At 38.5% G+C, this 72,089-nt stretch overlaps 1 protein-coding gene across 1 annotated transcript; it reads left to right on the top strand.

Annotated features, from left to right (window-relative positions):
• Nucleotides 1–18,510: 18,510 nt before the first annotated feature.
• Nucleotides 18,511–54,906, top strand: LOC134609319 (serine/threonine-protein kinase SBK1-like). Its single transcript, XM_063452999.1, has 7 exons — nucleotides 18,511–18,703; nucleotides 41,972–41,985; nucleotides 43,373–43,436; nucleotides 43,827–44,029; nucleotides 44,616–45,166; nucleotides 45,465–45,469; nucleotides 54,779–54,906. Exons 1-7 carry the CDS (start codon nucleotides 18,511–18,513, stop codon nucleotides 54,904–54,906), a joined length of 1,158 nt encoding a protein of 385 aa, XP_063309069.1.
• The last annotated feature ends 17,183 nt before the right edge of the window (nucleotides 54,907–72,089 follow it).

Here is a 72,089-nt window from a genome sequence, read left to right as displayed (position 1 = left end):
ATGTCAACGGCTAAGGTATACTCAGTATTCTCTGTACCACTGAAGCATAGTTGTCAATATAGGTTTGCTTTTACATTTCAAAATCAGCAATGTGCGTTTACTGTGTTACCCCAGGGTTTTCACAGTTCTCCAACATATTTTCATCAGGCATTGGCAAAAGTTGTGTCCAAGTTTTCTAGGCCAGAATGATTGTTACAATATGTTGATGATATGCTTTTGCAGACTGAAACAGAGGAAGAACACCTGATTCTGTTAAATTAATTATTTTTCCTTTAACAGGATTCTAGTTTAAAACTGAACACACGCAAAGTAACACTGATGCAACCAGAAGTACAATACTTGAGTGTACACATTGGTCCAGGACATAAGAAGCCAGTGCAGGAAAGAATCAAAACTTTCTTCTCTTCCTGTACCGACTTCACACAAGGCCTGTTGTGCTATTTGGTGCCCCATAATTTTTAATATTAAAAGAAAATATGGATGCTGGTAGACTGGCCTGGACATTACGTAATGCTGTTTCAACACAGGTCAAAGGAACTTTGTAGATAAGTATTCCTGTTTACTTCTTAAGGTTACAAAATACAGTTTAATTTGTGAGCTATATATGTACAAGGGTAACAAGAACAATGGCTTATTACATAATGGGACTTTACAATCCGAGATACTTAAACTCACAGAGCTTCAAAAGGGGTATACAAACTATGCAATAGTTTGTGCATAAACATCACAGGCAATCCAGAGTGTTTGTCAGCCATACGAACCCAAAGTCTGAGGTCGCTTCCATATTTTCAGGATATTAGAACTTAAATGAATCTATTGGAATCATGCATGATTCACCAATGTAAACTAAATGTGTGATTGCTACAGTTATGTCTAAAACTGCATCCTTGACTGATTTAGGGGTAAAAGGTAATATATACTAATATAATTATATTCTACTTTTCTTTGTAAAAACGAACGTATCAGTTATTCATACAGGTTATATTGATATAGGGTATAGACATATCGCATTATGATTAATATAACCAACCCCAGTTTCAATCAAAGAATATACATAAACAAAGACAGATATTTAACGTTATTTGAAATATCCCCAGTATAGGTGAATTAAAGGTCAATTCATTTATTTAACCAGGTCAATGATCTAATTCAGGTCTTCATACCTAGGGAAATAGTGCCATCTATTGATGAAAGTCCCTAAGGGCCACATTAATAATTAAATATTAAGATACGCCCATAACCAATCAAAAGCCAGATTTAAGTCCCAGGTATCGCCCATTTACAAACAAGGGGCAGGAACTGATAAGGGGGAAATAATGGTTAAATAGGGAGAAAAATTAGAGGATTCATTATCTTCAGATCATCTTAAAAAAAATCAAAGGAGAAAATAGAGGGCTAAGAAAGGAGGAGATTGACCGACTGAGGGCAATAGACTGAGTTACAGACCAGAGCACCCAGGGAGGAGAATCCCAAATTGAATGCCTTCATCCTAGACTCTTGGTAATGTATACAGGTTTCTCTTTGCTTTATATTAAATAAACCGGACTATTGAATGCTCTATGTGTCTATATTGTGAACTGATCCCTATTGATAGAACAGTTATATCTCATTCTACTTGCAGCCTGAGTCAGATATAACTTCCTAAGTCGGAACATTCTTGATTCCATCTTTAGACGTAGATCAGTTCTATATATATAACCAACCCTGCCAAGTATATACCATCAGTTTAACTACAGTACGTTTATATAAGGTTTCTGATAGCCTTGGTGTAGGGTTGGTTGATATTTCACTAATTAATAAAATGACAATTGTATCATTAATGCAAGGGGTGTCATATGAATAATTCTGTATACCTGTTCTGCTATAAGTTTGTAATAGCTTTTATTGTCCTTTGCTGATAAGATTATAGATGCGATAAAGTGTAATGTTGACTCTTAAGCTTGTCAAGTAAACCAATTGACTTGTTGATATAAACTCATAATATAGCAAATTGATTATAGTGGTTTTGTTGCTTTGCATTGTATAGTGTGTATTATTAAACATATCCATATATATATATTTTAATCAAAGTCTGTTTATTGGCCATCTGCCGTTCATAAGTTTTTATATCACAGCTTAAAACAAAGAACTACAGGGTCCCTGAAGGCTCTGTGTGTGTGTGAATATCATCAGATATTATTCAATCTACATTCCATACATTTAAAACCTTGGATTACCCAACAGGCCTTATGCCAGTTCCTAGGATTAATTAATTTTTCCAGAGAATTCATTGAAGGGTTCGCTGAAAAAGCCAAACCTTTATATGGTCTCTTGAAAAATAGTGAATCTTCATTTGGACCATGGGCAGATGAACATCAGAATGCATTTAAGGCAATTAAAAAAGAGACTTACAGGTTGCACCTGCTTTAGCGACAATACATCCAACTGCCTCCTTTGCAATTCAAGTACATACCGCTGTCTCTGCAGTACTATTACAATTGCAACAAGAGATATGGAGAATAGTGGGATATTTTTCTAAAATTCTTTCCCCAGTGGAAAGAGGGCTAGAAATTTGTGCCAGACATTTGGTAGGAGTACATTTTGCGGTAATGGCAACTGAACACACAGTGGGATTCAAAGACATAATTCTGCAAACACCACACACACCCCTTTGAAATTACTTCTTTAAAAAGGAATTCCAGGTATGTCACAGATTTTTTCAATGGTTAATAGCTCTATCAAAGCAAATTAAGGTAGAAGACAAGACAAAGTATGTACTTCCACAGCTAATGCAATATGAGGGTAAACCCCATGAATGTTTAGCAGAAGTTGAAGAGAATTTTCTCTATTTTCAGAAAGGAAGCAAGTGAATCTGATGAACCCGTGTTTGACGACGGGTCCAGATTCTGTTCCGATGGGAAGTACTATTTAGGTTATGCTATATGGTATCCAAAACAAGGATATTCAGCAGAACATAAATTGCCAGGTCATTTGTCAGCACAGAGAGCAGAACTAGAAGCATTAAAAACAGTACTAACACTTGAGGAAAAGTGATATATAGTGATAGTTCATTTAGCTAAATGGAAAAGAAGAGGGTTCATAGGTGCCTTAAATAAAGTGTTCGCACACAGACACTATATTTGGAATTGCGTCTCAAGAACCATGTTTACATGCTATAGTTAAAGTTCCTGCCCATCAAAAAGGTAAAAAGATTTCCTTAGTGAAGAAAAATAGCTGATAAATTTGCAAAAAGAGCAGCTTTAACTGGTGAAAATGCATTGCAGACAGAGCCTATGTCAGTAGCAGCGGCTAGAAAGACTAACACACAGCCTCCATCTTTTGCAGAACAGGCAAAGGATTCGTCCTTTGCAGCTTCTCGGGTTGATCCAAAACCTCCATTTGTTCATGAGAACGGGGTTTTGTGTCATGACCAAAACGGAGAACTGTGTCCGGTCATGCCAGAGCATCTAAAAGTGTTATTTACACAATATAATCATGAAAGCTTTGGTCATATTGGACAACAGAAACTGTTAGAGATACTCAGAAATAAGTTTTATTGGGATAACATGGAAAAGACTGTACAACAGGTAGTACAATCATGTTTGATATGTGCACAAATAAATCCCAGACCTAAAGGACAAAAAACACCTATACAACGTATAACACCTGCAAATGGTACTTGGACTACTTTACAAATTGATTTTATTGGGCCATTACCAACAGGTAAGAATGGATTAAAATATGCATTAGTAGTTGTGGATGTATTCTCTAAATGGTTACAAGTAATTCCACTGACTAAAGATGATTCACAAAAAACAGCTGAAGCATTATGGACACTCTCAAGATGGGGATTTCCTAGACTTCTAGAGTCAGACAGAGGTACATATTTCACATGGAAAATCATGCAAGCACTTTGTGCTATTTTAGGCATAGAGCAGAGATTTCATGTTCCATATCATCCACAATCTGCTGGGATTGTGGAACGTATTAATCTAACACTGAAATCTAGACTTTCAAAAATGTTACTTGAGAAAGGCAACACATGGGTACAGGCACTTCCTGCTGTACTTATGGGTATTAGAGGCAGTATGTCGTCAGCTACACAATACACTCCATTTGAATTGATGACAGGCAGGAAAATGCGGTTGCATTTTCCTAATTAACCATATTTGTCTAAATTTGGAGCAAATTCTTCCACATGCAGCTACTCGTATGTGCAAAATGGCACCTCCTGATTTTTCAAAGTTTTTAAATGGGGGTATGGTCATGATAAAAACTTTTAGGAAAACTGGACAGGTCCTTATAACAGATACAATGGGACAAACAATGGTACAAGTGCAAAGACCTCTTGATGGTTCACAGAATAAACTGAGGCAAAATTGTTTTTGAGTTCATGCAGATTAGTGCAAATTGTATAAGCCTACAAGATAGTTTAATATATTGATACTGCTTTGTTTTTCTTTTATTTTAGATAATTTGTAAGCAGACCTACAGACGAAAGTTGGCCGGTGAAAGAAGATATGTTCGCAAAGACAACTATGTGGCAGAAAGAGGTTGTTCGTCAGCATCCTGCTAACATTGATGACTACAGTTCTTGTAATAGTTATATTTAAGATGAAAAAAAACGACTTTCAATCAGGAATTAAAGAATGACTTATTGGGAAATATTAGAAAAAAAATAGACAATGAACAAGTATTAAAAAGGTCATGTTTGTTTCGGGACAAAAGATGGCTATCTACAAGTATGCAATGTGCGAATTAATTTCACAGGAGATAGTGTTATTAATTTAAACATTAGAATAGGTCATAATGATTTATTTAGTTGGACCAAAGGTTCATTTGTACAAGACAATGTAAAAACGGGATCATGGGAACTGAACATATTACAAAATGCATATATCATGATTGTAGTTAATAGAGAGGAAATGGTAAATTGGTCAGGTGACCTGTATGTGAATGTTGCAAACTTGTAACAACACGAGGACGAGGTGGTGAGGTACTTTATACAATTCAATATTGGCTTATACATTTATAGCCAGAATTCCTCTTAAAAACACACAATACTCCAGGTATACCTTGGATATGGGAAATACGAGCATCTAGGGAATCGTTGACAGTAAGAGTTAACATGATGTTTCTGGTAACTGATTATGCTATGCGAGATATTTTAATGAAGCCTATATTTTTAATGAAGGAAAGGAAAGACTTAGATTAACATGTAGTACACATAAGTTTACCCCCTGTGTCTGTAATGACATGGAAAAGGGAAGGAATGTTTTTGGGTAGTATGTCACATACAACACCAAAGGTTATTCACAGAGGTGTACTAGGAAAGGTGGATTGGTCAGAAGAAATGTTTGTTTTCTATTTAGACAACCCTACCTACAGTGATAGTGGAAACTATCAATGTTGTATAATGTTAAGAAATCATCACGAGAGATGTGGTGATGTTAAGGTAAATGTAGTCTCTCCCAGAATGGTAGAATACAAAAATAAGGTTTAAGTTATCAAGTCCCTTTCAATTGAATCATTTTCAATCAAAGCCTTTGTTATTAGATGGGAAATTTGCAACAATAGTTTGGCATTTGAATGTTTCTCAGTGGAAAATATCAAGTCAATTTCCACAATGTAAGGAACATTTATTAAATATGGAACGAGGCTTAGAACATTGGTTTGGAGGAAGTAAAGTATTAAACAGGAAAAAAAGATATAGTAGAAGGAATTATGGCTGGATTTGGTACTATAGGAAGGGACACTAATTCTATGGATATTCAAACATTAAATAATGATTTGGGAACTGTAGGGTTAATAGGGGGAAAAGGATTGCATATTCAGAGGTTTAAATAAATATTGGAAAATATGGTTATGAACACAGCCTCTGTTATTGCACCCTCTGTTGAACATTTACAGGAATCTACTTTGGCATTAATGAGAAATGCAGATTCATCCCAGGTAGCCAAAGCTTGTTTAGAGACACAAGTTGAATATTCTACAGATTTTAAGGTGATGACAAAAGCATTACAAGGTGGTGTTACTCCTAGAGTTTGCGTTCGCTAAAAATCATATAGATTTATGGCGGGTTAACATATGGTTGGGATGTAACAATGATATATGTATAAGTTCTTTAATACCAATTTCTGGTATTGAAAAAAACCCACTATTTTCAATGTCTGTATTAGGAATTCCTATTAGTAACACAATTATTTTTATAACTTACAATATCCTGATTTTGTATCTTATAACATTACTGAACTTGAGCAGGTAAATCTTTCTAGTTGTCTACATTTTGCATCCAGAATAATATGTTTAAATAACCAAGTTGAAACCATTTATCATTCATGTTTTCATAACCAAAGTTCATGTTCCGGTAAAATGAAAACCGTTAAAAATCCTCATGGAATTGTAACTCCCATAGAAAAAGACAAATTATGTGTACAGGTTATGTCAAATAATTAGTTAGTAAGAGCTACATTTTCAGAAACATTACTGAAAGGGTTATATTGTATCAATGGGGGTCGACTAATAATACATATACAAGGAACTCAAGTTAATATATCAAAGAGTCCTATACAAGAGATAGATATCATGCCTTTTCAATTAAATGTTTCACAAACAAATGAGTTTCCATGGAGAAAGTGGGCAGATGAGATTAGGAAAGACAAGATATTATATTTGTTACAAAAACAGTTGAAAGAAACAGAAATTCAATTTGAACATGAACAGGGTAAATTAAAGGTGATAGAACATGAATGGTCAATTGTTTCTAGTTCCTTTTGGTGGGAAGACAATTAAAAGTACAAACTTGCTAAATCATCTGTAGGATCAGCAATTGTAAATATTTTATTTCATCCATTTGTTATATGGATATCTATAATATGTATCGTTTTACAAATAGTTTTGCAATGTAGAATTAGAAAACGGTATATACTCGTAAATGAAAAGGTTAAACAGAAGGAGAATACACTAAAGGAAACTAAACAGGGTAATACACAATACTGCCAAGGAATCTCAGATGCTGGGTAGCTATGAACACATTTCTTCTTATACCCAATGACTGATACGAATGATGTATGAATGGACTGGTAAATAACATTTTGTTATGGTTTCTAAATAAACCATAAACAGAGGGAAATGTAGAATATTGCATATTCTATATGTTCCTAATCAAATACATATTAAGGTGTGGCTGTCTAATGGGTTAAACAGAACAGCTGGTGTTTGCTACTCTGTACCATGAGGTCTCTGGAATTTGCTGTATAAGAGATTTGGGGTGGTCTTTATATGGCCAGAGTCTAAACTAAACGTTATGATGTAATTTGGGCTATAAAGGGCAGAGGTCCACGCTCTCTTCCTTCTACGATCCGTTTTGCAATCCTCTCTGATGTCCTGAGTTGCTGATACAAAGACGACTCTGTAACGTTGTTAAGAAATACCATCTGATAAGTATATTATTGTTTGCTGTTGAAGTAGAATAAATGCATATTTTTTTATAAAGAACGTCAGATTGCGTATTAGTACTTTTCATTAATATAGACATATTAATGTGGCGAGCAAATTTGGCCCAAGAAGAAATCCCCCTCCCTCTCCCCCTCAGACTTATTCAACTAAATAAACACACAGCCAGTTATTACAATTTATGAAAATATTTAACGTAAATTAATCCCCATAAATATCCTCACACCTGTTAAGATTTGAGTAGAGAACATTTCTTCCAGCTCATTGCAATGGAAAACCAAGAGATCCAGATGATTCCAGAGCAGTACCAGGTTCTTGAAAAGCTTGGAGAAGGGACCTTTGGTCAAATTTTACTGGCTCACAACAAGCTAGCAGGTACATAGACTTTGTTGGCACATATGTGTTCATCTAATAACATACAATATCTAGAATAGTTATTGGCTATAACAACCTGTAATTTAAGCAGAAATTGCACTTTTTGCACAAACTGTAAATAAAGACAGCAAACTAAAAAAGAGTTGTGGTTTTTTTTTTCATCATTGTATATCTTTGCTGCACTGGCACAGCCAAAACAATAGGCAAATTAAATTAATTTCCAAATGCACGCATACTGGAACCAGAAAAATACTGGAGCATTTAAAGAAAAGTCTCTTAATAGTATTATATTAAACATACTCATGCTATGCCTGACACTCATTACTGTTACTATAGTTAATTGTTTCCATGAAAATGGTTTTGACAATAGTTTTTATCACTTTAACCAGGTCGATCAGTGGCGCTAAAACTCGTGAAGAAAGAACCCATGAAGATGCTTTTGTCAAGGAATTCAAGGTTGCGGTCTATCTTTCTCATCACAGGGGATCATTACTATCTACCCCTACTTCTTCGACCTGAACCACTACATCTAGTTCCAGGAGGTGGCAACAGCAGGGACCCGTGAATCCATTATTGTCGAGAAGGTAAGAAACATAAGCTGTATAATTGCTCCTTATTAGTCTCAGTGGTATTTTTAAGCAGATTAGTAACAACGCATGGTCTTGTAGAGTTTCTATGCTAACTTAGGCATGGGCAACTTGATACCCTATGTACTATAACAAAATCTGGCAGAGGATATTTGCTGGAATTTTATATCACCATGAACAGGAAGGCCACTGGTTACCAACATCTGTTCTAACTGCATCTTAGTTTGGTTAAATAATTATCAATGTTCAAGTTGATTTAATTAAAAAAAATGTAATAAACACAGCCATCTCCATAAAAAAATACTAAAAATGCTAATTACTTAAACGCTTGCCTAATATTAAAATAAGCTGAAATATATTGTTTTCAGCAGCATACATCCTTGAGAACTGGATGTATGACATACATTGATCATTAAACAAGTATGTAAATCACTGCTTACCACACTAATATTTGAGGAATACTTTTGCTAGTAGAGAATTATCAGCTGATTTATTAGAATTTTTGAAAATGATATTGGTATTTTTTGTCTCTACTGGATATTTTACTGAATCACATTTACTCTCAACTCTTGACTACAATTGAAATAGCTGAAATTAATCTGTTTTCAGCAGCATAGATATTTTAGAAATTGATGTATGGCATACATTGATGATTAAACATTGTATGTGTAAATCACTGCTTACAACATAATTCATATTTGATGAATACTTTTGCTAGAGGAGAGTGATCAGCTGATTTATTAAAATGATTTTGGGAATGATATTGGTAAAAGATTTTTAATTTTGGCTCTACTGAATATTTTACTTATTATAGTGAAATATTTTTCTAATATTCTAGGTTGGGTTACCAGAATACATTGTGAAGCGTTGTGCTGCTCAGATCTCCGAAGCTTATGGATAAAGAATGCATGGTACAACATCAAGATCGGAGATTTTGGTCTAACAGAACGTTTTGGTAGATTCATCCCATCGATGTCTCATATAATACCATACATGGCACCTGAGCTTTCTATTCTGGAACCTAACCAATATCTACACTTGAGTCCAAGTATTGATGTCTCGGCATTTGGAGTCACTCTGTATGTAGCTCTCACTGGCTGCTTTCCATGGCTGGAAGCTGTAAACAAAGACCATCAATTCCAGATATTTGCAAGCTGGAAAACATATGGAGAGTTAGATGCTTCCCCTGTTACCTGGCAGAGTTTCACCAGGGAAGCATTGGTTATGTTTTCCAGTTTACTTTCACTGGATCCTTCCTTTAGAATGTATGGTGGCATTGTTTACAATTACCTGCATATACCATGGAGATACAAAGAGCTGAACATTAATAGGTGAGACGTTTAAATTCTTGGTCAGCCAAGGACAGGAAGCAATGGCACAGCTTACAGATGTCAAGACAATTTTAGATGGATATCAAGTGTAGTAAAAGGGCCTCAGGTCTTTGAGGATGCCGTGTACATAAAGGTAGGTTTGTATTAAATTATTTGTTTATTTATAAAATATTTTACCAGAAATAATTGAGATTCCTCTAACTTCCATGTATGTGCTGGGCCCACTTACACTAAATCATTACAATAGGGTACAATAGAATATTTAAAAAAAAGATATATTAATACACAATACATATATAAATTTAATACAGAACAGGTAAGAAATTTAATCAACCATGATTACAGGTGCATTCTGATTTGAGATGTGTAGAGCGGGATTTCTTAAACGATTTTAGGCTGGGGGGAAGATTTGAAAGTGTCCGGAAGGTTATTCCATAATAGCAGTGCTCTGTAGGAAAAAAAGAGGATTGCAACGTTTGCCACTGTAATTATAGCGACTGACGTTTTTCATTCCTTTCACCTCCCCACTGCCTTTCCAGGTTAGGAGAGTTTAAGACAGTTGCTTGTGCCACCTTAGGGTAGTGTCAGCCCTGCATACAAGTAAAATGTGTAGGCCTTTTGGGTAGAAATCCTGTCAGGATGTAAGATGAGAAATCTTGCAGTTGTAGGAGTATATTAGAAACCCAACTGTTAGAGCAAATTGAAAAGTTGTACTACGGAGTTAAAACAATAATTCCTGGATATTATTACTATCTAGACATTGACATCGGATAGTAGAATTTACACCTTTATTTCTCATTTAGTAGAAGCACCTACTATAATGGTTATTGATATGTATCTGGTAATGACTAATAATGCTGACTTTTGGGATCCATTGTCAATAGTTTATAATATAGAATATAATATGGTATCTGTTTTAAATTTGTAAAAGAGAGTTCAAGAGGAATTCAATAAAAACATTTTTAAATGGAAACCAACACAGAGCTTTCCACATTAACTATTAATTATATAATGTAGTAGTCTTATCAAGTAAGATGTTTGACAGATTTGAAGTGAGTGTCCTAGAAAAGGGACTCACTTTATCTCCAACAAGGAGCTTTAATTTAAGTGACATATTACCAATAATAAGTTGTAATAAGTCGGTTAAACTCCAGTATTGTCCAAGGATTTTTCTGAAATACATTTATCAGTCGGTAATTTGATTAAAAACCTGGATTCTCAAACAAACATTCTAGTGGAGGGGGGGAAGAGGGGAATAATCTTCATGACATTTGTGTACGCACATATTTTAAAAATAAATTACTATATCTAATCTGAAGGAGGCTTGGTTTGTGGGAAAAAATAATCCCACCAAGCACTTTTTAGTTAGGTCTTATTTTTATCCTGTTCGACAATATATGTGGACAAACATTAATGAGCTATAGAACAAGATCCCACTAAACAAGCAGCAAAGTCTGTAAAAAATACAATATAATATGACCACATGAAAAATTGTCCTGTAAACATCTGAAAAATTGATTCATCTAACAATTCTGAAGGTTGGCACAGAATGAGCTGCAATTATTTGTGACACTCAGAACTAGTAACAGCATCTTATTTGAAGCTTCCAAGTAACCTAATAAATGTGATGTACAAGTAATATTACTTCTAGATACGGCAGTATAATATGGCTCAAAGATTTGCGGAAGAAGTGGATACCAGGGACACCAATTACTCCTATTTTTCATATGTTGCTATTAAGTGTCATAAAAAAAGATAACAAATAGAACAGTGTCCACAACTCTAATCTGCCCAATATCATTTCATAGCAGAAGCAAAGCTTAACCTTTTTCCTGAAGGAGGCCATACTGCATCTAATATAGAAAATCTCTTATCAGTTCTTGTGTTTGCAATATAATTGAGATTCTGCTAAGAACGATTATGAAATTTAAAAATTAAATGTAGATTTTAGAGAGATTTTATACGGTTTTTTGGACTTAAAATTACTTTTAATTTACCACATCACAATTATATTCTCTGTAAATTAAATAAAATTAGCACAAGAAACAGTAACCCCAAGATTCAGTTTATAAAACAATAAAAATAAACTGCTGTTCATTGGGCAATGAAATCTGTTAATTTGGGGAATGCCGAAACATAATATAATGGGTTGTGGGTAATTGGCCAGCAAACTCAGTTGAAATGCAAATACGTTTGGAAAAAAATAGGTGCATTAAATTTCATATCACACCAAACCCTTTAGTCAATGAAATTGCAGTAAATAATTATTGCATATTCAAGTAGTTACTATTGTATTTTAGTATATATCTTCATTAGTTATTTGTAATGTCTAAAGACAAATGTGTTTTCAGTAATCGCTACCTAACATTTCAGACCCCACTTTTAATATACAGTATATTTATATATACTTTATTAAAACGTGTTTTCTGTTCACCACAAAGTTTATTAAATTGTCAGGAATGTCTCAAACTCCTAATTTTTCATGAGGTTTCTAATAATAAAACGTTGTATTCCTACATAAAGTGGTCCAGTAATATATCCACATTTAAATTATTAAAATTGATCTGTTATATTTATATATAATTATGTTTTTCTGTTATCCGGTCTCCATACTTGTTCATATGCCAGATATAGTGTATCCATCCATGCTTTTTTTTAGTTTCACGGACTAAAAAGGAAACATTGCCTGTAATGGGACAAATGTTAGTGAAGCTGGATGCATGATAACCAGCATTCTTAGTGTAGTGGTACTATAAGACAGGTATAGAATTTGGTTAACTCTGTATATAGATAAAAACTGTGGGAATTAAACGGAATCTTCATAATAAAATGTATCTTTAATCACCTCTTTAAGTATTTCCAAATTATGTTTTATGTGAATATTTGCTCAAAAGGAAACAAATGGAAAAAATAACTTATCCACTAATTGTTATTAAAAAGTTATTCAGCATGAATGCACACCCTCCATAATAATTTTCTGAGTCATTTAGAGAAATCATACTCACCAACCCCACCCAATACCCCCCCGTCCTGATAATCTCTGGAATATACACAATATAGTGTTCATGCAACATAAATTGAAGAAAAAAAATGATTACTTGGGGTAAAAAAAAATATATGAAGAATTGGATAGTTTTCAGTCAACACAATATAAAGTTCTACCTACTTTTACATTTAATGTCTAGAGTACATTATACACGTGCCATCTGTTATACAGTCTCTCCAATTGTATTAAAATATTCCTCCGGTCTATTAACACACCCTATCAATGCATTTTGCTGTCTTTTTACCACTTTCTGGAGGCAGAACTCTCCATGGATCCACACTGAAGAACTGGTCTTGTCCTCTTCCAAAAACTACTAGAGATGCACTGTACCATGCTTTCATTATTTATTTTGTGTTTGCTAAGTTCAACTACTCTTTGGCAGGAGAAAAGGAGTGGAAGAGAATTGTTCTACATGGAATGGGCTGAATTGTCTTGTAGTTTAGGTTTCCTCACTTCATAGTATTAGATTGCAATGTCTTCAAAAGATTACAAATCTGTATTCTGATTAATTTTAGTAAATGTGTAGAGGTAAATGTACAGAGGATGCTAACAAACATGGGATACAAGCATTCAATGAGAGTTTGTCAAACACGTTATAGCAAAACATTGGTTAAATATTAACATCATTAGTAATGAAGATGTATCTTTACTTATAAAAGATTATAAAAAAGCAGTTTTTAAAACTAATGTTTTGCACCCTCAGGTCTACTCTTCAGATCTGAGTAAAGAACCTGCCTTCCAGCTCATTGCAATGGAAAATACATCCAAAAACCAAGAGATCCAGATGATTCCAGAGCAGTACCAGGTTCTTGAAAAGCTTGGAGAAGGGACCTTTGGTCAAATTTACTGGCTCACAACAAGCTAGCTGGTACATAGACTTTGTTAGCATACGTGTGTTAATCTAATAACATACAATATCTAGAATAGTTATTGGCTATAACAACCTGTAATTTAAGCAGAAATTGCACTTTTTGCACAAACTGTAAATAAAGACAGCCAACTAATTTTTTTTTTTTTCATCATTGTATATCTTGCTGCACTGGCACAGCCAAAACAATAGGCAAATGAAATTAATTTCCAAGTGTCGTATGCACGCACACTGGAACCGGAAAGAAATACTGGAGCATTTAAAGAGAAGTCTCTTAATAGTATTATATTAAACACTCATGCTATGCCTGACACCGATCAGTGGTGCTAAAACTCGTGAAGAAAGAACCCACCAAGATGCTTTTGTCAAGGAATTAAAGGTTGCGGCCTATCTTTCTTATCACAGGGGTATCATTACTATCTACCCCTACTTCTTTGATAAGCTGCACAACTACATCTAGTTCCAGGAGGTGGCAAAGCAGGGAACCTTGAATCCATTATTGTTGAGAAGGTAAGGAAAATATGCTATATAATTGCTTTGGAATAGTATGGTGATATTTTAAAGCAGATTAGTAACAATGCATGGTCTTGTTAGAGTATCTATGCTAATTTAGGCACGGTCAACTTGATACCCTATGTACTATAACAATATCTGGCAGAGGGTATTTGCAGTAATTGTATATCATCAAGAACAGGACGGCCACTGGTTACCAACACCTGTTCTAGCTGCATCTTAGTTTGGTTAAATAATTATCAATGTTCAAGTTGATTTAATAAAATGTTTTTATAATCATGGCCATCTCCATAAAAAATATATAAAAAGTGCTAATTACTTTGTCAACTCCTGGCCAATTTTGAAATAGCTGCATAAAGTTCTGTTTTAAGCAGCATATATAATTGAGAACTGGATGTATGGTATACATTAAACATTATATGCGTAAATATAAATACAGAAAATAATGTGTGTGACCCCAGAGGAAACTGGAATGAACACACAGTGGTCAGTGTGGTGGTGCCAGGTCCACCAGATAGGGCTTGGACCCAAATGCCAAGAATATAAAAGTGGAATCAAAGAGAGAATATTCCCCCACAGCCCAAGGAAGGAGAGGGGGAACACACTCTGCTGGCTTATAATTGAATAAATAGGGAATAAGGCAAAAATAAACTGCAACCTGTTAAAATATGCTTAGATCCCAGGAAGCTAGAAGGAGGGTAACCTGCTCATGGCTACAAAGTCTCCAAATAATATCCACAACAAAACTACTTTATTGATTTACAACATTAAAAGGGATATATCAGGAGACAGTGCCAGAGCAGGACCCCAAGTCTGTTTTTTGGAGGCATATCTTTAGCCCCTACTGACTATTCCTTTTGCTTTGATGTGGACTCACCTTATGCTTTAAATAGCTGGGCTGATACTTGCTAGTATTTTAGGGTCCTGCCCTGGCACTGTCTCCTTATATACCCCTTTTAATGTTGTAAATCAATAAAGTAGTTTTGTTGTGGATATTATGGGAGACTTTGTAGCCATGAGCAGGTTACCCTTCTTCTAGCTTCCTGGGATCTAAGCATATTTTAACAGGTTGCAGTTTATTTTTGCCTTATTCCCTATTTATTCAATTATAAGCCAGCAGAGTGTGTTCCCCCTCTCCTTCCTTGGGCTGTGGGGGAATATTCTCTCTTTGATTCCACTTTTATTATATGCGTAAATCACTGCTTACAATACAATATTTGAGGAATACTTTTGCTAGGAGAGCTAGCTGATTTTTTAAAATGTTTTTTGGGAATGATATGTAAAAGATTTAGTTTTTTGTCTCTACTGGATTATACTGAAATATTGTTTTTATCTAATCTTCTAGGTTGGGTTACCAGAATACATTGTGAAGCGTTGTGCTGCTCAGATCTCCAAAGCATTGTTTTTCATTCATAATCAAGGGTTGGTGCATAGAGACCTGAAACCAGACAACATCTTGCTTATGGATAAAGAATGCCACAACATAAAGATTGGAGATTTAGGTTTAACGGAACACTTTGATAGATTCATCCCAACGATGTCTCATATACCATATATGGCACCTGAGCTTTCTATTCTGGAACCTAACCAATATCTACCCTTGAGTCCAAGTATTGATGTCTGGGCATTTGGAGTCACCCTGTATGTAGCTCTCACTGGCTGCTTTCCATGGCTGGAAGCTGTAAAGACCATCAATTCCAGATATTTGCAAGCTGGAAAACATACGGCGAGTTAGCCTCACATTACTTGAAAGCAGACGCTATTAAGTAGACTCTTTCAAGTAGGAGTTAGAAAACCAGGAGTTGCTTGGAGTGGTTTGTATTTTATTGTTTAATCTGTTCTATTGGTAAAGTTAAAAAAAAAAAGTGGTTTTCCCCCCTCTTTTGTGCTGCTGCTTGATTGGGTGAGTGTTTAATTGCACATGTGTGGGATTTGTATCCCCATAAAGGCACACCCCTAGCTCACATTTACAATAAAGGACTTTTATTGTTCTCAATTAGGAACAGACTTTTCCTTCTCCCCTTCCCTTCTCCTTTCCTTCCCCCCCCCCCCTTGTCTTCAACATATTCATTATTTTGGGTTACCCCCTCTTCTGTTCCTATACATTGTTATACCTAGATTTCGGCCACTCTTTGCATAGTCACTTATATCGTAGGTTTCAATACCATTTCTGGCCTTTATTTTGATCATTTATTTTTATTGTATTACGAGTACTAACCCCCTCTACACTATTTTTGTATTGTCCATTATCCCAATGACTGACCTACTTGACAGACTGGTTGATTCAAGTTTAGGCCAGGAAGAGATTACCAATGTATTTTCCATCAATCCATTAACATCACATAATGTTACAACTAGTAACATCAATATTGCCTTTTTTGAGATCCAGAAGTCTTATCGGGATCAAATAAGGAGTTTTTGGGGAACTTACCAGTCTTAAACAGTATTTAGAACAGAAACTTGTCCCTAGGGGACTACATCCAGACATCTTATTACCAGACAAGGTCCAGACGGAGGAGCAGCTCAGTGAATGGAATACCATTTTATTGGACTGCTCCTTCAAATTGATGGACTTTCTAGTTAAACTAGAAACTAGTAACTTTGAGGTAGTCAACACGAAACTAAAAGAGGACATTACTTCAATCAAGAAGCATAAAACTGACGATCTTTATGTCCAGATGGAAACCAAGTTACAACAGAACATAAACACCACTTAAAGGTTAAAAAACATACCAAATTCCAAAGGGATTACAAAGATTTCAAACACGGCAAGGTTTTGACAAACCAATAAATATCCACGACGACAAAATAGTGGAAGAGGTTTCTCCTCCAGGGAAACTGATTGGTCAGATGCTGACCAGCCATCTCAACCCAGAAGGAGACAGATATCTAAACACAACACTGAATATCCAAAAGATTCCAATTTCCAACCCAGCCACAACAAAAGTATTTTGAAACACCCAGACAAGGCAGTATCTTTCCTTGACATACCAATTTCCTCAGACATCAATAATTCTCAGTCCATAACCACCAATTCATCTAATCCTTTTTTAGAACAGGACCAACCCTGACAACAGAGGGGAAGATTGAGAGACAGGGACAGATGGGCCTACAAGAATCAGAGCAGATCTCAGATTGTAGCCCCTAACAAGATAATCAACCTCTCTGATTTTCAGTTATCAACTCATCATATCTCTTTCCTTAATAGAGGCCTCTCTTTCGTCCCCACTCCCTCCTGTAATGACTTCAATTGGGCTAAGGACTTAAATCTGTTCGGCAGAAAATTGGCTTTAACCCATATGCACGCTAAAAAGGATCAAGTTATGGCTAATGAATTGGGCCTTTCTAGACAGGACTATGAACTTAATACGACCTTGGATAGTCTTTTGGATGAAAATAATCCCTCTAGACCCTTAACTAACTTCAAGCCACAGAGCTCCTTTACTCCCAATTTCTCAGATACACCCCATGTCGACCTCTTTGTTCAATTCTCTCTACAGGAATTTGAGAAAATGGAGAAACATCATTCATACACCAGCAATTTAACCCTCAACGAACGTAAAGCCCTTAAAGAACTTCGACAACAAACTAATGTCATAATTAAACCAGCCGACAAAGGGGGTAATATTGTATTGATGAATCGTTCAGACTACATTGACATGTGTATGTCACATCTCAATGACAAGACTTACTATAGGACTCTCCCCTCGGATCCTACATTGATCTTTATAGGAGAGTTAACTACGTTACTGAATGATGCTCTGGACCAAAGGATAATTTGCAAGGACGAATTAAAGTTTTTACTACCGCACAAAAATCCAACTCTCTCTACATTTTATTGTCTACCAAAGATACATAAGGGTACCAGACCCCCTCCAGGTAGACCCATTGTGTCTGGTAACAACAGCTTAACTGAATCTCTCAGTAAGTTTGTTGCTAAAGTCTTGCACCCTTTGGTATTGCCGTCCTACCTTCAGGACACCAAGTCTACCTTGCTGACATTACAGAACCTAATGGTTCCACCATATACACAACTTGCTAGTCTGGACGTAGCACTGTACTCCAACATCCCCCACGAAATAGGGATGAGGGCATGCAGAGGCTCTCTCAACAATACAGCATACCACAACAAACAGATTGACTTTATTATGGCTATCTTGGAGTTTACCTTAACTCAATTATTTCATGTTCAATGATCATTACTATCTTCAGATCTCTGGCACTGCCATGGGGACGGCCTGTGCACCTACCTATGCCAACCTGTTTTTGGGGTGGTGGGAGCAACATGTCGTCACTACACCACAATTTAGCCGCTTTCACGATCACATCTTGACCTGGCATAGATATATTGACGACATGTTGCTCCTCTGGACAGGGTCCATCCCCATGTTTGAGGATTTTGTCAGACTTCTTAACGAAAACGATATCAATTTGAAATTGACCCATGTCATAGATCAACATGAATTGGTTTTCCTTGATCTTAAAATCTTGCTGGAACAGGATGGCACCATCCAAACAGAACTCTTTAGAAAGGCGACATCAACCAACAGTCTGCTGCATTGGGAGAGTCATCATCCCTTTAGATTGAAAGCCTCCATCCCTTACAGCCAGTATCTGAGGGCCAGACGCAACTGTTCAGTAGATCAGACATTCTACAATGAATGTAGAGCATTGAAATCACTGTTCAGGGCATTAGGGTACCCGAGCCGTGTTCTAAAACATGCCTTCCATCAGGTATGCAGTATTGATAGAAATACTAGCCTACACTCTATCAAACCTAAATCCGAGTCAAAGGCCCCCCGCTGTATTGCTACTTTCGACCAGGGCTGGAAATTTATGTCCCAAGCCCTAAAAAACTGGCCTATCCTTCTATCCAACTCAGAACTCCATCATGTCCTACTCAAGTACCCACCCTTAACAGCTCGCAGACCGATCAATATTTATGATCAACTTGTTTATAGTCATTTGGCACCTCCACAACCATTAACCACCTGGCTATCAAATACCAAGGGTACTTACAAATGTGGACACTGCAAGGCCTGCCAGTATATTTCACCGTCAAAATTTACCAACTCTACCCAAACTCAAAACAGAATTGAGACTAATGCCTTGGTTAACTGTAGCTCTGTGCGACTCATTTATCTGATTACCTGTAGCTGCGGCAAACAGTATATCGGAAAAAACTTTTCAGCAGTTTAGGCGCAGGATTCTGCAACATGTTGCCTCTGTCAAGAATACTATCACACCGACTCCTGTGGCAAGACACATTCTCAAATTCCACGATGGTAACCCGGACAATCTGCAATTTCAGGCAATTGAAAAATGATTACCAAACCCCAGAAAGGGTGACTTTAACAATATTCTACTTAGAAAAGAATCCCAATGGATCTTTTCCTTCAAGACCCTAGCTCCATTAGGTTTGCATGAAGAGTTTAATTATACACCTTTCATTCACAAATGACTTCATCACAAACTCAGACATCTACTTTCCATCCTATGCCATTTAGCTATCTTGTTAAGTTTGGTATTAGTTTAGTCAGTTTTTTACACACAAAACTCTCTAACTTGGCAACCCTCTATAACACCACCTAGCTATTATCATGTGACCATACGACTGGCTTTATAATATTTCCACCGTTGTAGTTGTATTAGCCAGTTTCACTTCGGACCTATGTCTTGAATTTAGTACTCGTACATTCTATCACCTAACTATCCCAGCAGTACAAATTAATTAATACTTGTGTATTGTGTACATCCAGTTGCCCACTTTTTCATTGTGCAGCTTTATCAGTTCATACTGTGATGTTTTAGCATTATAAGAATTAAGGGTAACACCCTTCTTTATATATTTTCCAATAAAAACACTCATTATTGTGGTTATTTTTTAATTTATTTAATCATTTATCTCTATTATTTTGCTTTCACACAAGGGTTTTTTCCTTTTCATTTGCATTCCTCTCAAACTGTGCTCATGTTGATCTCATCACTATCACTTTGCATCCTAGTATGATTTTTCCATTCTTTTGTACCTACTGAGCCACCGTATTCGCCCTTTCTGGGCATCCCTCCCTGCAACCAATGAGATTGCAAGGCGGGGGTTTCTAAACCTGGAGAATCCGACGAATCAGTTCCCCCTGATGAGCCTCGGAGTCAGGCGAAACGTGCGTCAGGGCGCAACATCCCTCTCCTGTGCCTCTGAACTTATACTTGGCTTTTGCTAAACCGACTATTTACTTTACACTTTTGACGGCTTTTAGCCGTTTTCCAGCAGTACAGTTAACTATGACTTATTTCTCCTAAGGGATATCTCCCTGTATCTGCCGATTGTGTTCTCTTATTAAAATTAACATACCGACGATCGGACACAACGATTAGTGTATATAGTCATTTCCTGCTATGATTACGGCATCTTGCCGTTCAGGGGCACTAACAATGATATTCTTATCTCTATTAAGTTCTGATCAGGGTTTTCATGACTAATACAGGGTTGTTTTACTTGGTGACGATTGACTTGTCTTTATTACGCTCTATATTTTTCTTTCCTTGATACCTCTCCGTCCCTCTCCTGTACCAGGTGCCCTTGAAGGCACCTTTCTTACCTCTGTCTCATACAGATTGTTTATTTCATTACATCCCTTTAGTTAAGGGTGGTATGACAACTGGACTGTGACTACTTGATACTCTTTATCATTCAATTCACTTATGCACCTCCATTGCGCAAAGGTATTTCTAATCAGATCAGGGAAATCACCCGCTCCGCTTGTACAATTGGTTACATGTGTCCTTTATTCGATATGTGTCCTTTATTCGATACTTATCGCTCTGTATCACTGCGCACTATACTTTAGGTCCATTCCCTTACAGTTATATACTACGAGCTGTTGTAAATAGATATATGCTGGTCCAGCATACCAAGGGTGCGTGGATGGAGACGGCAAAATCCCAACCAAGCTGCGGCGGTTCGTGGGACTCTACAGTGGTTATGGTATCTGGCAGAGTGCTTGGAGTCCTCGGGAAGCAGTAGGAGCATCCATCAGCGGAAGGTACCCGGTCGGGGTGCAAGCGGTTTCGTTGCAAACTATTTCTCCTCCGTATATATTAAGGAAGGACCCATGGCAATAGATGTGCAAATGATTGCTACTAAAAACTCAAGACAAGGTGCTGCAGCAACTAAAGAAAGTTAATATAAACAAAGCTCCAGGGCCTGGCTGTATCCATCAACGGGTACTTAAGGAACCAAGTGTAGAAATAAGTGAACCTCTGTTTTTAATCTTTCAAGAAGTGTTCGAGGATTGGAGAAAGGCAGATGTGATTCCTATATTCAAAAAGGGTTCAAAATCCTTGCCTGGAAATTATAGACCTGTGAGCTTAACTTCTGTGGCTGGGAAAATATTTGAAAGGTTATTAAGGGATAATATTCAAGAATTCCTTGAGGAACGTGGTTATCAGCAAAAATCTTTCAGTGTTTGCAGATGACACAAAACTCTAAAATAATACAATGTGAGCAAGCTATTACTTTGTTGCAGAGGGATTTAGATAGACTGGGGGACTGGGCACTCAAATGGCAGATTAAATGTAATGTTGAAAAATGCAAAGTTATGCACTTCGGCGTAAAGAATACACAAGCAACGTATATTCTTAATGGAAGCGAATAAGGGATAACACACAAAAAGGATTTTGGAATTGTTATAGACAACAAACTATGTAACAATATCCAATGTCAATCAGCAGTGGCCAAGGCCAGTCTGGTATTGTCATGCATGAAAAAGGGCATTCATTCTCAGGATGAGAATATAATTTTGCCTCTTTATAAATCACTGGTAAGACCACATATTGAATATGCTGTGCAATTTTGGGCACCTGTTCTAAAGAAGGATATTAGGGCACTAGAAAAAGTGCAGAGGCGGGCTACAAAATTAATATAAGGAATGGAACATATCAGCTATGAAGAAAGATTAACAAATTTAAACCTATTTATACAAATATATTCAGGGCCAAAACAAACCATTGTGTGGAAATCTATTCACAAACTGGACTTTACATAGGACACTAGGTCATGCGTTTAGACTGGAAGAAAGAAGATTTCATCTAAGGCAAAGGAAAGGTTTTTTTACTGGAAGAACAATACGGATGTGGAATTCTCTGCCTTAAGAAGTGGTTTTATCAGAGTCCATACAGATGGTCAAACAGCTACTAGATCGAGGGTAGGCAACCTTTGGCACTCCAGATGTTGTGAACTACATCCTCCATGCGCTTACATCCATAATGCTGGCAAAGCATCATGGGAGGCGTAGTCCAAAACATCTGCAGTGCCAAAGGTTGCCTATGCATCTACTAGATGCATACTTGCAAAAACGGAATATTCAAGGATATAATCTTTCAATGTAGGGTAATAACTGCTTGAGCCAAGGATAAATCTTACTGCCATTCTGGGGTCAAGAATGAATTATTTTCCTAGCTTGCTTCAAACAGGAGTTGTTTGCCTTCTTTTGGATCAACAGCAAAAAACAAATGCGAGGAAGGCTGAACTTGGACACAAGTCTCTTTTTTAAGCTATGTAACTATATATTTCTGGTAATCCTGGCATTTTGACCTTGGCTTGCCTACTTTTCTCCTTTCTATTGTCCCTCACCTGGCTATTAACGTTTATTCTGACTTCTGTATCCCAGACCTTAGCTTGTCTTTTACTACTTTATTGGCATTTAATTTGGCCATTCTAAGGTCTGTTAACAGGCTTACGGTCTTCTCATATTTCCTGCCCTTGTCTTTGCTTGTTGGATCCTATCTATCCTTGACATTAGGACAGGGCCATTTTGGATCCTGCAAATATAAGCTAGCAAATGACTACCAACAAGATCAAAGTATAAGAACTTGATCATAGGAGGGATCAGTTTGCTCAGGCACTTCAGACTGCTATGACTCTCCAGCCTGCCGTGTCTGAGGCATCCTACTATAAAAGCCATTCTATTAACTTGACACCTCCTCCTAGGTTTATTAGTGAACATCTCGAATGTTGAGGATTCTTAAGTATCACTTTGAGGCTTCACCTAGGTCTTTCCTTCTGACCAAAGATTGTTTTTTTTTTCCGCATGAACCAATTGACTGGTAAGGCTTTACCTTGGGCTTACCCTTTGTGGGAAAGCGAGAGATCCATAGCTTATAATTAGTGATGTACCGAACTGTCCGCCGGCGAACAGTTCCCGGCGAAATTAGCGTGTTCGCGTTCGCCACGGCGGGCGGACACATGCGCAGTTCGATCCGCCCCCTATTCGTCATCATTGGGCAAACTTTGACCCTGTGCCTCTGTCAGCAGACACATTCCAGCCAATCAGCAGCACTCCCTCCCTTCCACACCCTCCAGCCTCCCTCCCAGCATCCATTTTCGATTCATTCGGAAGATGCATGCTTAGTGAGAGGAGGGAAAGTTTAGCTGCTGCTGATTACATAGGGAAATTGATAGCTAGGCTAGGGTATTCAGTGTCCACTACAATCCTGAAGGACTCATCTGATCTCTGCTGTAAGGACAGCACCCCAAAAAGCCCTTTTTAGGGCTATAACAGGCTGCTTTTTTTTTTTTCCTGTGTAATGTAATTGCAGGTGCCTGCCTGCCAGCTTCTGTGTGAGGTTCACATTGGATACTGTGCCTATTTGCCTAGTGCCACCACTCATATCTGTTTTAACAATAGGTTAAGCTTTAGATTTAAAAGAAATATTTTTTTTTCACTGTTATAGAAGATCAGTTAGTTGTCTGCAAGCATCTTGGTGTCAGGCCTACTTCAGCGTGTGCTCTGCAGACCTGTGCCAGCGTGCTTTGACAGTTGCCACTCATATCTTGTGTCTCTATAGCGTGCTTTTACAACCAAAATTTGTTTTTCACTGTTATAGATTGAATAGCAGTTACTTGTCTTCAAGCGGGTGTCTCAGGCCTACAGTGTGTGCTCTGCAGCACTGTTCCAGTGCACATTGCCAATCATATCTGGTCTCACAGTAGCTTGCACGCATAGTACCACAAATCCCCAAAAAATTACAGGCAGAGGCAGGCCACCCCGCAGGGGCCGTCGTGGTCGTGGTGCTGTGATTCCCTTTTGCCCTAGAATAATGCCCAGTTTTCAGAAGCCACGTACCCTGAACTTGAAAAGTTCTGAGGACATAGTTGACTGGCTAACACAGGACACCCAATCTTGTACAGCCTCCGCTCGGAACCTTGACGCACCATCCTCCTCCAGCTTAGCTTCAGGCACCTCTCAAGATAGCACTCACCCACCTGCCGCCACCACCAAAACTAACACCACAGCCGCTTTACTTGGTATGTCAGAGGAGTTATTCACACACCCGTTTGAAGAAATGAGTGATGCGCAACCATTATTGCTAGAGGATGTAGATAACAGGGATATGTCTCAGGCAGGCAGCATTAAACACATGGAGGTACGGTGTGATGATGTTGTACCCGCTGCTGCTTCCTTTTCTGAGTTGTCAGATACAAGCGAAGCGGTTGATGATGACGATGCGTCCATGGATGTCACGTGGGTGCCCGCTAGAAGAGAAGAAGAACAGGGCGAAAGTTCAGATGGGGAGACAAAGAGGAGGAGGGGGAGACAGAGAGGAGGAGGAGGAGACCAGTTGGAAGCAGGGGGGGTCGTCGCAAGGAGCTAGTGGCACAGTCAGACAGCATGCATCGGCACCCGGGGTCAGCCCGACAGCACGCCAATCAACGCATGCTGTGTCCACCACCAGAATGCAGTCATTGCAGAGCTCAGCAGTGTGGCATTTTTTTTGTGTGTCTGCCTCTGACAACAGCGATGCCATTTGCAACCTGTGCCAAAGGAAACAGTCGTGGGAGGTACAACTGCTTTGCGTAGGCACATGATCTCACATCACAAACGCCTATGGGATCAACACATGAGTACAAGCAGCATGCCTACTCTAAGCCGCCATCCTCCTCCTGGTCCAGCATCTTCAGCCACGTCAACCACTGCTGTCCTTCTTGCTCCCTCTCAACCATCCGCCACTCCGTCTCCCGCCTTGAGCAGTTCCCGCTCATCTGCCCACAGTCATGTGTCTGTCAAGGACATGTTTGAGCGTAAGAAGCCAATGTCACCAAGTCACCCCCTTGCCCAGCGTCTGACAGCTGGCTTGTCCGAACTATTAGCCCGCCAGCTTTTACCATACAATCTGGTTGAGTCTGAGGCGTTCAAAAAATTTGTAGCTATTGGGACACCGCAGTGGAAGGTACCCAGCCGGAATTTCTTTTCACAAAAGGCAATCCCCAACTTGTACTCGATTGTGCAAAAGGAAGTCATGGCATGTCTGGCACACAGTGTTGGGGCAAGGGTTCATCTGACCACTGATACCTGGTCTGCAAAGCATGGTCAGGGCAGGTATATCACCTACACTGCGCATTGGGTAAACCTGCTGACGGCTGACAATCAAGGAATGCGTGGCATTGCAGAGGAGTTGGTGACACCGCCACGAATTGCAGGCAGTCCTGCTGCCACCTCCTCTACTCCTCCTACTCCATCCTCTTCCATAACCTCCTCGGCTGAGTCCTCTTGTGCCGCTGCTTCTTGCTCCACATCAACGGCACCCCCCCAGCTCCCCAGGTACTATTCCACATCCCGGATACGGCAGTGTCACGCCGTCTTGGGTTTGACTTGCTTGAAAGCAGAGAGTCACACCGGACAAGCACTCCTGTCCGCCCTGAACGCACAGGTGGAAAAGTGGCCGACTCCGCAGCAACTGGATATCGGCAAAGTGGTGTGTGACAACGGAAAAAATTTGATAGCGGCATTGAAGTTGGGCAAGTTGACACATGTGCCGTGCATGGCGCATGTGTGTAATCTGATCGTACAACGCTTTGTGCATAAGTACACAGGCTTACAGGACGTCCTGAAGCAGGCCAGGAAGGTGTGTGGCCATTTCAGGCGTTCCTACACGGCCATGGCTCACTTTGCCGATATCCAGCGGCGAAACATGCCAGTGAGGCGCTTGATTTGCGACAGCCCTACACGTTGGAATTCAACACTCCTAATGTTCGACTGCCTGCTCCAACAAGAAAAAGCTGTTAATGAATATTTGTATGACCGGGGTGCTAGGACAGCCTCTGGGGAGCTGGGAATTTTTTTGCCACGTTACTGGACGCTCATGCGCAATGCCTGTAGGCTCATGCGTCCTTTTGAGGAGGTGACAAACCTAGTCAGTCGCAACGAAGGCACCATCAGTGACATCATACCATTTGTTTTCTTCATGGAGCGTGCCCTGCGAAGAGTGCTGGATCAGGCCGTAGATGAGCGTGAAGAGGAAGAGGAAGAGTTGTGGTCACCATCACCACCAGAAACAGCCTTATCAGCATCGCTTGCTGGACCTGCGGCAACGCTGGAAGAGGATTGTGAGGAAGAGGAGTCAGAGGAGGATTGTAGCTTTGAGGAGGAGGAGGAGGAGCAAGACCAAACACAGGCATCCCAGGGTGCTCGTTGTCACCTATCTGGTACCCGTGGTGTTGTACGTGGCTGGGGGGAAGAACATACCTTCAATGACATCAGTGAGGAGGAGGAACGGGAAATGAGTAGCTCGGCATCCAACCTTGTGCAAATGGGGTCTTTCATGCTGTCCTGCCTGTTGAGGGACCCTCGTATAAAAAGGCTGAAGGAGAACGACCTGTACTGGGTGTCCACGCTACTAGACCCCCGGTATAAGCAGAAAGTGGCGGAAATGTTACCGAATTACAACAAGTCGGAAAGGATGCAGCATTTGCAAAATAAATTAAAAAGTATGCTTTACACAGCGTATAAGGGTGATGTCACAGCACAACGGGAATCTAACAGGGGGAGAGGTGGAAGTCATCATCCTCCTCCTCCTCCTCCTCCTCCTCCTCCTCCCACGACCACGCCGGCAACGACAGGACGCTTTAAAGAAGTGTTGTTGATGGAGGACATGCGGACCTTTTTAGGTCCTATGCATCGCCACAGCCCTTCGGGATCCACCCTCAGAGAGCGACTCGACCGACAGGTAGCAGACTACCTCGCCTTAACTGCAGATATCGACACTCTGAGGAGCGATGAATACCTTGACTACTGGGTGTGCAGGCTTGACCTGTGGCCTGAGCTATCCCAATTTGCGATAGAACTTCTGGCCTGCCCCGCTTCAAGTGTCCTGTCAGAAAGGACCTTCAGTGCAGCAGGAGGTATTGTCACTGAGAAGAGAAGTCGCCTAGGTCAAAAAAGTCTAGATTACCTCACCTTTATTAAGATGAATGAGGGATGGATCCCGAAGGGACTGACACTGGGCGATACATTCGCTTAAAAAATGCCTGATGAGATGAGCTGCCTTGGGCTAAAAATGGTCCACTGCTGTATTTTAGCTCTGAATGACGTTTGACTTGCGTGACTTATCCGCCACCAACTAGGGTTCAAGCCGCCATGTTTTAGGGCACTTTCTGCCTGTGAAACAAACATGCAAGCTACAGCAGCGGCTGCAACAATACCAAATTTTTCAGGCATGTGTACATGCCTAATTTTTAGCCCCACTGGTGCAAGTGGACTGATTACAATTACAGGGCCTCTAAAGAGTCCTGTATTGTTATTTGTCGTCACTACCTTCCCGCGTCGGGAAGATTTCTTGCACAGGGCACCCAAAGGCCTAAGGCTGGCCCTGCGCATGGGTCAGTGGCTCTGCACCAGACTTCCCTCCAATTGATCAAAGTTAAAGGATTTCAAGTGGACTGATTACAATTACAGGGCCTCTAAAGAGTCCTGTATTGTTATTTGTCGTCACTACCTTCCCGCGTCGGGAGTGGGTCATTTGCGCCCCTGCTGCCTTCCTTGCATGTGGTAGCTGTTTGTCAGGGATTTGTCAATCCATATCTGCCAAGTGACCCTATGTAGGGGTAACAGTCCCTATTCTGCTCTGTGTCACTGTGTATCAGGGATCATTAGGATAGGTGTCAATCCATATCTGCCAAGTGACCCTATGTAAGAGGAACAGTCCCTATTCTGCTCTGTGTCACTGTGTATCAGGGATCATTAGGATAGGTGTCAATCCATATCTGCCAAGTGACCCTATGTAGGGGGAACAGTCCCTATTCTGCTCTGTGTCAGTGTGTATCAGGGGTTTTGAGGACAGGTGTCAATCCATATCTGCCAAGTGACCCTATGTAGGGGGAACAGTCTCTATTCTGCTCTGTGTCAGTGTGTATCAGGGCTGGGCTTTGAGGACAGGTGTCAATGTTAGGTGATTTCTGCCCTTTATGGATTAAAAGCAGACTCTGCATCAACTGTGCAATTTTCCATGGGAGTTTTGCCATGGATCCCCCTCTGGCATGCCACAGTCCAGGTGTTAGTCCCCTTGAAACAACTTTTCCATCACGATTGTGGCCAGAAAGAGTCCCTGTTTTTAAAATTCGCCTGCCCATTGAAGTCAATGGCGGTTCGCGAACATTTGCGGAAGTTCGCGTTCGCCGTTCGCGAACCGAAAATTCCGGGTTCGCGACAACACTACTTATAATTAATAGAGTCACAGAGTTTAAGCTGTCTTTCAAACCTTTAGGGAAAGAAAAATCCACTGCTAAGGCTGTGATGCGCATAAAGCAGGGGAATCGTTCAGTATCAGACTATGCCATCGTACCCGAACTTTAGCTCACAAAGTCGACTTGACTAATAGTGGCTTGGTTATAGCATTCGCAGAGGTACTGTATGACACCTTGTTAGACTAAACCACAGCTAAAGATTTACCAGAGGGGATAAACAAATATATAACTTACATGATGCAAATAGATAACCGCAGCGTTTTTCTTTGGCTCCTCGTTTTTTTTTCCCCCTCTATGCAGCTAGGTGTAACTAAGCTATCGGAGGCTAAGCAGAAATACAGGAGAGGTGAGGGTTTGTGTTATTTTGTGGCAAATTAGGTCATCTATGGTTAACATGCCCTATCTGTCCAGAAAACGTGCTCACCTAAGGACCATTAAGGGACCGGCCTTAGATATTATGTACATGTCCCCTACTACACTTCATAATAGATTCCTGCTTCCTATTTCGCTATCTTGGGGTGGTGACATTTTAGACACCAAAGCTCTTATAGATTCTGGAGCAGCAGAGAATTTCATAGATGCGGAATATTCTCTCTTACATCATGTACCACTAAAAAGCAGAGCAACACTTTTGGCCATTGAGGCCATTAGATGGTAGATGTGACGGACCACGTGGCACCCTGACTGGGTACCTCTGTCAATCGCTGCTTCCTAGTAATCTTTGAGCACCATAAGCACTGCACTGGACACTATAACCACCGTAAACCACACAAACCGCCGCAGCTTTGTTGGGGTCTCGCTGTCCTCCACCCACCCTGGACCAGGATTCAGCTTCCAGTGGGTAGACCTCTCCTAATCCAGAAAGCAAAGCAGGCCGCTTTTACAAGAGAAGTCGTAAGCCAAGGGAGTATAGTGATTATAGCAATCCCCAGAGGGAATATGGCTCTATAAAACCCCCAACCATGAGACTAGACTTCATGATGGGTAAAACAAAACTTTAATGGCAGCCACAGCTGACCTTAAATGCAAGGGGCACTCCCTCATGGACCTGAGAGAAGACTACGGTAAAAACACACACGATTACATTGGCTCTCTGGTCCAGGACACTCCCATGCAAAATAGGTCAATCCCTCCCCTGTTCATGGGAGATAATTGAGTCAGCATTGTATTAAATTCAATTATTTTCCAGGCAAAGAAAACACACGAAAAAATAAAAAAATAAAAAGACTCAAAATACCTTCAAAACACAAAACCCACACAAGTTACATCCCCTGATAGCCCCGATCTAGGTGACCAACATATTAAAAAATCACCTTGCTTTCTTTACACAGCCCTCATATTGATTGGATTCAGGGTGGAGTATTATCTTGGGGTGATGCATACAACCAATCAAACCTATCTATACTATTAATGTACCTACTGCCACACCTTTATCCACAGAAATACGTTCCCAATATGTCGGTTAAAGAGGTGTTCAACAAGATTCATGCTGAAACGCTGCCACCACACAGAACTTAAGACTGTGCCATTTATTTATTGCCTGGTACTACGCATCTTAGAGGTCATGTGTATCAAATATTAGGGTTGTGCATGGGAAAAATGTTCGGTTCGGGACTTCAGAACTTTGGATAAGTGTAGATGTAGGGTTAGTTTAGGCGTAGGGTTAGGGTTAGGAATATTGTTAGGGTTACCAAACTCTTACAAGACTCCTCTCTGTTTTGCCCATTCTACATCAATCATTGAAGTCATCCCATTGTTCTTAACCCTTTTGTCTTGTGCAACACCCCCACTGTATTCTAAGACCTGATTAATGAGGTTGAGAAATTATTCATGTATATGTCTTGGTGTATCTTGACGATGTACTCATCTTCTCTCCCGATCTCCACACACACACACACACACACACACACACACATCACATTCATGTTAAGACAGTTCTACAGAGGTTGTTAAAGAATGGTTTATATTGCAAATTAGAAAAATGTCTTTGGCTGAGGTTAATTTCTTGGGTACATAATTTCTTCTGGTTTTACTATGGATCCCAAAAAAATTAGAAGCCGTACTCAACTGGCCCTTAACCAAATTTCTAAAAGCCATTCAGCGATTTATGGATTGATCCAAGGGTTTTCAACCTTAATAGCTCCTATCCTGAACCTAACAAAGAAAGGGTCTGTGACAAACTGCCATTTGCCACTGGGCATTGGAGAGGACGGATTGCTAGCCTCCTGCCCTGCAACTATGGCCCTGGGATGTATTGCCCTTTAAGGAACTGAGTTGGGGCTTATGGACTTATATTATGCTGTTTCTGGCCCTTTAACTGTGTTGTACAAAGAATGGGTAAGTTTGAACTGATTCAGTCGAAGTGCCGAAGTCGTTGCCATTCGAATAACGAACACGTGGCGGTGACCATTTTAACTTATTCGAACGCGGTCAGAGGTGTGTGCTCGGTGTAAAATAGACCAACCGCACAGCCCAAATCCATGGAACTGTTTTGGGCATGAAAATGTACTTGCGGTCGGTCAAAAGCGACATATCTATCTTCCTAACGGCTGAACGGATTCGAATGATTTTTGGGAATGTTTGTATTTGGAATGTGCTAATTAATCATACGTGACTTAATATTGGATATTGGATGTATAGTTTTGGATATTAATATTGGATGTATAGTTTTAGAGTTATGAAAGTTGGGTAAAAAGTATGTTTTAAACTGTACGACTTATTGTGTTACCTCTCAGGCTAAAGGGAGGAGGTGTGGGATGTAACCATTGTTTGATTGGCTAATGTATAATTGTCTGTGGGCGTCTCCCTTGCATGGGAGAATTGCATTAAAGCAGAGTGTGTGTCATTAAACCTCAGTTCTTCTTGACTCAAAACACGTAGTGTTGTCTCGTGATTGGAGGGGACAGCTATAGTCACACTGGGGATTGCTTTGCGCTGCATACTCCCTTGAGCTTTAATCACTTAGCACTTTTAAGAGCTTGTTCCTGAAATGCTCTCCTGGAGGAGAGGTCTTCCCCACACAGTCCTGGAGGACAGAAGCTGATCCAGGGTGGACAGAAGATGTCGAGACTCCAGTTAAGCTACGGCGGTTGTGGTGTCTGGTGCGGTGCTTGTGGCTCAGTATGACATTAAAACTGACTGGAGCCATATGGATACGGAGCTATTTTGCAGACACTTGTCTCAAGACACCAGCTTGTGCAATTTGTGCTTCTACCTCACATGCCTCAGACTATTGTCCCATCATGCCAGAGTCCACACCTAGGACTCTCCAGGAGAGACAGACTATGATGGACAGATCATGCAAGGACAAACTTCATTGTCCTATTTTTACCTCGGGAAGTCATAGATATGTAACAACTTTAATGTAGGTACATGTGGCTATAGTGCCTGCAGATTGTTACATGTGTGTTCACATTGTTTTAGGGCTCATGCCAAGTCCATGTGTCCTAATGAAGGTCATGCTAAACCATATTTAACATCCATAAACATTGGTTCTTTGGCTCAAGCATTAGCTTCTCACTGATCCAAACATCTAGTGAATTTCTTGAAAATTCTAATTATTATTACAAGTGCACTTGGAGAAGCGAGAATTAGACACCAGATACCTGTTGGTATTCAAAATAAGCCTCTGCCGTTTTATTCATCAGCTGGGTTTTATACATTAAAAAGTAAGTGCTTACGTGCAAATACAGTAATAGGAAGGGAGTACAGATAAGACATAGGGATGAACATCATGTACACATAAAAAATAAGTTCCAAGATAAGAAAGAACAAAAAGAAGAGACATCTCAGGTGGGGGCTCTCTGCTCCTGGAACTAGACATATATGGTCTTAAGTGTTGTGCTAAGCATCATGCATTTCCTTTCCTGAGTCCAAGTTAGCCAATTTTAATATAGGATATTATGACACCTATAAGCTTGAGCCTTGGGATCAAGAAATTCTATCACACACACGTTAGTTAATTTCTTGGGTATCCTGCTCGATTCAGTCAGCATGGAAGCGAGCCTGCCCTCAGGCAAAATTGATGGTATCCTACAAACCTTAAATGACACTCTGCATAATAGGACATGCAATCGAAAGGAATTGCAATCTTTGTTGGGCTCACTAAATTTTGCTATACGTATTATTCCGCAAGGTAGAGCCTTTATTTCTAGACTCCTCTGCCTCCTTCCTCTATTGCCAAATGACTAGCATATTTGCCTGGATTCACAGGCTACTGCTGATTTATTAATGTGACGCAAATTTCTTGTTGCAATGGAATGGCATAAGTATGTTTTTACCACATTTGTCCATCCATTCTCCTGTCATTTTGACGGATGCTGCAGCATCAACAGGTTTTGTTGCCATATTTGGCAATGAGTGGCTCTGGGATGGTTGGTCAGAGGTTCAGCACATCGAAGGGTTCTCACGCACCTCAGCCTTATTCAAGGTATACCCTATAGTTGCAGCAGACATGGTATGGGGTCAGTTTTGGGTAGGTAGCTCGGTACGCTTTTTTTCCTACAACCTAGCTACCTGCCACATCATAAACAAGGAACGTTCCTCATCTCTGATGATCATAAGATTCATGAGAAGACTGACCTGGCTGACTGCCTGTAATCAGTTTTATTTGGGGTGTTGTCATGTACCAGGGATCTATAATACTGCAGCTGACAAATTGTCTTGCTTTGAATGCCAGGCCTTCAGAGACACGTTAACCATGGCCTCCCCAACAGCCACTGCAGCACCGTGTTTTCAGGATCTTGTAATGGACTAAAAGAATTGGCAAGTCATAGTCTCAGCTTGGCTAGTTTAGCCCTGTCTGAAAACACTAAACCGTCCTACAATAGAGCCTTCAAACAGTATAAGAGATTTATGTTAGAACATAACTTGGTTCAGTTTTTTACCATTTCAACGCAGTGTGATCCTTGTTTGCAGATAGCACGGTTCTCTAGGGTAAACAGGCACAGTACTTTTATTTTCATATAATCCAGGCACTTTATTTCTAAGTCCACACAGGAGACAACAGCAAATGAAACCATAAATATAACAAATCCCTATAAACAAAAACCTAGCTCGTCTGAGCACTCACTAACATCAGGTTCCCTATATCTCAAGAGTTTAAACTATAACAGAATAATTGGTTTCACCAACCTAGTGCCTTTGTCAGATCTCTGCACTCAACACTCAGTTAGCATGTGGCTTCCATTCCTTCTAGAAATAAACAATTCTCTCCTTTCCTCACTCCAGTGCTCTCAGCTAGCCTGCTGCTTTCCTTTCTGCGCTCCCAGTGCTCCAAGCCAGCCTTAACTGCTTTCCTTTCTGCACTCCCAGTGCTCGGTCTCCTTGACTCTCTCACAGGAGAGAACAGCGTCTCTCCTACCTGCTTCCCGGGAGGAAGCCAGCAATCCCCCTTTACCTACCTAGCAGGGAGGGGTTTATTCCCACTGCTGCAGCTGATGATCTCCAGCTGAGCAGTGGTTTGGAGAAAGATCAAAACTCTGACCTGGAACTTATTTCTCGCAGTTGTATGCAAACTGCGGAGTGGAGCATTGGACCACCCTGCTCTCCAAATGCTCCACCCCAGGGTCCCATAACTAAACTTTGGTTTGTGTTGCCTAAAACACATACTACACATACTCCCCCTGGGGTTAAATGTTATAGGCCTATCTGCCTTCACTTTCTCACAGCTGGTAGCTATTGCATCCTTTTGTCATCTCAAACACCATTAAATTATATTTAACCGGCATCCAACACCACATGTATACCTTATACCCAGATAACCCTAGTTTTTTTTATCATCTTACCCCATTAAAAACATACTAAAAGGCATACAGATAACCGGTACCACTCCTCCAACCACAAGATTACCAATACACAGACCGTTATTTAAGGACATGTCTGACTTATTGGATACTGCCCAGTCTGAACACACCACAAATCTGGTAATCAAAACAGCCATTTATTTGGCTTATTACGGTTTTCTTAGACCTTGCAAATTTAGCATACATGGTAACAAATACGCACAAGACTGCCTCAAACATTCCTATCTCATTAAACGACAAGATCACTATATCTTGTCCCTACCCGTTACTAAAACAAGTCAGCTGGGTAAAGTAGTGCATATCACATATTATCCTACTTCAAACAAGGGGTGCCCGGTAAAAGTACGGAATACATATCTCCAATCATTACCGCCTCAGTCTGACATCCCGCTGCTAGTCCTCCACAAAGCAGTCTTAACAGCGAAATTCATGCACTACGTACGCATATTACTGACCAGACTGTCTGAACGCTAGCATTTTTTATGGCCATTCTTTTCGGATAGGGGCAGCTTCCACAGCCTCTAGTCATGATAATCCAGTACACTTAATTAAGTCTTTTGGCCGCTGGAAGTCATCAGCATTTGCTTAGGCCCTTGCGAGATAGCGCAGCTAAGCGGACAAGGGCACATGTAGGAGTGTGGGGATAGATGCGTGGGAGTGTCTTTGGAAGTGTGTGTGGGGTGGGGGGGGGTTAGGGCTATGTGAGCTGGTAGGGGGGAGGTCTTTCCTCAGTGCCACTTGGGATTCGGGCCAGCAAACAGCTTCCCGCCCGCCCACCCCATGTAGGATTAGTCACAGCGAGCCGGGGGTATGTCCTTGCCAATTAAGTTTGAGGGGTTATGTTTAAGGATGGAGGAAGTTCATTATGTTTGCAGGTCTAAACCTCCCCTGCTTCAAAAGGTTTAAGATTAGGTTGCCTGAGGTCTCGTGCCCATCGAGCGTGGATAAGGTCAGCTGATGGCAGGCATTGGAAGGATGTTTTTATGATGAGGGGGGAGGTGAGAGGAAGTGGTGATTAGGAACCACTGTATGTTTATTGGCAAGGACGGTTGGGTCTCTGTATAACACTATATGTTGAGTTATATATGTATATATGTTAATTTATTACTATTTATATCAATTTGGTTACAGAAAAGAAGATTTTAATAAAGTTATGGATGTGTTATACAGTAATGTTCATCCATACTAAGTTGTCTGTCGTTATTGGGGGGTTGAATGGGGTTAGTTATGTTTATGTTGCATCGTAATTCCCCACTACGTACATACATGTGTATACCTCAACCGGTGTTAGAAATGAGGTCTGCCTTTGTTAAATTGTCATCTTGAGGTATTTTCTTTGCACTGTTTCATCTATGCAAATGCATATTTCTTTGACAAGACACTGCTAATTTTTACCCTCTTTATTACAGGCCTACCGCATACATCTGTTTCGGCACACTTCAACTGACTTGTTCATATCTATAATTTACACCATGCTATACATACGTTTACGTTACAAGAATAGCACCGAACACAAAAATATATTTTATATATATATATATATATATATATATATATATATATATATATATATAAATATTAATAATATATACACTCTGAACAAAATTACAAATGCAACACGTGTGTGTGTGTACATATACATATACATATACACACACAAATTTGATCTTGGTTTATATTTATTCATAAAAGGTCATTTTGATTTTAGTTTATTAGTTATAAGCACTTTAATAATACCCACTTATGTCATTTAACCAATCTTGGCGTTAGGACCTATACTCACATCAGATCGAGCAGTGAGAAGAGTGGAACACATTTGGAATGCACACACCATCACTTCCACATGAGTGGAAGGTGACTTATAAGCACACGAACCCTAGCCGCCGGAATGAAATGGAACGCATACTTGGAACACATGACATCTTTGCGCGTGCTGTACAATGTCAGAAAGCCAATGGAAGCATGGATAGATCAATTAAGAGGGGTTTTATAAAAATATGGTGGGCAGGAAGGTTTATATTTATGCTTCACTTGTACTTTCTGCAGAATTGTCCCCAATGTGGGATGAAATGCATAGGATTGCTATTACTAACCAATGAGTAAGTGAATAAAATGTATTTAGCACTTGATCTTGCTTATGTTTTATCTGGTTGCACCTCACAGATTTTCAACTCCATTTGGACAATATAAATGAAATAAACACTCCTGAAACAAGCACTACTCTGAATGCTCTCTTTTGACTTGCATATCGTGAGTGGCCAATTGATAAAACCTATATTGTCTGTTATAATTTTTAACTTCCTTAGCAGGATCACCCCTATATATATGTTGTAGATTTGAGGACATCTTCAGGGTAGAATCTTTGGAAAAAAGGGAAGCTCATTGTAAAAGTAACTTTTTTGTATAAATACACCCCTAGCATCCCCTGGACACTTATACTTCTGCCAAGAGAGTGTTGGGCCCTAAAATATGATATATATCCATCCATGTGGCCTTTGTCACTGATTATAGCGACTGACCTTTCATTCCTTTCACCTCTGCACAGCTTTTCCAGATTAGGAGAGGTTAAGGCGGTTGGTTGTGCCACCTTATGGTAGTTTTAGCCCTGAATAAAAGTAAAATGTGTAAGCCATTTGGGTAGAAATCCGGTCAGGATATAAGAGGAGAAATATTGTAGTTGTAGAAATATCTTAGAAACCCCCAAAATTTGACTATTTCAGAAAACCAGCTGTTAGAGCAAATTGGAAAGGTATACATCTGAGTTAAAACCATAATCCCTGGATATTTTTACTATCTAGACATTGACGTGGGGTAGTAGAATTTACACCTTCATTTCTCAATTAGTAGAAGCACCATCTATAATGGTTACTTATATGGATCTGGTAACTGCTAATAATGTTGGCTTCTGGGGATCAATTGTGAATAGTTTATAATATAGTATAATATGGTATCTGTTTTCAATTTGTAAAATCAAGTTCAAGAGGAATTCAATAAAAAGTTTAAAAAGGAAAACCAATACAGAGAGCTTTCCACATTTACTATTATTATAGAATGCCAATATATTCCACATAGCTTTATCTTATATTCATTATATTATAGACCAACAGAAATGTACAGTTATGGTAAAAAGGGAATTGTTGAAAATGTGATGTTCTGTGGAATGTCTTACAACAACCTGGAACTTTGTGAATATGACTTTCACCTTCACCTCTTTATCCCAAATGTTCTCCCCTTTGGTTTTTCATCTCTATTTAATTGCCTCAATCGCCCCATGTCTCCCCACCCATAATAGTGTGTTATTTCTTTTTTTTTCTTTCTAACCTCAGACCTTATATTTCAGACCCTTTAAAACAGTATTAACACCCAGCACTCCCAAGCAACCAAGTCCTGCAGAATGTACAAGTAATATTAAGTCTAGATATGGTAGTATAATATGGCACAAAAAAGAAAGATTTGAGGAAGAAATGGATACCAACGGCACCAATTACTCCTATTTTTCATATGCTTATTAAAGGGTCATAAGAAAAGGTAACAAATGTAAAGCTTAACCTTTTTCCTGACGGAGGCCGTACTGCATCGAATATAGAAATTCTGTATTTTATTTCAGTTCTAGAGTTTGCAATATATTTAAGATTCTGTTTAGACTTATTAAATTTAAAAATGTGAATTTAAGGGAGATTCTATACAGTTTCTTGGATTGAATTTCTTTGAATTTACCCCATCAGAATTCTAATATCTGTAAATGAAATAAAATTAGCACAAGAAACAGTCACACCAAGATTCAGTTTATAAAAACAATAAAAACAAACTGCCGTTTATTGGACAACAAAATCTGTTAATATGGGCGATGCCAAAACATAATACAATGGGTGGTGGGTAATTTGAATTCAATGGATTACAGAATTGAATTCAGTTTAATATTCCAAATTAACCAGCTAACTCAGTTGTAATGCAAATACATTTAGAAAAAAAAATGTGCATTCAATTTCGTGTCGCACCCATCCCTTTAGTCAATTAAGTTGCAGACAATAATTATTGCATATTCAAATAGTTACTATTGTATTTTAGTATATATCTGCATTTTTTTGTCATGTCTAAAGACATATTTGAGTTTTCAATAATCACTATACCGAGCATTGTGGACCCCATTTTTGATATAAAGTATATTTATATAGAATTTAGTAAAACATGTTTTCTGTTCTCCTCAAAGTTTATTAAATGGTCAGGAATGTCTCAAACTCCTAATTTATGAGGTATTTAATAATAAAAAATGTTCCTACATAAAGTAGGCCAGTAATATGTCCACCTTTAAAATATTAAAATTGATCTGTTATCAGGACTCGAGTCCTGCAGGAATGAGTGGGAACGACGTTCCTGCACTTTCCTCAGCAGGAGCGCCGTTCCCGTTACTAGTCCTGCAGGACCTGCCCTTTGAGTAGCAAGTCTCTCTGATGCTCAGATGGTTAAAATATCCTTTGGAGGCAGATATTTCTGTAACATGTAAGTCACACCATGGTTACAAATAACTTAAATCCAAAGCTTTGCAGCATTAAATACAATGCATCTTCACCGGTATTAAAGTTGGAGTTTGGAATGTGCAGTTACTGTATGTGATACACGGTGTATCCTTACAGTGAACTTTCAGAATTGTGAATCCACTGATTGATAAGACATTCTAACTCAGACACACTTTAACAATACTGACACTATACTGAAACTGCAGACACCCCACTCTTACCTCTAGGAGTGTTTGGCTGACCTGCAAAGATGAAGAGAGATAGTTAGTTTCCACTTACTTGAGCCAAGCAGATGCTAGCAATACTTAAGGCTAGGACCAGAAGAGGGGGCACCCACTCTGGACAGTCTGAGCCATAGTACAACCTATGGCTAGGGAAAAAGGCTGAGTATCCTTCCCTCTGCCCGATTATGGGACCCACAAGAAAAACCCCCAAATGAATCAGCTAACACTAGCCCTGGAGAAAGTCTCAAATCCTTATGTTTATTAATAACCTGGGAAGAGGGCAGTGATGTTTAAGTTAAGCTTGGACTATGGGATGGGAGGAAAAAGTGCTACAGGTCTTTTAACCCTTCAGGAGTCTCCAATGCAACATGTGGTGTCAAACTCAGCTTTTACATACACAACCCTGGCTTAAGCAATGGGTTACTAAACCTTAATCCCACTCTCTCTAATAGGTAGCAGATTATCATTTTTACTGCAATATTCCCACGCAGACACCATCATGATGTTTTTTTATTATCAATAAATTGAGATCATCAGGGGTCCTGGTCAAATGTCCACATCATTTGCATACTATGATATAAATAGGACTTCATTTATTTTATTATTGTGTTGGGCTGTGAAGGGCATTAATGTTCAACATCTGGCTCTTTAATGGATACATTTAATTTGAATGAGCCTTGAACTTTTAAACATGCAATAATTAGTGTAATAGGCACACCACCAGCAGTCTGACCTCAGTGCAAAGTGACATGTAAGATAGAAAATAAGGGTGCAAGTGGTGTAGTCAACCTACCACTTTAAACATTAAAACATCATGAATAGAAGATTGAGCATATAAAAAAATTACATAACCATGGGCAATAATTATTCTGAAAATAGCTTACAAGTATATGCTATATATATATATATATATATATATATATATATATATATATATATATATATATATATATATATATATATATATATATATATATATATATATATATATATATATATATATATCACGGTATGAAGCCAATACAACAGTTAGAATTACAGCAAAATAATTTTAGAAGAAACATCATGTACTGGATAATAAACAATTTCAGAAATACATTCCACTAAAGTGTCAGCTAAAGTTGATGTCAAAGCAAAACTGACAAAAGGGGTGGACCTTGGATGAGTTCCCACACTTTTTCTCCAGGACTTGACCCCTGTCTGTTATAATGATATATAATCTATGTTTTTCTGTTACCCAGTCTCCATACGTCAGATATCGTGTATCCATCCATGCTTTAAGTTTCACTGACTGATGCAATACTAGGCCTGATTTAATACCATGCATTATAGGAATGCTGGGCACAGTGAAAGAGTTCAAATAGCAATGTTACCATGGGGACCAGGACAAGTTGCCAAAGACTGAAAGTGTGAATTGCAGATAAGCTGGTGAGGAGATTCAAGGAATTTCCATAGGAAGAATTCTAGAGTTCATCATGCCCAACCTCCAATTTTGGATTTCCTTTCCATTTACACAAGATCCACTCAATTTTAAAAAGGAACAATTGCCTGTAATGGGACAAATGTTAGTGTAGCTGGGTGCATGCTCACGGTCATTCTTAGTGTAGTGGTACTATAAGACAGGTATAGCCTTTGGTTAACTCTGTATATATATTAAAACTGTGGGAATCAAACAGAATCTTCATAATAAAATGTATCTTTAATCACCTCCTAAAGTATTATTTCCAAATTATGTTTTAGGTTAATATTTGCTCAAAAGGAAACAAAAAGTGAAAAAAAAATAAAAGAGTTAGCAATTAATTGTAAGTTATGCAGCATGAATGCACACCCTCCATAATAATTGTGTGAGTCATTATGAGAAGTCATACTCACCCACCCCACCCAACACCCCCATCCTGATAATCGATGGAATATACACACTATAGGGTTCATGCAAGATAGATTAGGAGCTTCAAAAATGAATATTACTTGGGGTAAAAAAAAATACCAATATGTGAAGATGTATTGGATAGTTTTAAGTCAACAACACAATATATGAGATTTATAGCAGGTTACAGCTGGTAGAATAGTATGGTTTAATATTTAGGCAGGTTATAGAATAAAAGGTTGTTTTAAAGCCAGTTGGTTGTCTTTACCACAGTTAATTATTGGTGTTATATTTTTAAATATATATTTGACTTTATCTTTAAACAGAAAAATAGGTTTGGTGGGATAACAAAAAAATTGCATATTTTTTATGCTGACTTGTTGACTTTTGGTTAATAAGGAAAGGTTTGTTTAGCGATTTACACGATATATTGCAATGTGAAGGACAATCAAAATTTGAGGTCAAATTTATATTTTGAGAAACTATAGACCAATTTCTAATCATAAAATCTAATAGCATAAACACAATATTGCAGTACTCCAGTTTAATAAATAATGCATCTTTCAACCTCCCCATTTCTTAAAAGGTAATTATAATGCTAATAATGCAAATAGAACAGATACTGTAGTGTCTGTTTCTAATTAACATATTACATATAATCTCTTTTCTCCACCCACTGCTTGAACACTGTCCAATAGAAATCTTCACACCTATTAACATGACAAAGGCTATTGGTGGGATACTCAATTTGCATTTAATTAAGGGAGGGGTTTATGGTTTAGTCAGGGCAGTTCTCCTATAAAAGACCATTAGCAGGCTTACAGCCTTCAGAATTTGTCTTCTTGTTGGTTTAGCAGGAACCTCTTGAAGACTTTGGACTCTAGGAGACAATTTCCACGTGTTGAACTTGTGAAAGATCACTTTTTCAATATTCCAAAGTGATATCTCAACCCAGAGTTGATAGTAATATTGTAAAGGTAAGATCTACACTTCCTTATAACCTGATACAAGGATGTTTGAATGGAGTGTGATTATTTTGTTTTTTTTAACACATCATGGTGACATAGATAAGTTGCAAAGAGTAGGTTAAAATCGTAGAGATGGAAACGGTCTACAGCTCCTCTAGTTTGAATTTTTGGTTATTTTGCTATACAACAAGATTTGTTTATAGAAACAAACTTTCTATTTCAGTATTCGGTTAAACAATTAGATATTCAGGGAATAAAATGTACATTATTATTCTTGTTGGATGAATAACATTTGGTTTCTTCGTGTATGTTGGACTAAATGTCACGTAAGTCTCAATCACGCTATAGGTTGAGAGTTGTATTACACAGTAGGTGGAGAGAAATGTTTTAATGTGTAGCTTGGTTTGTAAAACTGGTTCTGTCCTTTAATTCATAGCATATAATTCATTTGGGGTTAGTCAGGACACTCTGGATCTGGAATATTAACAGGTGATTTCTGAACGTTGGTTCAAAATTTGATTTGGTTAAAACAATTCAATCTATTAAATACCGTTTGAATTATACACTATAAATATATATACACACACACACAATTTGGATTATTAAAAACGATTATTAAAAGTGCTACCTACTTTTACATTTAAGGTCTTGATATTATACACACAGTCCATCTGTTATACAGTCTCTCCAATTGTATTAAAATATTCCTCAGGTCTATTAACACACCCTATCAATGCATTTTGCTGTCTTTTTACCACTTTCTGGAGGCATATCTCTCCATGGATCCACTCTGAATAACTGGTCTTGTCCTCTTCCAGAAACTACTAGAGATACACTGTACCATGCTTTCATTATTTATTTTGTGTTTGCGAAGTTCAACTAATCTTTGGCAGGAGAAAAGGAGTGGGAGAGAATTGTTCTACATGGAATGGTCTGAATTGTCTTGTAGTTTAGGTTTCCACACATCATAGCTTTAGATTGCAATGTTTTAAAAAGATTACAAATCTGTATTCTGATTCAGAACAACAAAACTATAATTTTGGTAAATGTACAGAGGATGCCAACACATGGGATATTAGCATTCACTGACAGTTTGTTAAACATGTTACAGCAAAACATTGGTTAAATATTAGCATCATTAGTAATGAAGATTTATCTTTACCTACAATAGATTATTAAAAAGCAGTTTTTAAAACTAATGTTTTGCACCCTCAGGTCTACGCTTCAGATCTGAGTAAAGATCCTGCCTTCCAGCTCATTGCAATGGAAAATACATCCGAAAACCAAGAGATCCAGATGATTCCAGAGCAGTACCAGGTTCTTGAAAAGCTTGGAGAAGGGACCTTTGGTCAAGTTTTACTGGCTCATGACAAGCTAGCAGGTACATAGTTTGAATATCCCCAAAGCCTTTGGCACACGTGGGTATATCTAATAACGCAATATCTAGAATAGTTAATGGCTATAACAACCTGTAATTCAAGCAGAAATTTCACTTTTTGCACAACCTGGTAGCCAACAAAGTTATTTTATTTGTCTTTTTATTTACATTGTATATCCTGCTGCACTGGCACAGCTAAAACAATAGGCAAATTAAATTAATTTCCAAGTGTCGCATGCACGCACGATGCACCTGGAAATAAATACTGGAGCACAAAGAGAACGGTCTTAATAGTATTAAACATCCTCATGCTACTCCTGACACATTAATGTTACTATAGTTGATTGTATTCATGAAAATTGTTTTAACAACCGTCTTGATAATTTTTACTAGGTCGATCAGTGGCGCTAAAACTGATGAAGAAAGAGAAAACCCACCAAGATGCCTTTGTCAAGGAATTCAAGGTTGCGGTCTATCTTTCTCATCACAGGGGGATCATTACTACCTACCCCTACTTCTTTGATAACCTGCACAACTACATCTATGTCCAGGAGGTGGCAACAGCAGGGACCCTTGAATCCATTATTGTTGAGAAGGTAAGAAAAAGCTAAACAATTGCTTTGGAATAATCTCAGTGGTATTTTTAAGCAGATTAGTAACAACGCATGGTCTTGTTAGAGTTTCTATGCTAACTTAGGCATGGGCAACTTGATACCCTATGTACTATAACAAAATCTGGCAGAGGAGATTTGATGGAATTTTATATAACCAAGAACAGGAAGGCAACTGATTACCAACACCTGTTCTAGCTGCATCTTAGTTTGGTTAAATAATTATCAATGTTCAGGTTGATTTCATTTAAAAAGTTTTAATAACAGCCATCTCCATAAAAAGTGCCAATTACTTTGTCAACTCTTGCCTAATATTGAAATATTAGAAATATTCTGTTCTGTGTTCAGCAGCATATATCCTTGAGAACTGGATGTATGACATACATTGATAATTAAACAAGTATGTAAATCATTGCTTACAACAAAATAACCAATATTTGAGAAATACTTTTGCTAGAGGAGAGTTTTCAGCTGATTTATCAAAATGTTTTTGAAAATGATATTGGTAAATGTGTTTATATTTTTCTCTACTGGATATTTTACTGAAATAATTGTTTTTCTAATCTTCTAGGTTGGGTTACCAGAATACATTGTGAAGCGTTGTGCTGCTCAGATCTCCGAAGCATTATTTTTCATTCATAATCAAGGGTTGGTGCATAGAGACCTGAAACCAGACAACATCTTGCTTATGGATAAAGAATGCCACAACATCAAGATCGGAGATTTTGGTCTAACAGAACGTTTTGGTAGATTCATCCCATCGATGTCTCATATAATACCATACATGGCACCTGAACTTTCTATTCTGGAACCTAACCAGTATCTACACTTGAGTCCAAGTATTGATGTCTGGGCATTTGGAGTCACCCTGTATGTAGCTCTCACTGGCTGCTTTCCATGGCTGGAAGCTGTAAACAGAGACCATCAATTCCAGATATTTGCAAGCTGGAAAACATATGGCAAGTTAGACGCTTCCCCTGTTTCCTGGCAGGGTTTCACCAGGGAAGCATTGGTCATGTTTTCCAGTTTACTTTCACTGGATCCTTCCTTTAGAATGTCTGGTGGCATTGTTTACAATTACCTGCATGTACCATGGAGATATAAAGAGCTGAATATTAATAGGTGAGAGGTTTGAGCTCTTTGTCAGCCAAGGACAGGAAGCAATAGCAATGGCAGAGCTTACAGATGTCATGACACTTATACATGGATATCAAGTGTAGTAAAAGGACCTCAGGTCTTTGAGGATGCCATGTACATGAAGGTAGGTTTGTATTATTTGTGTATTTATAAAATATTTTACCAGAAATACATTTAGATTTCTAGCATTTTTCTGCATGTCCTGGGCCCACTAACCCTACATCGTTACAACAGGGTACAATAGAATTTTCAAAATATTAATACATATATAAATTTAATACAGAACAGGTAAGAAATGTAATCAACCATTATTACAGGTTCATTCTGTTTTGAGATATGTAAAGAAGGATTTCTTAAAGGATTTTAGGCTGGGAGGGGATTTGAAAGTGTCCGGAAGGTTATTCCATAATAGCAGTGCTCTGTAGGAAAAAGAGGAACGTAACATTTTTATTTTGTATTTAGGTAGACTACTTAAAGTACTGGTACTGAATCGGAGGTTATAGAAGGTGGGAACAGCCGGGGAGAGCATTCTGCTCAGGTAGGGTGGGAGCTTTCCAAAAAAGCTCTTAAACACAAGGCTGAAAAGATTAAGGTTCCTGTCTGAATTCCAGCAATAGCCAATTTAGCTTTTATTATGTCACAATGGTTGGTCATGTCATTACAGTGTAGCAAAAAGCACCAGGATGAGTTTTACAATGTAGTAAGTTTATGAAGGTGGATTTGTGGTACAGGTGCATACACTACATCCCAATATAGTGTATACCTGTGTGTCTTAACCATCCTTTATCCCCTCTCATCCATTTTTAAATACTTCTAAAAATCTGCTTAAGGAGTAATCACATTACCCATCATTTCATAAAATTTAAATACATTTTTATACAATCTGTCCAATAATTTAACATATACCTTCGCTCCCCCCCCCCCCCATCCTCCTTTTAGCTTTATTGGGGGAAGGATTATGTAACATAATTGGATATACCCATTAAGGAAGATTTAGTTATGAAAGAATGCATCCATATATAAACCATTTTATTCAGGTGTCTTGTGCGTAAATTTGAATAGAGTTAATTTATATATGAATTATGCTTTATACTAGAATTTTCATATATATTTTTTTATCTTCTCTTTTTTTCATTAATAAAGTATTTAGATTTGAAAAATGTTTAGTTACAAGCACTTTAATCATACCCACTCTTTCCCTTTTTTCTACATGCCCACTGAATGACTTGAACAAAGGACTACTCACAGCCGATCGGTGAGGTGGAACGCATACATCATCGCTTCCATGACATAATTATGCGAATGGGTGTGGACTTGCAAGCACACGGGCTTGGGCACACAGAACAAAGTGTGATCACATCAAAAAGGGCAGAGCTCTGAACTGAATAGCAGTAAATCTGAGACGGAAACAAAAAATAGTTGATCCATCAATGCTTTCTATGGCTCCTAAGAGGGGTTTATATGAGACTTGAGGGTCTTGACATCCTTCTCTTGCCAGATTATTCTAGCTGGGTACTTTATGACCGGTAGGGTTTGGATCTTGTTCTTGCCATTCAGCTGGGACTTCAAGACCTGTGACTCTCTGGAGGTACTTGGATGTTGCTATCCTCCTTGCCTCTTCCTCGTGGTTGCCATATGCTTGTGGTACCCCCAGGTACTTGTAGATATTCTCCACATCTCCTATTCAGATTTCTGGTACTTGAAATCCTTCTGTCCTGATCTTTTCTTGCTGTCACACTGGCAATCCGCGGAGACTCCATGCCCGGTCAGCATTACAGCATGCCTGCACTTGATCAGCACGGACACACTAAAGCTATAAAATCGACCTCTTGCCTGGTCTTCCTCCGGTCTCCATGCTACACTGCCGGTAATCACGCTGGCATTCTCACGAATGCTGGCCGCTTCCAATTTAAAGGAACGGCCTCCGTTTTTTACGCTGGTGAAGCAGACGTCTCCAGGTCACCGTAACCAACTAGAGCCCTACCTGGGCTAATTAAACTCCCTGGTCCATTTGTTTGATGCCCTGTCATGGTTTCCATTTGTTTGGTTTATCTGAGAGCACGTTATATATTTAGGGTAATTCTGGCATTTTAACCTTGGCTTGTCAACTTTTCTGCTTTCTATTGTCCCTGACCTTTGGCTATTCTTTGTTTATTCTGACTTCTGTATACCTGATCTTGGCTTGTACTACTCTATTGGTGTTTAATCCGGCCATTCTAAGGTTTGGTAATAGGCTTACTGTCTTTTCATATTTGCGGTCCTTGTCGGATCCAATCTATCCTTGACATTACGACAGTACCATTATGGATCCTGCCAATATAAGCCAGCAAATGACTACCTACGAGATCAAAGTAGAAGAACCTGATCATAGGATGGATCAGTTTGCTCAGGCACTTCAAACTTATGACTCTCCAGCCTGCAGTGTCTGAGGCCTCCTACTATAAAATCCCTTCTATTAAGTTGACACCTCCTACTAGGTTTAGTGCTGAACCCCTCTCGAATGTCAAGGATTCTTGAATCAGATTGAGTATCACTTTGAGGCTTCACCTAGGTCTTTCCTTCTGACCGAACAAAGATTGTTTTTTTTTATGAACCAATTGACTGGTAAGGCTTTAGCTTGGGCTAACCCTTTGTGGGAAAGTGAGAGATCCATAGCTTATAATTACAAGGAATTTGTCAGAGTTCAAGCTGTCTTTCGAACCTTTAGGGAAAGAAAAATCTGCTGCGAAGGCTTTGATGCGCATAAAGCAGGGTAATCGTACAGTATTACTATGCCATCGAATTTCAAACTTTAGCTCACAAAGTCAACTGGACTAATAGTGGCTTGGTTACAGCATTCACAGAGGGACTGTATGACACCATATTAGACAAAACCGCTGCTAAAGCTTTAACAGAGGGGTTAAACAAATTTATAACGATGGAAATGGATAAAAGGCTCAGAGAAGGAGAAAAAGATGAAGAGCAAACCTAAGCATTTGTTTATTTCTTTGGCTCCTCATTTTTCTCTTCTGCCGTGATCCTGAACCTATGCAGTTAGGTGTAACTAAGCTATCAGAGGCTGAGAAGCAATACAGGAGAGGTGAGGGTTTGTGTTCTTTGTGGCAAACGAGGTCTTCTACGATGAACATGACCTATCCGTCCAGAAAATGTACGCATCTAAGGACCATTAGGGGACCAGCCTTAGGTGTTATGAGGCATAGTAGGAGACATGTACATAATTGATTCCTGCTTCCTATTTCGCTATCTTAGGGAGATGCCATTTTTAACAACAAAGCTCATAGATTTTAGAGCAGCAGAAAATTTCATATAGAAGCTGAATATACTCGAGTCATGCACCACTAAGAGGCAGAGCAACACCTTTTGGCCGTTGAGGCCATAGATATTTGACCTCTAAGAAATCCTTTTATTAACCAAGAGACATGTTCCATAAATCTATCAATAGGTGTTTTACATAAGGAATCGATTTGTCAGGTTATATCCTCTCTGTCCGGTTGTCTTGGGTTTCCCTTGGCTTTCTTTACACAACTCTCATAGTGATTGAATTCAGAGTGAAGTATTATCTTGGGGTGATTCACGCAGGGAAAGAGACATACACAACCAATCAACTATTATTATTATTAATGTACCCACTGCCACACCTTTATCCATGGAAATACCTTCCCAATATATGTCCGTTAAAGAGGTGTTCAACAAGATTCATGCTGAAACGTTGCCACCACACAGACCTTTCAACTGTACCATTGATTCATTGCCTGGTACTACTAAAGGTAGTGTGTATCCACTATCCCCATAGGAAAGTGTTATAATGGATGAATACATACAGGAATCCCACTCTCTAAGGGTTTCATACGTCACTCCTCTCCTGCTGGAGTGCTTGTTTTTTTCTTGTTTCTAAGAAGGAAGGTGACCTGAGGCCTTGTATTTTATTTCATTACAGATTATCTTTGATTTAATTTATTTTTATATTTATTTTTATTTATATTTTTATTTACATGTATTCTTATTTTTATAATTACCATTATTTTCATTATTTTTCACACTTTATTTCTTATTTTTTATTCTTATTTTATATGTTTTTTATTTTTTCCATTATAGTTTTAGTATATACATGTATTACTACTTGGACAGTTTTCCCATTGCAATGAATGGTTAACATGTATTTGCCTGGGTAAGGGAATAAGTGTCTATTTTCATCTCCAAATGGATTTTAAATGCACTCGAACAGTTGTAAGAACACTGGTTTATTCTATTTTATTTTATTTCACTAATTTTTTTCCCATTTGATTTCTTCATACATTAGGCTTATTTTTCCATAGGGGGAAGAAAAACTGGACACTGTCCCCATGTAAATGGCTATGATAAAATTATCCCACTTATACAAGCAGAAAAACATTAACTATATATAAATGACTAAGTTTACTCTTGTAATACAGACATAAAGAGTCATATCGAGGGTGGAACGCAGGGCATAGCCGTATGGAACGCACATGTCATCATAATGCTCTCAGGAAGGACGGCGCACCGGAAATGACGCAAGGAACCAGGAAGTGAATGCTGATCAGACCGGCAATTTGAAAATCATTAGAGAAGATTTCTAACAGTTGCGTTATTCGTGGAAACACCCAAGGTTCCAACAATCAAGAGCCATTTATAAAGAGAGACTCAAGGGGGAGGGTTATATTCTGCTTTATAGTATTTTGTTACTTTGTTAAAATATTTTATTGTTTTTTGTATAATGTTGCTTCAAATTTTGGGAGATTCGCTGAGGAAGCCATATTTTGGGTGAAACATGTAGGATTATTCCTAAGCAACCTTTGTATTTTTAAGCCTTTTTTAGCTCTATTTTAAATTTTGGATAAATAAGAGCTGTTTACCTGTATCCTGAGTCCGGCTCTCCATACTTGCAGCAGTTTGCTAAAGGAAGAGGCGTCCTGGTTATAGCCCCCCATACTATCAGGGGAGGCACTCTTCTGCGATTTATTCCACTACATCTTGTGAGTGCTCATTATATTTGCGCTTTTTATTATTTTCACAACAGTATTACGCTATGTTTTGTGTTATATTTGTAGATCTACAGCCACTTTCTCCTATACGCTTGTCGTTGTCTTGTACCAGAAATACTAAGGCTGATGTCTTGTCTAGTGATGTACCGAACTGTTCACTGGCGAATAGTTCCTGGCGAACATAGCGTGTTCGCGTTCACGCCGCGGGCGAGCACATGGGCGGTTCGATCCGCCCCCTATTCATCATCATTGAGCAAACTTTGACCCTGTGCCTCACGGTCAGCAGACACATTCCAGCAAATTAGAAGCAGACCCTCCCTTCCACAGCCTCCCAGCATCCATTTTAGATTCATTCTGAAGCTGCATGCTTAGTGAGAGGAGGGAAAGTGTAGCTGCTGCTCATTAGATAGGGAAATTGATCGCTAGGCTAGGGTATTCAATGTCCACTACAGTCCTGAAGGACTCATCTGATCTCTGCTGTAAGAACAGCACCCCAAAAAGCCCTTTTTAGGGCTAGAACATCAGTCTGCCTTTTTCCTTTTTTTCTGTGTAATGTAATTGCAGTTGCCTGCCTGCCAGCTTCTGTGTCAGGCTCACAGTGCATACTGTGCCCATTTGCCCAGTGCCACCACTCATATCTGGTGTGACTATAGCGTGCCTTTAAAAACAAAAAAAGTGTTTCACTGTAAGCTAATAGCAGTTAGTTGTCTGCAAGCGTCTGGGTGTCAGGCCTTCAGCGTGTGCTCTGCCAACCTCAGCAAGTGTAATTTGCCACTCATATCTGGTGTCACAATAGCGTGCCACACCTTTATCCATGGAAATACCTTCCCAATATATGTCCGTTAAAGACGGGTTCAACAAGATTCATGCTGAAACGTTGCCACCACACAGACCTTTCGACTGTACCATTGATTCATTGCCTGGTACTACTAGAGGTAGTGTGTATCCACTATCCCCATAGGAAAGTGTTATAATGGATGAATACATACAGGAATCCCACTCTCTAAGGGTTTCATATGTCACTCCTCTCCTGCTGGAGTGTTTTTTTTTTCTTGTTTCTAAGGAGGAAGGTGACCTGAGGCCTTGTATTGACTGCAGAGGTCTAAATAAAATAACCATAAATAATGACTATCCTATTCCTCGTATCAGAACGGTTCAATAGACTTAAAGGGGATGTTTTTACTAAACTGGATCTCTGTAGCGCTTATAATTTAGTAAGGATAAAGGAGGGACATGAATGGAAGACAGCATTCAATACTAGGAGTGGGCACTATGAATATTTAGTCATGCCTTTTGGCTTGTGCAACACCCCCACTGTTTTCCAAGACCTGATCAATTTTGTTTTGAGAGATTACATTCATTCATGTGTCTTGTTATATCTTGACATTAAACTCATCTTCTCTTCCGATCTCCACACACATCACATTCATGTGAAGACAGTTCTACAGACAGAAATAAGAAAAATGCCTCTTTGATCAGGCTGAGGTTCATTTCTTGGATACATAATTTCCTTCTTTTAATTTTTCTATGGATCCCAAAAAAATTAGAAGCCGTACTCAACTGGCCCTTACCCAAAGGTCTAAAAGCCATTCAACGATTTGAGGGTTTTTTCAATTACCACTGTAGGTTTATCCAAGGGTTTTAATCCGTAATGGCTTCTATCACGAACCTAACAAAGAAAGGGGCCAATACACAATACTGGCCTCCTGATGCTTTGTCAGCATTTGACAGATTACAATTGTTGTTTACTGTTGCCCCAGTTCATCATCCTGACTCCTCCAAACCATTTGTTTTGGAGGTAGATGCATCAGAAACAGGAGTTTGGGCTGTTCTTTCTCAAAGAGAAAATCACCAGAAAAACCACTACATGCCTGGGAATTCTTCTCAAAGAAATAGTCTCCTGCTGAACGAAATTACGATATTGGTAATTGCAAATTAACAGCCATTATTCTACCTCTGAAGGAATGAAGACACCTTTTAGAAGGATCCACGATACCTGTCATGATCATAACCGACCATAGGAACTTGGCATATATCAGCAAAGCCAAAACAGTTATCATCCAGACAAGTCAGGAGGTCTTTATTGTCTAGATTCAACTATATCATAACATACAGACCAGGTACCAGAAATACTAATGGGAGGACCTAACAGTTTGGTCAAGACATGGCTGGGGGCAAGACCTGATCCTCTGGCAGCGTTATATAGATGATATACTTATTATTTGGAGTGGTTCAGAAGCTTCTTTCTTGGATTTCACACAATATTTAAATCAGAATACATAATCTTAAATTTACATCATAATGGAGCAGAAAGAGCAGAAACTTCTTAGATGTGACCCTTACTAACAATGGACCCCATGTTGCCTCAAAATGCTATTTTAAGAAGACAGATGGCAATAGCTATGTCCATAGACAGAGCTGCCATTATGACCCGTGGCTCCAAGGTATGGCAGGGAGTCAATTTACACGAGTACGGCGTAATTGTAGTAATTTGGCAGATTTTCATCAACAAGCCAATATAGTTAAAGATAAATTGATTTGTAAAGGGTATAATAAACAACAGCTTAAAAAAGAAATCTGAAGAGTTACGGATATAGATAGAAATAGTCTACTTATGGATAAACAAAAAGGCAACAGTGGGACTGATCAGCCAACAAATAAATTTGAGTATGCTTTTCTTACTAATTTCAATACAGATCATCACAAAATTAAAACGCTGGCCAAACATTGGCATATTCTGAAGGAAGATCAGATTTTGGGTCCTTTCCTCCCTCAATATCTTCCTGTAATTTATAAAAAAAAAAATAGAAACCTAAAAAATTATTTGGCTCCAAGCTATAGTATTAAATCTAACAATCTATCATCTACCAGACAATCAGTGTCAGGTTTCAACAGCTATTTAAATTGTAAAGCTTGTAACACCACGCTTACCAACACTGGAATAGTGAAAGATTGTTAGTACAACTACTAACAAAAGATATAAAATCAAGGAGAATATTCATTTCCACACGGACTATGTAATATAATTTATTGCAGTGTCCGTTTGGCAAACAATATGTGGGGAAAACTAAGAAGAAACTTAAAACCAGAATTATGGAACATCTGAATAACATTAAAAGGAAGATGACAAACCATAGTGTCCCCATACATTGTAATGGTTGCTCAGTCTTTGATTGGAAGAAGTTACGATTTATAGGGATAAAACCCATGAAACCACATTGGTGAGGGGGAAATAGGGATGAGAGGTTGACACAAAGACGTTTTGGATACACCAATTGGGTACACTGGAACCAAAAGGACTTAATGCTGACATTGACATTATTTGCTTTTGTAATGCATTGGGAAACATGTGCCAATATATATATATTTTAAAGTTATTATATTCTTAAGTTTACATCAGAATGGAGCAGAATACACACACACTTTTTTAATTTAAATTTTTCTTCATTCAATTTTCCATTTTTATATTTCTAATTTTTATTTCATTACTTATTTTCTTTGATTTAATTTTTTATTTTGTTTTTTATTCTTTACATTTATTCTTATTTTTATAATTACCATTATTTTCATTATTTTTCATAGTTTATTTCTTTATTCTAATTTTATATGTTTTTATTTATTTTTTCCCATTATAGTTTTAGTATAAACATTTATTACTAATTGGACTGTTTTCCCATTGCAATTAATGATTAACATATATTTGCCTGGGTAAGGGAATAAGTGTTTAATTTCATCTCCAAATCGATTTTAAATGCACTCAAACAGTTGTAAGAACACTGGTTTATTCTATTTTACTCTTTTTTTTCCATTTGATTTTTTCATACATTAGGCTTATTTTTCCATAGGGGGAAGAAAAACTGGACACTGTCCCCATGTAAATGGCTATGATAAAATTATCCCACTTATACAAGCAGAAAAACATTAACTATATATAAATGACTAAGTTTACTCTTGTAATACAGACATAAAAAGTCATATCGAGGGTGGAACGCAGGGCATAGCCGTATGGAACGCACATGTCATCATAATGCTCTCAGGAAGTACGGCGCACCGGAAATGACGCAAGGAACCAGGAAGTGAATGCTGATCAGACCGGGCAATTTGAAAATTAGAGAAGGTTTCGAACAGTTGCGTTATTCGTGGAAACACCCAAGGTTCCAACAATCAAGAGCCATTTATAAAGAGAGACTCAAGGGGGAGGGTTATATTCTGCTTTATAGTATTTTGTTACTTTGTTAAAATATTTTATTGTTTTTTGTATAGTGTTGCTACAAATGTTGGGAGATTCCCTGAGCAAGCCCTATTTTGGGTTAAACATGTAGGATTATTCCTAAGCAACCTTTGTATTTTTAAGCCTTTTTTAGCTCTATTTTAAATTTTGGATAAATAAAAGCTGTTTACCTGTATCCTGAGTCCGGCTCTCCATACTTGCAGCAGTTTGCTAAAGGAAGAGGCGTCCTGGTTATAGCCCCCCATACTATCAGGGGAGGCACTCTTCTGCGATTTATTCCACTACATCTTGTGAGTGCTCATTAAATTTGCGCTTTTTATTATTTTCACAACAGTATTACGCTGTTTTGTGTTATATTTGTAGATCTACAGCCACTTTCTCCTATACACTTGTCGTTGTCTTGTATCACAGATACTAAGGCTGATGTCTTGTCCAGACAATTTGATATGGAAGATGATATTGAAGAGGTTATCTCCCACAATTCCCTATGAATGCATTGTAGCTACCACCTTTCTATCCTTGTTGTCTTGTGTGTTAGAAAAAATACAGACAGGACAAGCATTGGCACCATCTTAAAATGCTTTCCCTATGTAGCATCCATAAGGCCATATCCGCTATCTTTAGGCAATTTTGGTGGCCTACATTACACATCACTACCCAAGAGTATATCGCTGCTTGCGTAACCTGTACTAAAGTTAAGACCACTAGAAACCTGCCTTGTGGATTATTACAACTTTTCGATATCCCAGACTTAACTTGTTCACATTTAGCAATGGATTTTATAGTTGATTTACCTAAATCTATGGCTCACTCTACTTTTGACAGCCATTGATCAATTTTCTAAAATAGTGCATCTAATCCCTCTCACCAAATTACCATCCTCTTGTGAATTGGCTTTGATTTTTATCAAAGAGGTGTTTTGTTTGCATGGGCTTCCTCAAGAGATTGTGTCGGATAGGAGTCAGTTAATTTCTAAGTTTTGGAAGAAGTTTTGCAGTGAGTTGGGTATCAAGATGTCTTATTCTTCTGCTTACCACCCACAGTCTAATGGTGAAGCTGAAAGAGCCAACCAGTCTCTGGAAAACTATTTAAGATGTTTTATTTCCCATAACCAACACACCTGCTCTGATCTCCTTCCCTGGGCTGAGTTCGCACGCAACAACTCCACACAAGACTCCTCTCGGTTTGGCCCATTCAACATTATTCATTGACGTCATTCCATTGTTCTTCCAGATTCCATTTCTAAAAGTGGTATGCCTGTGTTAGATCAGCATCTGTCTTCTCTTCAGAATACCTGGGTTCAGATTAAAGTCTCTGTCCCAAGCAGCTGAACGTTTTAAGCATTTTGCAGACAGACGCAGGATTGTTGGTCCTTACTACTTAGTGGGTGACAAGGTCTGGCCCTCTACACGTAATCTGCGACTAAAAGTTCAGTCAATGAAATTGGCACCACGGTTTGTATGTCCCTTCCGTGTTTTACGGAAGGGTAATCCTGTTTTCTTTGCCCTGGAACGGCCTCGTACACTGCGCATACACAATGTTTTTCATGTTTCCTTGCTGAAACTATTGATATGTAATCGTTACACAATGGCTAATGTTCCTCCCTCTACTGTCGACTTGCGGTTCTCCCAGGGTTCCTTGCAATATTTGGTTCACTGGAAGGTGTATGGCACAGAGGAGAGGTCCTCGGTTCCCGCGTCCGATGTGCAGGCTGCTTGTCTGATCCGGTCTTTTCATGCCAAGTTTCCTGCTAAGCCACGTCCTGTCCGCCTGGTGGGCATTCGAGGGGGGATGTACTGTCACACTGCCAATCCAGGGAGTCCATGTTCCTGTGACAGACCCATCCGTATGGACTAAAAAGACTGTTCGTCTGTCTGTTTTGCCGTTTGCATGAATTTCCCCATTCGTATGCCGACCGCAACTACCAAACGGCCGGCCACCCAGGAGAGAAGTGTGCTGCTCGTTAACCTATTGATCCCAATTAGAATGTTGAGGTTAACCGCAGCCACTTCTCAATTAAGACCAAAGACAGGGTGGTCGTCATTCGTATGTCGACCACGAGGCGGCGGCCATTTTAACTATGCGAAAGCCCAGCGGTGTTCGATTATAATTTCATGGAACTCAAAACGGACACTTTCAACCTAACACCGCTGAAGCCATCGACCTCCCCCTCTCAATCAACAGAGGTATACGAATACTGGCCGTTCGGGAGATTTAACAACACGAATGGACTTAACCCAGATAGCCGTCCCATGGAGTCGATCGCATACCGAAGAGCTATAACCGACTTTGACTCCATGGCGATTGAACTATGCGTATGGGATCTGAGCGCTATTCACCAATAATATGCACTCAGATCCAGGCTATCTGGGGATGTGTTATACGAATGCAATATGTTCGGCAGTTAGAAAGTTATGGATTGTGATGTGCCTCTGCTCGGAGAGATAATTGAATTACTTCCCAATTATCTCCAGAGGGGAGGAAACTGATGCATGTTGGGAATATTGTGAGGATGTAAGCCTGAAATGTCCCCATGTCCTTCTGTTATTCCAGTCTCCCATTTGGTCCCCTAGGGGAGTGTCCACCAAGTGGGAGACCTGCATAAATACAGGCAGGTAGCCCACAGTAAACTCAGTTTGTGTTTTACCCTCAAAGCGGAGCTTGGTCTCGTTATTGGGGGGGGATTTTATTACCGGCAACTAGAGACTGCTTATTTGGGATTATGTGCCGCTTGGAACCTATTGCCGTTCGGCTGTAAGTGGCGATTCGTATGGTTGGAGCTCAAGAAGGGAGAGAGCCGTACAGGTACCGTTCGGGAGTTTGGAGTGTTCCCTAGCTGGTGGTTCGCATGGTTATACTGCATACGCTACCAGACCCCAGTATTGTGACCGGGGAGCATTCACTAAACGGCGGTTTGGGCATTTATTACTGGAGGTACCCTAACAGTTCCCACGCCCAATCGGCGCGGTCATGAGCCCGCACCCGGTTCAGCATGACAGCGTGTCCACACTATCAGCACAGACACTAAATTTACCTCTTGCCGGTCCTCTTTACGCTCTCCACGCTACATGGTCAAAAATCGTGCCCGTGTTCTCACGAATGCCAGTCACTTCCAAGGGCCAAAATTTAACAGCACAGCCTTAGTTTTTGATGCTGGTGACGTGGACCTGCTTGCATCACCATATTATCACAGTGCACACGTTTTGGAAGCACCAGGTTTCAGTAACCAATTAGAGCCCTATCTGGGCGATTTAAACTCCCTGGTCCATTTGTTTGATGCCCTGTCGTGGTTTCCATTTGTTTGGTTTATCTAAGAGTTATGTAATTCTGGCATTTTGACCTTGGTTGTCGTGGACTTTTCTCCTATTGTCCCTGACCTTTGGCTATTCTTAACGTTTATTCGGTCATATGTATCGCAGACCTCAGCTTGTCTTGTACTACTCCATTGGCATTTAATTCGGCCATTTTTAAGTCCGGTAATAGGCTTACTGTCTTTTCGTATTTGCTGTCTTTGCTTGTTGGATCCTAACTGTCCATGACACCATCATCCTTCCAAACGTATCTAGTCCAAATTATATTGCGATGTCTTTGCTGTATATCCTAGTTATGTGGATCAGTGAGTCAGTGACCTGCTCATTCATGGTATACAGCTTGATGTCACCATGTAGAGTAGGTGGCAGATGGTAGCTCCACTTTTGTATCTGTATCCACTCTTCTTGATGAATTGGCTAAGGGGGTTGAGGCCTATGCAGAACAGCATTGGGGATAGTGCATCACATTGATATATGCCACATTTGATGTTCACTTGAGTAAGTGTCCTGGAATTGACTTCTAAAGTTGTTTTCCACTTGCCCATTGAGTTTTTATTGTCTGGTTGATATTGTATAGAGCCAAGCATTCCAGTATCCATGTGTATGGCATTGTGTCATAGGCTTTCTTGTAGTCAATCCAGGCTGTGTACACGTTGGTCTGTCTGGTCTTAGAATCCTGCACAACTGCTTGGTCTTTTGCAACTGGTTAATGATCTTTATATTTATTCATTCATAGAGGAAATTTTGATCATAGTTTATTAGTTGTAAGGGATAGGCACTTATGTCATTTAACCCATCTTCCCTTTTCTCTACAGGCCCACTGGATAACTTGGAGTAAGGACTTTTACTTACATCCGATCGGGCAGAGAGTGTAGTGGAACAAATTTGGAATGCACACATCATCACTTCTACGACGTGATGACATGAGTGGAAGGTGACTTGAAAGCACACAAACTCCAGAATGAAATGTAACGCATACTTGGAACACGACATCTTCGCACGGACTGCACAATGTCCGAAAGCCAATGAAAGTATGGATGGATCAATTAAGAGGGGTTTATAAGAATATGATGGGCAGGGAGGTATATTTATGCCTCACTTGTACATACTGCAGAATTGTTCTCGATGTGGGATGAAATGCATAGGATTGCTATTACCAACTAATTTGTAAGTGAATAAAGTTGTATTTGCTCATTTTTTATCTGGATGCACCTTACAGATTTTTAACTCAATTTGGACAATATAAATGAAATAAACACTCCTGAAACAAATACTACTCCGAATGCTCTTTTGACTTTCATATTGAGAGTGGCCAATTGATAAAACCTATATTTTGTCCATGTTTTACCATTTTTAACTTCCTTAGCAAGGTCACCCCTATGTGTGTATATATATATATATATATATATATATATATATATATATATATATATATATATATATATATATATATATATATATAGACGATTTGAGGACACCTTTGGGGTAGAATCTTTGGAAAAAGGGAAACTAATGCCAGATAGTTTTTTATTTTCACCTATTCACTTTTTTGTACACCCCTAGCATCCCCTGGACACTTACTCTTCCGCCAAGAGTGTTGCGGCCTAAAATATGATATCTATGTGGCCTTTGCCTCTGATTATAGCGACTGACTTATTTCATTCCTTTCACCTCCGCACTGCTTTTCCAGGTTAGGAGAGGTTAAGGCGGTTGCTTGTGCAACCTTATGGTAGCGTCGGCTCTACATACAAGTAAAATGTGTAGGCTATTTGGGTAGAAATCCTGTCAGGATGTAGGAGGAGAAATATTGTAGTTGTAGGAGTATCTTAGAAACCCCCCAAAATTTGACTAGTCCAGAAAACCAGCTGTTAGAGCAAATTGAAAAGTTATACATCAGCGTTAAAACCATAATCCCTGGATATTACTATCTAGACATTGACGTAGGTAGTAGAATTTAGACCTTAATTTCTCAATTAGTAGAAGCACCATCTATAATGGTTACTTATATGGATCTGGTAACTGCTAATAATGTTGGCTTCTGGGGATCAATTGTGAATAGTTTATAATATAATATGGTATCGGTTTTAAATTTGTAAAAGTAAGTTTAAGAGGCATTCAATAAAAAAGTTTAAAAAGGAAAACCAATACAGAGAGCTTTCCACATTCACTTAATTATAGAATGCTAATATATCCCACATAGTCTATAATATAATGAATAGAAGAGAAAACTAACAGAAAGGAACAGTTATTGTACAAAGTGAATTGCTAAAAAATGTGATGTTCTGTGGAATCTTTTACAACAAGCTGGCACTTTGTGAATATATCTGTAGTTTGCTTGGCATGAGTCAAGAAGAATGAAAAAAAAGACCCACATTGAAGCAAAGAAAAAATAAGTGTAAAACAAAATTCAGTTTTACTGATACCAAAATAGTGAATACAGGATATAAAATTTGGGAATTGTGAATGACAGCATCTGTGTTATCATACTCACCTATAGGGTGAGCCAGAATATTGAATAATCAGGAGTGAGGCATTAATACATAGCCCCATAACAAAAACCAAAAACAAAAAAAACATTCAAACAAATTGCAAAAAAAAAAAAAAAGGAAAATGAATCCACCAAAAGCAAAGTTTTAGAACAGAAAAATGACCCTTTCACTGACTACTGGTAATAGAATTCTATCAAATGTAGTAATTTCATCAAGTAAGAAGAAGTGAGTGTCCTAGAAAAGGGACTCACTTTATTTCCAACAGGGAGCTTTAATTAATTTGACATATTACCAATAATATGTTGTAATAAGTTGGCTAAACTGCCCAAGGATTTTTCTGAGATAAATTACTGACTAATAAATGTGATTAAAAGCCTGGATTCTCAAACACTCATGTAGGGGGTGTAATAGTCTTCATGATGTTTGTGGTCAAACATATTTGAAGAAAAAAAAAAATTACTACGTCTAATCTAAAGGAGGATGGCTCTGGAAAAAAAATATAATCCTACCAAGCACTGTTCTGTTAAAAGGTCTTTTTCTATTGGACAATATGCTATTATATGTGGACAAACTTCAATGAGCTGTAGAACAAGACCCCTCTAAATTAGTAGCGTAAACATTACATTTGTAAGAAATACAATAATCGTTAATAGTTTGACCAAATGAAAATTTGACCTGCAAATATCTGTAAAATGATTAATCTAACAATTCTGTAGGCTGGCACAGAAGGAGCTGTAATGATTTGTGACACTCAGAACTAAGTAAAGCATCTCATTTGAAGCTTCCAAGTAACCCAAATAATAAATGTGATGTACAAATAATATTACTTCTAGATACGGCAGTATAGTATGGTACAAAAAAAGATCTGAGAAAGAAGTGAATACCTATGGCTCCAATTACTCCTATTTTTCATATGTTGCTATTAAAGTCTAATAAAAAAAGTAACATAACATTTTCCACAACTCTAGTCTGCCCAATCTCATTTCATAGCATAACCAAAGCTCAAACTTTTTCCAGACGCAGGCCATACCTCATCGAATATAGAAATTCTGTATTTTATATCAGTTCTTGTGTTTGCAATAGATCTAAGATTCTGTTAATACTTTGCTAAATTTATAGAATATCACTACAAATCTACATTAATTTTTGCAGTTTGTTGGACTGAAAATTAAAATTACTTGAAATTTACCAGAATTATAATAGTCATCCCAAGATCCAGTTTATAAAACAAAAATAAACTGCTGGACAACTAAATCTGTTCATATAGGCAACGTCGAAACATAATACAATTGGATAGGGGTAATTTGAATTCAATGGGTCACACAGTTTAAATTCAGCTTAATATTCTAAAAGTGCTAACTCAGTTGTAATGCAAATACATCTGGAAAAGAAAGTGCATTAGAATTCATATCACACCAATCCCTTTAGTCAATTAAATTGCAGAAAATTATTGCATATTCAAATAGTTACTATTGTATTTTTAGAATATATCGACATTCGTTATTTGTCATGTCTAAAGACAGATTTGTGTTTTCAGTAACCACTATACCGAGCATTGTGGACCCCACTTTTAATATACACTATATTTATATATAAATTTAGTAAAATAAAGTTTATTGGAATGTCTCAAACTCCTAAATTTTCATGAGGTGTTTAATAATTGATTTTTTTCTACAAAAAGAAGGCCAGTAATATATCCGCATTTAAAATATTGAAATTGATCTGTTATAATGATATATAATCTATGTTTTTCTGTTACCCGGTCTCCATACTTGTGCCAGATATATATTGCATCCATCCTTGCTTTTTTTGTTTCACTGACTGGGTGCCATACTAGGCCTGATTTAATACCATGCATTATAGGAATGCTGTGCACAGTAAAAGAGGGTTCAAATAGCACTGATACCAGGACAAGTTTTTCAAAGACTGAAAAAGCATGGATTGTAGTTAAGCTGGTGAGGAGATTCAAGATATTTCCATAGGTTCAACCTCCAATATTGGATTTCCTTTCCATTTAAACCAGATCCACTCAATGTTAAGAAGGAAAAAGTGGCAGTAATGGACAAATATTCGTGTAGCAAGGTACATGATGTTGAGAAAGCACCAGGGAGGTATGAAACGCGTCCAGGGTACTTGCATTACTTGTTTTTCTGGTAAACATAGAAACATAGAATGTGACGGCAGATAAGAACCATTCGGCCCATCTAGTCTGCCCAGTTTTCTAAATACTTTCATTAGTCCCTGGCCTTATCTTATAGTTAGGATAGCCTTATGCCTATCCCACGCATGCTTAAACTCCTTTACTGTGTTAACCTCTACCACTTCAGCTGGAAGGCTATTCCATGCATCCACTACCCTCTCAGTAAAGTAATACTTCCTGATATTATTTTTAAACCTTTGTCCCTCTAATTTAAGACTATGTCCTCTTGTTGTGGTAGTTTTTCTTCTTTTAAATATAGTCTCCTCCTTTACTGTGTTGATTCCCTTTATGTATTTAAATGTTTCTATCATATCCCCCCTGTCTCGTCTTTCCTCCATGCTATACATGTTAAGATCCTTTAACCTTTCCTGGTAGTGGTGTCGGTGGTCTCTCTTGTCTGGCAGTAGCAGGTATTGTGACAATTTGTTATTCCTTTCATTCATCTGTCCTAATTTTGCAATGCTATTGTTGGGGACAACATGTCATCTGTATAATATATCATGCCTGTTTTAACCCTTGAGTACCTATGAGGTCTGCCATGACAATCTAATGCCATTTGTTTAGGTCTTTTTATACCAATAAATGTGCACTTCCATATCCTCCATTTAATTTTTTCTATTGAATATAGGGGCTTAACCCAGTGTGCGGACTATTGTACTTATATTGTGAGATTTTCTATGATTGGGAAAAGCCCAGCACCGGGATCTAAACCCCATTAACCATATGATCTCAGGATACCGATTTATGTACTAAGAATCTACTTTATACCAACTAAAACACAAAACTTGGTGGTGCAGCATCGTTTGTTTTTATATCTAATCCACATTTTTTGTTTCAACTTATTGTATAGAATAAAATGTTATTTTAAAGCCAGTTGGTTCTCTTTACCACATAGTTAAAAACAATATAAGGTAAATTATATATTTAAATATATAACACCGATAAATTAAGAGCAACATACATTTAGTGTTATAACAAAAAAAAAAAAAGACAGCATATTTTTGCGGCCGCCTTGGTATAAAATACAAATTTGTTTAAAGAAACTAAAACATTAACTGAATACTGAAATAGAAACAAACAATTAGATGTTCAGAGAATAAAATGTACATGATTATTATTCCTGTTGGATGAATAACATTTGGTTCTCTGTGTATGTTGGACTAAATTTCATGTAAGTCTCAGTCAACCTATAGCGTGATTGAGAGTTGTAGTACACACTAGGTGGAGAGAAATGTTTTAATGTGTAGCTTTGTTTGTGAGACTGGTTCTGTCCTTTAATTCATAGCATATAATTCATTTGGGGTTAGTCAGGACACTAATATTAACAGGTGATTTCTGAACGTTGGCACAAAATTTGGTTTGGCTAAAAGAACAATTCAATCTATTAAATACTATTTGTTGAAATATACCATTTGCATTTATGTGTTAATAACATCTATAAATTGCTACCCGATTTTACATATAATGTCTGGATGACATTATACGCAGTCCATCTGTTATATAGTCTCTCCAATTGTATTCAAATATTCCTCAAATCTATTAACACACCGTATAAATGCATTTTGCAGTCTTTTTACCACTTTCTGGAGGCATATCTCTACTAGAGATACACTGTACCATGCTTTCATTATTTCTTTTGTGCCTGCTAAGTTCAACTAATCTTTGGCAGGAGAAAAGGAGTGGGAGAGAATTGTTCTACAGGGTATAGGCTGATTTGTCTTACTTTAGGTTTCCCCACTTAGAAACGGTCTACACTTCATAGCTTTAGATTGCAATGTCTTAAAAAAAGATTACAAATCTGTATTCTGATTCAGAACAGCAAAACTATAATTTTGGTAAATGTACAGAGGATGCCAACAAACATTGGATATTAGCATTCACTGGCAGTTTGTCAAACACGTTATAGCAAACATTGGTTAAATATTAGCATCATTAGTAATGAAGATTTATCTTTACCTATAATAGATTATAAAAAAAGCATATTTCAAAACTAATGTTTTGCACTCTCAGGTCTACGCTTCGGATCTGAATAAAGAACCTGCCTTCCAGCTCATTGCAATGGAAAATACATCCAAAAACCAAGAGATCCAGATGATTCCAGAGCAGTACCAGGTTCTTGAAAAGCTTGGAGAAGGAACCTTTGGTCAAGTTTTACTGGCTCATGACAAGCTAGCAGGTACATAGTTTGAATATCCCCGAAGCCTTTGTTGGCACACGTGGGTTTATCTAATAACGCAATATCTAGAATAGTTCATGGCTATAACAACCTGTAATTCAAGCAGAAATTTCACTTTTTGCACAACCTGGTAGCCAACAAAGTTATTTTATTTGTCTTTTTATTTACATTGTATATCCTGCTGCACTGGCACAGCTAAAATAGGCAAATGAAATTAATTTCCAAGTGTTGTATGCACGCACGAGGCACCTGGAAATAAATACTGGAGCACAAAGAGAACGGTCTTAATAGTATTAAACATTCTCATGCTACTCCTGACACATTAACCCCTTAAGGACCAAACTTCTGGAATAAATGGGAATCATGACATGTCACACATGTCATGTGTCCTGAAGGGGTTAATGTTACTATAGTTGATTGTATTCATGAAAATGGTTTTAACCCCTTAAGGACCAAACTTCTGGAATAAAATGGAATAATGACGTGTCAGACATGTCATGTGCCCTTAAGGGGTTAAACAACCGTCTTGATAATTTTTACCAGGTCGATCAGTGGCGCTAAAACTGATGAAGAAAGAGAAAAACCCACCAAGATGCCTTTGTCAAGGAATTCAAGGTTGCGGTTTATCTTTCTCATCACAGGGGTATCATTACTACCTACCCCTACTTCTTTGATAACCTGCACAACTACATCTATGTCCAGGAGGTGGCAACAGCAGGGACCCTTGAATCCATTATTGTTGAGAAGGTAAGAAAAAGCTAAACAATTGCTTTGGAATAATCTCAGTGGTATTTTTAAGCAGATTAGTAACAACGCATGGTCTTGTTAGAGTTTCTATGCTAACTTAGGCATGGGCAACTTGATACCCTATGTACTATAACAAAATCTGGCAGAGGAGATTTGATGGAATTTTATATCACCATGAACAGGAAGGCAACTGATTACCAACACCTGTTCTAGCTGCATCTTAGTTTGGTTAAATAATTATCAATGTTCAGGTTGATTTCATTTAAAGTTTTAATAACACAGCTATCTCCATAAAAAGTGCTAATTACTTTGTCAACTCTTGCCTAATATTGAAATATTAGAAATATTCTGTTCTGTTTTCAGCAGCATATATCCTTGAGAACTGGAAGTATGACATACATTGATAATTAAACAAGTATGTAAATCATTGCTTACAACAAAATAACCAATATTTGAGAAATACTTTTGCTAGATGAGAGTTATCAGCTGATTTATTAACATGTTTTTGAAAATGATATTGGTAAATTTGTTTATATTTTTCTCTACTGGATATTTTACTGAAATAATTGTTTTTCTAATCTTCTAGGTTGGGTTACCAGAATACATTGTGAAGCGTTGTGCTGCTCAGATTTCCGAAGCATTATTTTTCATTCATAATCAAGGGTTGGTGCATAGAGACCTGAAACCAGACAACATCTTGCTTATGGATAAAGAATGCCACGAAATTAAGATTGGAGATTTTGGTCTAACAGAACGTTTTGGTAGATTCATCCCATCGATGTCTCATATAATACCACGACTAAGTCCCGAAATGGGACTTAGTCGTTTTCGGCATGAAATTGACCGGCCGCACAGCCCAAATCTATCGAACTGTTTTGGGCAGGAAATTGTGCTTGTGGTCGGTCATAAAGGGACCTCCAGCTAACTTTTGATCCACTGGGGGGATGTGGCTGATTTTTGGAAGTGTTTATGTTTGAAGTGTGCTGAGTTCAAATATGTAATTTTTATGGAGATTGAATGTATAAAGTTACAGTGTATGTGTGAAAACTATTTTTACTGTATGCTATAATTATGTTATATGTTTATCTGAGGGGAGGGGAGGAGATGTTTATCTGAGGGGTGGTACCATGTATGTGATTGGTTAATTTCATCCTCCCCCTGGGAGTGTCCTGTGTGTACCTTTTTGTAATAAAAAGCAGGCTGGGTGTCCCAGTCCTCAGTTCTTCTTGACCCTTCAAAACGTAGCCTCGTCTCGTTATTGGAGGGAATTGCTGTATCACACTGGGGATTGCTATGCTCTGCATATTCCCCTGAGCTTAATCACTTAGCTCTTTTAAGAGCTTGTTCTGGATACACTCTCCTGGAGGAGAGGTCTTCCCCACACGGTCCTGGAGGATAGAAACCGATCCAGGGTGGAAGGAAGACGGCGCGGCTCCAGTTAAGCTACGGCGGTTGTGGAGTCTGCGGTGGTTGTGGTGTCGTCTGCAGTGCTTGGAGTCCTCTGTAAGCGCTAGGAGCATCCATCAACGGAGGGTACTCGGTCGGAGTACACGGAGCTCCGTTACACAAGTGTAGTAAAAGGACCTCAGGTCTTCGAGGATGCCATGTACATGAAGGTAGGTTTGTATTTGTTTATTTATAAAATATTTTACCAGAAATACATTTAGATTTATCTTTACCTATAATGGATTATAAAAAAGCATATTTTAAAACTAATGTTTTGCACCCTCAGGTCTACGCTTCGGATCTGAATAAAGAACCTGCCTTCCAGGTCATTGCAATAGAAAATACATCCGAAAACCAAGAGATACAGATGATTCCAGAGCAGTACCAGGCTCATGACAAGCTAGCAGGTACATAGACCGTTTGTTGAGACACGTGTGTTCATCTAATAACATACAGTATCTAGAAGTGTTAGTGGCTATAACAACCTGTACTTTAAGCTGAAATTTCACTTATTGCACAAACTGGTAGCCAACTAAAAGATAGGGTTTTTTGCGGGGGTTTTCGTCTTTACATTGTATATCTTGCTGCACTGGCACAGCCAAAACAATAGGCAAATTAAATTAATTTCCAAGTGTCGTATGCACGCACACAGGACCCAGAAAGAAATACTGGAGCATTTAAAGAGAACTCTCTTAATAGTATATTAAACATGCTCATGCTATGCCTGACACTCATTACTGTTACTATAGTTAATTGTTTCCATGAAAATGGTTTTAACAATGGTTTTGATCATTTTTACCAGGTTCAATCAGTGGCGCTAAAAATGATGAAGAAAGATGCCTTTGTCAAGCAATTCAAGGTTGCGGTCTCTCATCACAGGGGTATCATTACTACCTACCCCTACTTCTTCGATACCCTGAACCACTACATCTATGTCCAGGAGGTGGCAACAGAAGGGACCCTTCAATCCATTATTGTTGAGAAAGTAAGGAAAAGATGCTATATAATTTCTTTGGAGTAGTATCAGTGGTATTCTAAAGCAGATTAGTAACAATGCATGGTCTTGTTAGAGTTTCTATGCTAATTTAGGCATGGGCAACTTGATACCCTATGTACTATAACAATATCTGGCAGAGGATATTTGCTGTAATTGTATATCACCAAGAACAGAAAAGGCCACTGGTTACCAACACTTGTTCTAGCTGCATCTTAGTTTGGTTAATTATCAATGTTGAAGTTATTTCATTTAAAAAAAAAGTTTTAATAAACACAGCCATCTCCATAAAAATATATAAAGTACTAATTACTTTGTCAACTCTTGGCTAATTTTGAAATAGCTGCATATTGTTCTGTTTTCAGCAGCATATATAACTGAGAACTGGATGTATGGTATACAATGATAATTAAACATTGTATGCCTAAATCATTGCTTACAACACAATATCTAATATTTAAATGAATACTTTTGCTAGAGGAGTTAGCTGATTTATTAAAATAATGTTTTTTTGGAATGATATTGGTAAACGTTTTATTTTATCTCTACTTTATATTTTACTGACATTTTTTTTCTCTGATCTTTTAGGTTGGGTTACTGGAATACATTGTGAAGCGTTGTGCTGCTCAGATCTCCGAAGCATTGTTTTTCATTCATAATCAAGGGTTGGTGCACAGAGACCTGAAACCAGACAACATCTTGCTTATGGATAAAGAATGGCACAACATCAAGATCAGAGATTTTGGTCTAACAGAACGTTTTGGCAGATTCATCCCATCGATGTCTCATATAATACCATACATGGCACCTGAGCTTTCTATTCTGGAACCTAACCAATATCTACCCTTGGGTCCAAGTATTGATGTCTGGGCATTTGGAGTCACTCTGTTTGTAGCTCTCACTGGCTGCTTTCCATGGCTGGAAGCTGTAAACAGAGACCATCAATTCCAGATATTTGCAAGCTGGAAAACATATGGCGAGTTAGACACTCCCCGTGTTTCCTGGCAGAGTTTCACCAGGGAAGCATTGGTTATGTTTTCCAGTTTACTTTCACTGGATCCTTCCTTTAGAATGTCTGCTGGCATTGTTTAAAAATTACCTGCATATACCATGGAGATACAAAGAGCTGAATATTAATAGGTGAGAGGTTTAAGCTCTTTGTCAGCCAAGGACAGGAAGCAAATCGCAAAACTTACAGATGTCAAGACAATTGTTCAAGGTTATCAAGTGTAGTGAAAGGGACTCAGGTCTTTGAGGATGGTGTGTACACTAAGGCAGGTTTGTATTAATTTATAAAAATGTTTAACTAAAAAAGATACATTGATTACTCACTTTCAAGAATGTCCTGGGTCCAATAAGACTATTTGTATTTCTTGCTGGGTTTATTTTAAAAAAGTTTTTTCCCCCTCTTTTTTTTTCTTCCTCTTGCCGTTTATATTACTCTCCCTGAGGGTGCTGCTGCTGAGCTAATTAGGGGGAGTGCCCCTTAATTTCCACCTGTGTGGGATTTGTATTACAAATATAAACCCACTACTGACTCACAGAGCTTGCTCACTGGAGTTTGCTTAAATGTAGGCTATTTCAAGTAGTCTTTTAAGTAGGAGTTAAAACAACAGGAGATGAAACCTACAAGGGAGTTTAAACCAAGAGGGTAAATATTGTTTTTTGCTCACTTGTGTTTTTTGGTAACTGGGGACGAGTGCTAGCAAGATTACAAGTTTTACTCCGTGTACATCCTGCTGCATGTATGCATGCCTGGATAAATCTGTCCAGGGTCCATACCTCTGGTGGGTGTGAGCGAGTGGCTTTTCTGGAAGCTCGGATTGGAGATCTGGAGAGGCAAATTGCAACACTGAGGGAGATTGATAATCTTGAGAGGAGTCTGCTGCTCACTGAGCAGAGAGTTTAGTGGGTGCAGGTAGTGGAGTGGGAGGAGATGAGACAGTTGGAGAACAGGCACATAGCTGGGTAACAGTGGGATGAGGGAAGAGGAAAGGTTTAGCTAGTCCTGATCTTGTGCAGCCTAACAGATTTGCCCGTTTGAGTGAAGATGTTGGGAGCATCAGCTCAGGAGTAGCTGTCCTGCAGGAAGCTGTTCCATCTAACAGCCGTGGGAACAACACCTCTAGTACGGGTGGGGTTGAGAGGGTAAGGAAGGCTAGACAGTTTATGGTGGTAGGGGACTATTATTGAGAGAGTAGATAGAGTAATCTGCCACTCTGATCGACTCAACCGGACAGTTGGCCGTCTCCCGGGTGCTTGGTTCCGTCATGTTGCCAACAGAGTGGAGGGATTATTAGGAGGGGCTGGGGATGACCCAGCTGTCATGGTCCATATTGGTACCAATGACAAAGTCAGAGGAAAATGGAAGGTCCTAAAGAGTGAGTTCAGGGATCTAGGAAGTAAGCTAAAGAAAAAGGACATCCAAGGTAATATCTTCAGAAATATTACCTGTGCAACGCGCTACTGCAGAAAGGCAGAGGGAGATTAGAGAGGTCAATGCGTTGCTGAAGTCTTGGTGCAGGAAAGAGTTTGGGGTTTTTAGAGCACTTGGCAGATTTTGCGCTTGGGTACAACCTGTATAGTCGTGATGGACTGCACCTAAACGGAAGAGGGTCTGCTGTGCTGGGGGATAGGATGGCTAGAAGGTTGGAGGAGATTTTAAACTAGTAAATCTACCGAACTGCTGTGCAGAAAGGGAGAAATAAATCCTTCTGCACAGTAAAATTAACCTTTAGCTGCCGGTCCATAATCCAAAGGCAGCAGGCGGGCAACCAGGCTCCTCCAATACAATGTGGTGAGATTGGTTGCGTCACAATCCAGTCTGAGGATCATTGTCCAATAAACTGGTCTTGTCCTAGTATCTTTTGGCGTTTGGCAGGAGAAATGGAGTGTGAGATAATTGTTTTAAATGGAATGAGTTGTCTTGTAGTTTCAGTTTTCTCCACCTCTTAGCATTAGATTACAATGTCTTATATAAAATATTGTATTATTATTCAGAACAGCAAAATTATAGTTTTGACAAATGTATAGATAATGCTAACAAACATGGGATATTAGCTTTCACTGACATTCTCAAGCAACCCATTAGTGTAAAAAAAAAAAAATTCTATATTCGCACTATTCATAATTAACTTTACCTTTACCTACAAAGAACAAAAAAAACAGTTTCTAAAATGATCTAATGTTATGCACCCTCAGGTCTCTGTCATATATTGTGTAGCAAGGAAATACATATAGTGTGCGATAAAAAGACATGCATAATAGCAATAAAACTCAATTTGGATAATATGCCATGAGGTGCTAAAATGAAGAAAGAGGTTTTTCCTCAAAGTATGACCCGGTCAGCTAAAAGAGCCAGACAGTGAGTAAATACCAGTCAATAAAAGAGAACACAGCTAAGACAAGTATGTGTTAATTAAAAGTACGTGTTCAAACATCGCTATAAGGTATATAAAATATAAAAATAAATAGAATAGAAATAGTGTGATATATCCAAAGTTAGCAATTTACATATAAAAATGTAATTCGCAATGAGATAAAGTGGCCGGCTTAAATATTCTGAAGTTGCCATAACGCTTAGGTGAACAGGGAAACATTGGTTTATTGGTTTGAGACCAAAGTCCACAGAAAAAAACGCTGACCAAATTAGACATTCCTAAGTTGTCCTGAACAAGAATTAACCCTATATAATAATAGCTGGTAACAGTCATGACGTAGACCAACAGCTTCACCTGCTGTTTAAGACATATAGAAATATATCAAAATGACGTCAATATCCATTAACATAATGACTTGCCACAAAATTTCATTGTACCAGGTCAGAAGGTTAACAGATAAGGAATGACATAACCCCATGATATACACACACGAAAGAAAAGGAAAAAGGATATAGGAGAAAGACAAGATGACATCTTTTTAAAAAAACAAAAAAACAAAAACAGAACATCTATCGGTAAATATAAGCCAATTTAATTAATTAGAAATTACGTAACTAAAGCCATTATTGTTATGGGTAAAAGCGGATACGAAATCGGCCAGATTGGATTTCATGATAGCTCATGATAAAGATTGATCTCAAACTGCAGACTGGAATATTAATCAGAATGATTAAATAAAAAATAGAATATCAAGTTACTCAGAGGAATATTAATCAAACATCTAGGCAATATCATATAACAATTTTTAAATAAATCTGCAATAATTTAGTTACTGGATGAATCATAATTACTCTGAAACAGCACTGAGCTGGTTAACATTCTGTGCTAGCTGATAAAAAAACAACAGCCGTAGAACTTTGTGTATAGATAA

This window comes from Pelobates fuscus, chromosome 4 (genome assembly GCF_036172605.1).
Source record: "Pelobates fuscus isolate aPelFus1 chromosome 4, aPelFus1.pri, whole genome shotgun sequence".
In the NCBI taxonomy this organism is placed as follows: Eukaryota; Metazoa; Chordata; class Amphibia; order Anura; family Pelobatidae; genus Pelobates; species Pelobates fuscus.
The sequence above is the reverse complement of the archived record's forward strand: the minus strand, read 5'-3'. Positions and strand labels throughout refer to the sequence as shown.

Coding starts and splice junctions, on each gene's coding strand:
- LOC134609319 (XM_063452999.1), top strand. CDS start 18,511: ATGTTGCTCCTCTGGACAGGGTCCATCCCCATGTTTGAGGATTTTGTC. Junction 43,437..43,826: donor GGCTCATGACAAGCTAGCAG/GTACATAGTTTG, acceptor AATTTTTACTAG/GTCGATCAGTGGCGCTAAAA. Junction 44,030..44,615: donor AATCCATTATTGTTGAGAAG/GTAAGAAAAAGC, acceptor CTAATCTTCTAG/GTTGGGTTACCAGAATACAT.